At 37.1% G+C, this 72,089-nt stretch overlaps 2 protein-coding genes and 2 long non-coding RNA genes across 4 annotated transcripts in view; 3 read left to right on the top strand and 1 right to left on the bottom strand.

The window, feature by feature from the left end:
- Positions 1-40,613: 40,613 nt before the first annotated feature.
- On the top strand, positions 40,614-49,753 carry LOC127511524 (uncharacterized). Its single transcript, XR_007930051.1, has 3 exons — positions 40,614-40,707; positions 48,615-48,753; positions 49,469-49,753. It is a non-coding gene; the product is annotated as an uncharacterized LOC127511524 (long non-coding RNA).
- Positions 49,754-54,241: 4,488 nt separating this feature from the next.
- On the bottom strand, positions 54,242-58,088 carry LOC127511525 (uncharacterized). The gene is made up of 4 exons (XR_007930052.1): positions 57,947-58,088; positions 57,151-57,326; positions 56,526-56,556; positions 54,242-56,400 (listed from the first exon to the last, which is right to left on the bottom strand). It is a non-coding gene; the product is annotated as an uncharacterized LOC127511525 (long non-coding RNA).
- Positions 58,089-59,373: 1,285 nt separating this feature from the next.
- LOC127511521 (uncharacterized) lies at positions 59,374-64,160 on the top strand. The gene is made up of 6 exons (XM_051892365.1): positions 59,374-59,413; positions 59,717-59,822; positions 60,107-60,460; positions 62,689-63,087; positions 63,192-63,509; positions 63,601-64,160. Exons 2-6 carry the CDS (start codon positions 59,789-59,791, stop codon positions 63,963-63,965), a joined length of 1,470 nt encoding a protein of 489 aa, XP_051748325.1. The 5' UTR covers positions 59,374-59,413; positions 59,717-59,788; the 3' UTR covers positions 63,966-64,160.
- A 5,347-nt stretch (positions 64,161-69,507) lies between these two features.
- Positions 69,508-72,089, top strand: part of LOC127511522 (macrophage mannose receptor 1-like) — a 6,338-nt gene continuing 3,756 nt past the window's right edge. Inside the window, exon 1 of the mRNA XM_051892366.1 lies at positions 69,508-69,790. Within this exon, the coding sequence (XP_051748326.1) occupies positions 69,742-69,790 (49 nt within the window). The 5' untranslated portion in view covers positions 69,508-69,741. The remainder of the gene's footprint in view (positions 69,791-72,089) is intronic.

Genomic DNA, 72,089 nt, shown 5'->3' with positions numbered 1-72,089 from the left:
AAAGCTAGTGGCAGAGAATTATACACTTATGCTTTAATAATACAAAGAAAATTACTGGATTCTACCATTATAATATGGGGATGTGACACTTCAAATGCAGCCTAAAGATGGCTCCCTGGTGGGTGTTGAATGCTGAATCCTACCCCTCCCTCCTTCAGCAATCGCCCCCATTAACTGAGAGTCTTAGCTTTTGGAGTCGATTACATTATCTTCTAAGAAACATATATCACAGCACAGCCTCCGGGCCTCAGTGACAGTGGCGCTTTCATCAAGTTTCCATATTATCAATTACTTACAGCCTCCAACAAGTAGCCAATTCCAGTGCAGATTAGAGGCTTATTATGAATCCCAAAACATATACTGTCAGGACGGCCATGTCATGTAAATGGCCTTAGAGCATTTCTCCCAGAGATGATGCAAACCAGACATGCTAATAATGGTTGGGCTCAGATTTGTTCTTTCGGATTAAGACTCATTAAATCCTCATTCCGCAGAGTTTCACGCTGTACAATGATAGAAAGCGTGCTTTAACGAGCATACGCACCACCACACAAATGTGCCATGTGCCGCTATGCAACAAGATCATTGAGGTGCATCACTGGCCATGCAAGCTGTCAGACCGGATGCCACTATTTTTTTTAAACCCCCACCTTGCAGATTAACTCCCCATTCCATCGGAGCTTAACGCAGCCTTGGTTTTTTCCCCTTCTCCAACTCCCAAGCATTCTGCTATCGTCAATGTATTTACTGTACGCTAATTAAAGAATTCAGGGGGGTAAATGCATGCACGGTACCGCATCTGACAAACTCTCGCTAAAGCTGAGCACAGAAACACACACATATACATACCCAAGCTTAACTAACATGCACACACACAAAAGGTATCTCTTTTCTGCTGTTTGTTTGCCAGTTACCCCGGGGAGCGATGTTGGCATGGCTGTCACAGTGTGAATCAAACTAATTAATCCTGGGGAGAAATGTTGGTGCTCAACACACACACAGACACAATTGCACTGGTTGCGGAAGCTTCCCTCAGTGAAGACAACGAGAGAGGGTCATTATCTCTGTTTCACTTCCAACGAAATTAAATGTTCAAATACAACAGGCGGTCTGCATCAAAGCAGATGGCTCTCCGTTTTAAAAAGTGTTCCATCTTGCTGCAAATGCAAACTGCAGAAAGAAAAATCTGGACTTAGATCCCCCCCCCCACAGATCACTTAGTCCTCAGGCAAGGTGTAAGCAGCGGGTCACGTTTTCTCCACGGACCACATTATGAGAGAACTGCAATATCAATCTGGCGCTAATTAATTTAGTCTTGTCTGGGAGAGCAAGGGACTGGCAAATGAAGTCAATTTTTGGATGCAGATACTGAAACTTTCCCAGTATGGTGTCAGACTAAATGAAACTCATTATTTAGATGACAAGGGAGACAGGCTGTGTTCTCCACTACAGTTTTTTCTGTATTAGACACAGAGCACACAAGCTCAATGACATCCCATGGTGCCACAGTCATTTCTGAATAGATACAACAACCACAATGTGCAAATGAACAAAAATTGGCAAATCAGCAGTATTTTATGGATAGCGGCAATTCCTATGGATAAGCGCAGGGAGAGAGGTAAACAAGGGGTCTTAAAGCATCTCAGCATATACTTGCATACATTTACTGAGAGGGAAAACAAATCCAGAGGTAAGCAATAGTGTTTTAGAGAGCTTAGTTTCGATGGAGCAATATCAGAGAAAGTTACTGTGAGAAATTAAATATACGCAAGCAAGTGAAGATGGCCCAGGGATTGAAATTACAATAATTCTCTAGCACACTGAAATTTCTGATTTATCTCAGTGCATAAACATCTGTGGCCTTTGAAGAGAATATGGGGTGCCCCTTTGAACGATATTAAGGCTTTAAAAAGGGTCAAAGGATCCCTTCTATCCCTTTGTGAAATGCCTTCCTATTTGTGAAAATCTTCATGTTTCTTTATCTACTGTATGCAGAGGCTTTCACTACAAGATTTATTTGACTTTGATAAATAAAGAGTGATATTACTTTGTGTCTCTGTATACAGCAGATGGGCTTCATTAAAATGGACTGCTGCAGTGAAAAAAAAAAAACAGTAAAAAACAACAACAAAACCGTACCATGTGCACTTGAGTGAGTTTGCATTGTGCTTTATAGTTACTAATGTATACTGGCTATCAGACCCAGGGCTGGTCCATTGAGTTGTTATTAGCATTTGAAGGTGGTTCATTACCTTGATGTAAAATGATGGTTGTCATTTCCATTTATAATGCAGTGTTGTTGGGAGAGGATTTTCTTTGTGGAGACATTTCTCACTGTGTCATGACTATCTCACAGTGTCATGATGATGGCACTGTTGAAAATACATGCCTCACTTTGCCTCATGGGGAAATAAGACATCACTTATGAAGTTGACATAAATGTGATCAAACATGACTTAAACATGAACATGACTTAAAAGAACAGGTCACCCAAAATAAAACATGTTATTTACTAAATGCATTTAGTCTATATTACTTTTTGGTTTGTCCATGCAATGGAGGACAACACTTGTCTTTGTGTGTGAACCTATACACATTGAGAAATTATGGAAGATTACTTTTGCCTTTAACTTTTCAATAATAAACACATGGTATTGAAAGACATTAAGGGCCTCTTCTTGATCTGATCTGACTTAATTAATTATCAAAACATACAAGTATTTTTCATGGGAAATTCACCTGAAATGTAATGGACAAGACAAGCTTCCTCCTGGGGATGATGGATTCACATTTGTTTATTGTGATCAAATGGACCCCGGGGAGACGAGTGGAAGAGCGCCATTCTAGAGGCAAGCCAAAACCTGTCTATGCAATAAAATGGGCTGCTGACAATGCTAGCAAGACTGAGGGAATAGAACATGAAGGAACGTTTGTAGGGAAATGAAGGAGGAGTCTAAATTGTGAGCTTTAGAATTAAATAACATCATTACAAATTTACCTGAGAATATAAAATGTGCAATTGAACACCTCGACTTACCAAGGAACCTTGAAAAAATTACTGAATATTCTTTAAACTCATTAAAAGGGTGTATTTCCTTTCTCGAATGTGCTGAAGTGTTATACTCAGGGATAGTAGTTTACCCACTGTATAAGCAATAGCAAAAGTAATGCTTACCTTAGCACACCTCTTACATTCCCTTGGTTTTTGCTTTTAAATGACAACAAATCAACAGTGTTGCCTCCACCCAATGTTTCAGCCCTTGGGCCTTTTTGCATGAATGTAATTGCTCTTATTTAATAAGACTGCAGTGTTATTTGACTTGAAGGCACACTGGAATCAGTCTCCAGATACAGTATATTAACCTTGGCTGATGTGTGGGGTGGGCTGGGAAAGATCCTGGACTCTTGAATCATCTGGGGGCGATTACTTCTATAAGGCAATCATATGAGAGACTCCAAGGCAAAGCATGGATAACTTATAACCTTGTGGCAAGAGCCCTACACAACGCAAGTCCAGAAGTTCTCGGTCATGTCTGACAGCTGTGAGAGAGGGTTCTGCTCTCTTGGGGTGAGAGATGACTTGCTGGAGGCAATGTGGAGAGGTTATGAGAAGAGTCACGCTGCCAAATTCTCCTACTGAACAGAAGATGAGGGTTTGGGTGAATTATACAGCCACACAAAGATAAAACAGACAAACAATGCCGATAGTGGCAGAAATATTGGAGGGAATAATACACCCTCTTGGGCTTTCATTTCCTCATCAAACAGAGTAGCGGGCTTGCAGGGAGCTGGATTTGTTTGTCAAAAAAGACAAACAAACAGGAATCATCTGAAAAGTCCCTTCCTGATTCAAAGGCTGAAAAGGGGTAGAGTAAAAGCCAGAGTTCCAGCACTTCTTTTTATCTGCTCATCAAAGGCTGGCCCGACTACTTCACCAGCACTCAGCTCTCTGCTTAAAGATGACTCACTGGCCACGGCTCTGTGTTCAAAACCCTGCCATCCACTGTGACATCAGTCTGAACAGCAACTGAATAATCTGTTTGAACAACTGAAAGACTACAGTGTCCATTACAAGTCAACATGAAATGACATTTGAATCCAATATTCTCTCATTTTTGTTCTGGGAAAAAAACGATTTTCATTTGGCACACCAACATGTACAGTGTACCACTCTTTACAATATATAAAGATATTTCAGAAAATAAGCCATTTTTGACAGCTTAAGTTCTAGGGTTGGGAATCGAAAAGGTCAGGAATAGGATGCTTGTTATTAAATTAAAATTTCGATTCTATTTATTGATTTCTGTGTGCGCATTTTTTATGTGATTTTAAAACATTTAAGCACATGAAAGAGAACTCAATTCGATACTCACGCACACAGAAAGCCTCCTCTCATATAGTGCAAGAATACTGGACTGAGTTCTCTTTTGTGTTGACTTGCACTTGAACGGACAAATACACACAAAATTATGTCAAAATATCCACGTAAACACCGTCAATTATGTCTTAAGTGAACATAAACAGTAAACAAAGAAAACGCATATTGCATCCATGCATTAGGGCTTAAAGTGACAACAGCCCCATCTTTTAATTACAAATTGCGTATGTGAATTGATTTCTATGTATTTTCTACTTCTTTTATATTTAAATAACTGACTGGTAGTTCAAAGTCAGATTTTGATGTTCCTGGTCTCTTAATGAGACTGCTACCTGTCTGATTTGAAAGGAATAAAATGTAATTTTCAAGAAATACAATCTCAGGCATCATTAGTCCACTAAACATATAAAGTTTTATGCAAGGTCAGAGGAAGAGATGAGTCACTCACCTCCGTAAAAAGTTTGAGAACACTATTATAAAGAATGTAAAGGTCTTAAGGTGCAGTCACACTAGATTTTTGCAGGCGGAATTATTCAGATAATTGCAATATGTCATACTGTATGATGTTATGTTTGTTCTGAAAAATATAAATAGCAAATAATGATACATTTCAAACATTAAAATATAGTAGGGACTGCACTACTTACAACATTGCAAAGCTAAAGTTTATACTCTTTGTATTTTATAGTCTTGAAATTGATGTAGCCGGTTTAAATACATGCTCAGTTTCATATAAAAGGATAATCAAGGTGGAAAAAATTACATCCAAATACATTTCAATGTTGGAGTGATTTTCTCACCAGAGGCTGGTAGCACTTTTAAAGTTGCAAGTTGAAATGTATACTGTGCATTGCAATAGGGTTTTCTATTTAGATCTGATTTCCTCCTAAAGCAGAACAGGTTAGTAATTTTTTAGCACAAAAAAGGTAGAACAATATTTGTGAGAGTTGTCATTTTTAGTCAGTTTACAGAAAAACTACAAGATAGGGGCATTAAAAGACAATCTCTAGCTATGACGAATATTGCAATAAGCATGCCTTAGCTGTAGTCTAATCACTGGGCCAAATGTCTTCTGTGTAGATACCAGTGAATGTCTTGTCTGTGTATCATGCTGAACGCAAATCTCCTCCAATTTCAGGGCAGACCTGAACCGCAAAGGTTTTTTGACCTAGAAAAGCAAGCCCCTTCTTCTTACATATCCATCATGTTTGATCCTCTTCAAAATCACCAGGTCTTTGAAGTCAAAGAATTAATGAGTATAATAAAAGTGACTCAATTCTTCTGAGCTGCAGAAATTCCAGATGCACACCTGTTGAGAGAAATGGTCTAGGGCAGCAGTTATATTTTTCTAGGGCTGGAGAAAGAAACAAATTCTCGAATTAAATGCAACCAACTATACACTCGAATTTAGGTAGGATAACAAAATAAAAAAAGCTGCTCAGCTTTTTAAAGGGAGAAGTTCCCAGGTGAAAAAAAGTACATTTCAATAATGTACTTAAAGTGCTCTATTTTCACGCACTAATTTTGTACTTAATATACAAAAAATTCTTCTTTAGTACTTCTTAAGATAATCTTAAGAACATCTAAGTGTACTCAACTGTACTATTTTGAGACACCATGAAATATGAACTAAAATGTGCTTTTAATATACTATCTCTGTATTTAAAAATATATTTAGGTACCACTTGTAGTACACTATGGGTTCAAATGTACTATAAGTAGTATCTAAATACATTTTTTAGATACAGAGATAGTATATTAAAAGCACATTTTAGTTCATATTTCATGGTGTCTCAAAATAGTATAGTTGAGTACACTTAGATGTTCTTAAGAAGAATTTTTAGTATATTAAGTACAAAATTAGTGCACTTTAAGTACATTATAGAAATGTACTTTTTTTCCACCTGGGTTAGCAGAAAAATATTCCATCATGACAATGCTGATCAACTCCACAAAAACAGCCAACAAGCAATTCAGCAAGCAACTATGCTGAGCTGTGATGTTCTCCAAAACAAAAAGAAAGACATTTTGTCAGAATACCCAGATACTCTTGAATGGTCATCAGTGGAGACAGACGCTTGAGAACAAGATGGTGTAGTTTCAACATCTACCAGCAGAGGCTAATGGAACCATTTTAATTAAATAATTTTGAAACTGTGCCAGGTCATCCTTTGATGGAAAATTGGTCCTAAATCAGAGCCAGATCTGGAATATTATGTTTTTATGCATGCTAAAAATCAAGTTGAAACCTAATTTTTTTTACCCTTTTGTAATGCCTTTATCCACTGGTAAATATTTTGAGGTTCTTTTCACCACTTGAAAATAATGCAAATTTAGGGAAGAGGTCCAGAGTAACAGCAATTGTGAGCAATGCTGATCTGTTCTGCTCTCAAAATTCTCAGAAAAAGGAAATGCACGATCTTTAAAAAAACCCAGCTTGAAATGAATCTAGCCTTCAGACTATTCAACCCTTTGAGTGATTCTACAGTATGTGGAGGTTTTTAAAATCACTATATGGTGTGTACATATATAATCGCTTATTAAAACCATCCCTTCTGCTACTGAAAAAAGGTTGTGTGGGTGAGGAGAAAAGCTTACAACGCTGTGTTGGCTGTGAAACGAGCTCTGAATTGAGGAGATGCAACCCCTTCATCGGCAGCCCTGAGGGAAAGTGGTGATGGAGAGGCACATCCTGTCAGCATGTAAGCCGTCGACACTCTTTGTTTACACCGACCCGTTTAAATCGTTCTAGGATGCGTGTGGCTGCCTCATCTGCATAATCTCTGTCAAGACTGACAAAAGCTTCCCAAAAATAGGCAACGAAAGAGTCACAGGCTGAGTGGAGGTCTTAGTGGTCTACGGAGTTGAGGAGCATGCGAAACACATAAAATTGTGTTTAGTCTGCGTCTAAGCCATTTATGAGTGACCTATTCAAATGCCAGGAAGACTGTAGTCACCACAAAATAAAAAAATGTATTACATAATTAAAGATAAAACATCAAAAATTCACATAACTTGTATTTGCAAAACTTCAAGACTTCATCTATTTTATGGTTTTCCCGGTAGAACTCAAGGGATCTGTCAATATATCAAATGTTTCTCAAATACCACAATCTGTCATCAACCATGTTTGAGGCATATTACTATAGGAATAATACTTCTACATTTGGAGCAGTACTTCAGTCCAATGAGATTTCCGTGTGTACCGGGAAACCCAGTGCAACAGCACAGAAATAGAAACGATGAAACAAAGAAAATGTAAAGTTGCTCTTCGCAGGTAGGTTAGGACAAAAACTCCTATTAAAATAGAAGAGATGCCTTTCATCATTTGTTACTTTGTCATGATGGAATTTAAATTTAGAATAAACCTTTTTCTTAAATATTATAACTGCTAAACAAAGCAAAAATGAATCTACATGTTTCAGCAAAGTGAAGAAATTAGCAATTTCAGCATGCATGATTTTAGACGTTGAGTGACTTGCCCTGTAGTTACAGTTCTGTGAGTCTCTGTGGTTGAAAGGGGTGTGATAAATGGCAACAAAAGTGGATTCCTGGAATCTGAATGCATCAAACAAGCACAGCATCCGCTGCACTGAGGAGCACTGTTGAGCTAATTTTCTTTATGATTTGGAGCCAACAAGACCTCCAACATTCACAATGTTCTGTCACTGGGTCCTTCAGTAAAGCACAACTACAGTGGTATGCCAAATGTGTGAATGTCTGTGTGCGGGGGTTGAAAAGAACAAGGTGGTCTGATTTTAAAATTGCAATCCTCTATTCATCCTTGATGACTGTTTGAAAGTCCAATTACTCACCAGCAGAATGTGATTGCTCAGTTTTCTACTAGTCTGGAGAATTAACACTATGGCTGCGGAAGACTGCAGGAGGCTCAGCCTTGACCCTGACCTTCTGAAACAAAGCAGGGCATGTACTTGCTGCACGCCCAACATTTTGCCTATGTTTCAAAATAAATGATCTTCATTGAGCTGAATCCTGTACATGCCCCCTATAAAAACTAATCCATCCTCTTTTACCAAAATGTATATACGTCTACACTCTAAATTTCAAGATAAAAAAAAAAAACAAAAACTGCCAACTGGTTTAAGTGACTGGTGAAAATGCCAAAATTGCTGTCTCAGCCTCAAATCACACAGGCTGACAGTATAATCATACCTCCTTTCTGCAGCAATCCAACTAAACCTTCTATCCTCCATCTACCAATCACTTATCTGGCAGAAGGACTGGGCAGGGTACATAGTAAAGCTAACGCATATGTGCTCTACAAAAACAGATGTTTTTGAGCAAATTTGACTGAAAAATATCAATATAAGGGCGAAAAATATAGGGTGACATCTGAAGTGACAGGAACTGACACCAATCACAATATATGGTGAGCATGTTCATGTTCACAGCTTTTAAAATACGAAGCCATTTATCTCAGAACTAACAGCTATATAATTGTAGTAAATTTTGTTGTAAAGTTTCAGGAGTCTACACATTCAAAAAGATGAGACATCTCTATTAGCATGTTTTGTAAGTGTCTGCAATTATGCTAAATTATGATTGAGATGTGATTGTTTGTTGGAAAAATGACAAAATGAACACCAGGAATGAGCTTGTCTGTACATCCGTTCTGCACTGAGGGCTGCTGGAGAACTCTTTAACACCATCAGAGAGTAGGTGAGCCTTCATGACTTGTGTTGTTTCACACACAATAACCACCTGAGTGAAGACAATTCATCTCATAAGTGGAATTAAACCACTCCTTCCAATCTGAAAGTAGTTTGAAAAAGGATATGTCTGCTGAATAATTGGCAATGAATATTTCAGACTATCACAGGTCAGAAAATATATATATACACGAGTTGTAAAACCGTCAGCTTTATCAAAGAATCAGCAATTGCTTTGCATCCACATTGGAATTTGATGGGATCTGTGAGTTCATCGTCAGGTTACACGTTTAAGGCTGTTCACTGATAGGGGGTTTGAGTTGCTTTCTGTCAGCTGAAAATGAAAAGAGATTGCAGGCAGACCTTACACACCACACTCTCTTATTGAGTTTGAAGCAACACACATATCGGAGTGATGAGAAGACACGATAGGAAACTTGCAAGAACAATCCTGAGAGCTGGCTGTATGTCACCTCCCTGACCTTTGATGATAGTGAAACAATCGCCCCTGCCTCTCCTGAGAGATCTGGGGCATGAATGCAAGGTTAGCTTTAATAATATGATAACCTCAAAAGAGGACTGATATCACTGATGCACCTCGCAAGGGAGATGGCCTACAGTACACATGAAGTTCATGGCTCAACGTCTTTCTACAAAAAACTTCTCCTTGAATAAAAAACAACAACTGTATATTCTATTCTAATGGTTAATTTATTGACTGGTTTATGTTTTCACTACCACAACACAAAATATCCCCTCAAAACTTCATCCGATTCTCTATGAGATCAAACAGCACACTGAACACATTTTGTTACAGCAAATCACAAATATCTGAACAGGCACAATGTATCATTGCATGTAAAGTAGTTAACTTTCCTTCAACTGGTTTAATGCATAGAAAAGCTTGCTTTTGTCCTTTCGACTTCTCAAAGGCCTACATTTGACATTCATATATAGCAGAACAGAGTATACTGCATTTGGCAGTGCAAGCCTCCCTATCAGTGGTGCTCAATCCTAATAGTGTGTTTTATATTGAAACCTATTTCTTCAAAATCAAATATAAGAGTTGACTTCGGTGTTCAATCTAGCCACAAGTATTAAATGTAACTCGTTGTTTATGGTACTGTTTAGAATTACACCTCAAATTGTGTGGGTTGCTGAGGTGTGCTATTATTTTCCAAAAAGGATCAGACTCATGATTTTCGCTAGACAATAAAACAGGTGAAATAAAATTCCATAAATTTACACTGAAGGAAGGAGCTGTGCCAGAATATCAAAGACTCTTTTGACTTGGGACAGTAAACAATCACTTAACAACTGTATAGCAATGCCCTAAAAATCCACAACACCCTACAATCACAGCGACAAGTACTCACATTTACTTAAGAAATACTTGTCTAAAATCAAGAAAGTTACTCAACTTTGCAATATCAACTATTTTGTTTATGAGAAAACTTATTTGGAATCCATGCTGTTATACTAGATTGTGCTAATAAAAATTTGTTAAAATGAAAGGTGATATATGAATTAACACAAAAAGTCCCTGTTTGACTTTGAGGAATACATAATTCATGTTGATTATTCTATAATTATCAAGACACAAAACAAGACTTACATAGATTTCCCCTTGTTTGGAAATCCTGCTGGTTGCCACAAGAGGCTAATTAGCTGTAGCAATTATCATGCTAGCCTAGCGGTTATCATGACTTCAGACTGGGCCCAAGGTGCATCAAAATTCAGGTGGTGGTCTGACTTTGAAAACTCTTTGCAGTCCGCAGTTCATGTGTTCTTATTACACAGGGAGCCAGAGACTGGGTTTGTTTGGTCTAACTTAGTGTGACCATGAAGGTCATGTAATCTGCAAGGAAAAAAGGAGGTTTGAGCTCAAGTAATTACTCAGCTCTAATTACAGTAGCTGGCTTCCAAGAAAGGTGGAATACTGGGTCTCTCTGTGTAATTTAACAGCCTCGGTTTGAAACTTAGGAATAAAAATATGTCTGTGTATTTAATGACTGCTACACCACAGCTATGCATGCGGTCAAGACAGAGAAGATGACCCTTTGACTGGTAAGCAGTTTTAAATAACTTGCTACAAGTTTATTTATTAAAATCGACTCCTCTTTGTTTGTATTAAGATGGTTGTTGCAAGTTCATTTAAACACTCCCCAAAAGACACCACCTAATAGATACTAAATGTTGCTGATAGAGAAATTATCCTTGATTATGTCATGACAAAGATGAAACAGGCTAAAACCAAAGGGGGGGGGGAGCGACACACATACGGTCATCAGTGACTAACCCTCTGTATCAAACCTATATTATTTCAATTTAAAAATATTCTTTGAATCTCCAGAAAATTACATCAAAGTCTTGATTTTCCTCTGATTACAAATTGGAATCACATTCCACAGTCCTTAAAAGCACTGAAATAGTTAATTCTCTGCAACTCAGCCCATCCTCTTAACTGTGCTATGTAGAGCGGTAAATAACATCTTCTGAACGTAGAATTCTGTGTGCTGGATTTGTTGCCACAGTTGGATATCTCATTACGCTTTCCACAACCTTGCCTGAATTAATTCTCAAGTTCCAAGAAGGGACATATCGAAATTGGGGAAAAAACACTTTCAGCACATAAGTGTATAATGGAAATCTATACTGACTTAAATGTTAATCATTCAACATGATGTGGACATACAGTATATATGACAAAAAATTGCATACACCATATAGCATGTACCAGGTAACCGAAAGCACAATATTTTCTGAACACATTAATCAATACAAGGTAAAATGTGTTATTTCTGCACCACTAGCAACACCAATCAGAACTGCAAAGATAACGACTTTTTTTTCAAACAAGTTTTAAAGAACAGGTAGTCCAGCCACAAACCTGTGCCATTACTTGAGCCAGTGCTGGTCACTCAATCAAACTGCAAATCCACTTTGTGCCAATAAGTGTGAAAACTACCCACTTCACTTTTACCAAACCTTTGAGCTTACTAGGATAGGAACAGGTGGTGTATTAACATGCAAGTATAAGCAAAACTTCATTAGGCGTAACATTGTCCAGACCCCTGGGCATAAATTGCTCACGATCAACAGTAAACATTGGCACATCTCACTCTCGACTGGCGTTCAGAATCAATGTTTTTGATTCTGTTTGTGTGCAGACTATGACATGGAAGGGAAAGAAGGGGTTCCTGTTCATTTATATGCATTAGGTCTTCAGAGAGCCTGGCAATTAACAAATTTCATCCAACACACTGCACAATGAAATTGAGTTTTAAGGCCAAGAGAAACATTTTGGCAGCTTTCAAAATTTGTTACTAACCTTAGTGTGGTTTCCGAGGGGCTGAAGCTTTATGTCGAGTGGAGGGTGTGTTCACGTAATAAAAAAAGAAGAGCTGAGGAGGCCAAGCTGTCGTTGTGATTCTGACTAAAATCGATGTATATTTTTTAATTACTGTATATTTAATTAAACAATCATAGTATTTTTACTGTTATACATAAAAAAAAAAAAAAAAGCTGCATTACAGTAATGACAATCCAAAGAATTCGCCTGTTTTTAATAAAAATATCTTTATGGCAGTATATATGGCAGTTTTCCCTGTGGCATCGAAAAACAATATTTTTCAAAATATTGTATCGAAGATAGAAATTTCAATATCCAACTTCCGGAGGCCGAAACATCCTCCACACAATTTTCTTATGTTTATGTCCTTGACTTTGGCGGGGTCACATTAAAATCTTCTTCAGAGAACTCATCACATTATGCTTTATTATTTTTCTCAAAAAACATCTTTACATAAATGCATCTCTATTTAATCATGTATTTGAGAAGAGCTTTCTAAAACATCTTTATCATTACGTTTTTGCTGTCATACAGAAGTCAGATAACCCTGACTCATTAAAGTCTCATTAGGCAATCTTTGCTATCACTGATTTTAAATTCGCCATTGACTGATAAAGCACTATACACACAGCTGACATGTTTACTTCCATTATAAATAAAGTTCTTAACGAGATAAACAAAGGTTCATTGTGTAATTCACAAAAAGCTAAACATTCACATGCACCTACACTGGTCTGATTTCTTTGTATAGGCCTCATCTTCCCAGTACGCCACTGGCGCAATATTCATTAGCAAGTCCTAATGAGCTTTTATAGGGTTGTTTTTCCCAGTAATTTTAATTTGCAGTATACAATACACTTTCAGAAGCAGTGGAGGGCTATTGTGTAGCTTATTCAGGCATTATTAAGTTTTTTTTTTTCAGTCATCATTAGCATTGGCCAAGCCTGATTACTGCACAATACGAAACACAGCACAGATAAAGACCCACCTGCACAGTGTTCCCTCAGGTGCTTCCAAGAAAAACAGACAATTTGCATCAGCAGTAAAACTGGAAATGCCAACCATGAACAAATCCGCCAACTAAAGAGGTAACTTATAATCATTTAGGCAACCTTAACAGCAAAGAACAAATGAATCAACAGCTTTTAAAGCACTCTGAACATTTCAATAAAGATAAATTAGTGCTGACAATTTCCATATTGCGGAAGAGTTAACACTTGAGAGAGACACATTTTTTTTCCTGAGGGGTTTAAGGGGAATCTAGGTTCTTTAGTGGTCCACCATGCTTCCAGCACATTAGCCTACTGTGGCACTATCATTTGTTATTTTGGCAGTTCGGTTGTCATTAAATTACTCCCAAGCTCGGGCTCCATCTGAATGGCAGTTTAAGGAGTCAGCACTCTATTAGGCTCATAACAGAGACAATCTCCACCGTTTTTATAAGTAACAACCCTTTCTGGGCAATAAAATATTCTTTTCTCATTTTTCACCCACTCAAAGCAGCATGCTTTCACCCCCAGAGAATTGCCATAAAAGAGAATGCCAACACTGGCACAGGTGTATATCAATTTGGCATATTAACTCACTGCTTTTTAATATTTTCAGATCATAAGTGACTACCTCTTAAGACCCTTAAACAGCACACTAGTGGTCAGCCCACAGTCTGTTTACTGAGCTCCTTTAAAATACTGCAAACAAAACTGGCAAGAGTTGTTTAAAATCAGCAATTCCAGTTTTATTGATTAATCTAACTAAAGGCTGGAATAAACTACACAACTCAGATTTTTGGCCTGATTTGCAGATTTATGAGTCGAAATTAGTCACTGAAAGTCTGCACCAGTCTGCAGATTCTGGACAGCTGGATTTGGCAGGATTCACAGAAAATCACGTAGTGTATGATGGGCACAGACTGATTTTTTTTTAGCTTCAGATTATGATTCCGTCCAATCAGAGATGATCAAAACATGTTTGATATTTTGAGCTGATTTTAGAACAAATATCGTAATGTATGACACATCGTAACTGCAAACAAAGCTGCCCTATATCTACCAGTGTTGCAATAAAATACAATACAAATAAAATGACAATACAAAAGTAAAACAGCAGATCACGAGTAAGAAATTAGCCTCAATAATTTAAGTCATCAGCACAGATAAAACTGTCTGTGCCACTCACCTATAACTCCCGTTGTAATCTTTAAAGTCCATACTGACTGTGTCTACCCACCCAAGACAGCCTCCAATTACATCAATTACTGCGGTCCACTCCTGCGCATCCATGTTTGTTTCATCTGTAATGCGTCTCCTAGCAATGAAGCGCATATCTGAAAATCTGGTAGTGTATGATCCGTTCAGATTTTAAAAGTTGTGTAGCGCATTCCAGCCTTAAATGGTCAGATCTCTGCCATGTGGACTTTATGCTGATTGTCTAAAACATCTGGCTATGACTAGTGGAAAGGATGTTTCAAAAGGGTATACAACTGAGAGGTGAGTGGGATATATCATGTTTTCATACATAGCATTTATTTTGCCACTCTCTGGTGCTACAACAGCTCATTTACAATGAGTTCTCATACTAGACACACCGGTAATGGCTGTCAGAAGGAAAGGACAGACTGACCTCCATTCCTAAAGTCTCATCTCTTCATCAGAAGCACCCCTACTGCTTCTAAAAACACAAGGACAACTTGTCAACAAATCCAAGGGGTTCCATAAGCCCTGTCTCTTTGCTCCAAGCACACTTTCAAGTGCTCAAACAAAAGAGAGTCATACCAAGCTCGTTATCTCTTTTCGGAGAAAAAAGGCATAAAATTGCTTGCTGACAGTGTTTTTAATGCATAAAGAATGACCTTAATAACTTGTTTCATCTTACGTTAAAACAATTTAGTAGATACATGAAACAATCTTTCAGAGAGTTTAATCTGGTAAGCTTTAAGCAGGCATTAATGCGTAGGTGAGCATTATTTCTCTTGTGTTAACTACATTGAAAGTGGTATACTGGGGACATTTAAAACACAAGACCACTATTAAGATTACAAAAGATCTTGTTGAAGTAATCAAGGATTTGACCTGAAAAGAAAATTAATTGCCTGCCATCACAATACAATTCCTCTACCTTTTGAGAGCTATGGTTTCTTGCACCTTTTATGTTGAGAGAAAGGAAGGAATTAAAGTATTTCATTTACAACGTAAACAGTCTGCTCAGCCAGTGAGCTAGAAATATGCCAGCGTTCTGTATTTGACAGTGCTAATCTAAAGTTCAATATAATACTGAAACTGAGTGAATCTCTAATCCTCTTAATCATAAAAACTAGAAAAACAAACACTACTAATGTTAGTGGCATTACTATTAAAGTTCAATGCACACAAAGTCAGTTTCCTCATCAGGAAATACTGCAAAGGTAATTAATGTTATTTTTTCCATTTACCCTCAGTTAAGGGATACCCAATTTCCCTCAGAAATAACTGACAAAGTAACTCTTCTGTAGCAGAAAGAACAATTAATGGGCTACTAATGATATGGAACAAAAATGCGCAAGAACTGCATTATATTGAAACAAATCTCAGTGAGCTTTCGCACTTTGGTTCTTTAGGTTGGTATGAAAGTGGCTTTTGGATCCAAATAATACAATGTGAAAAGACACCAGTATAGCAGGGGTAAGAGGATGGAATTGAAGCCAGACAAAATCAAATTTATGCTCTTCTTTGAACAATTCTTAAAATCATAGATATAAAAATCACAGCATGTCTTTCATTATTACTTATCTTTGAATAATACTGAGAAATATATGCGAAGGCAAATAAAGACAGCTGGTTCGGAAAAGTAATGAATATTGAATTATGAGATGATTTCATAATGAAGATGCTATCGTGGCAGAGCGGAACAGATTGTGGTAATTCTGAATGTCCGGCTTCATTCCACTGACCATTCATCACCTCCGGCCCCGGCTCTGCACTGAGATGGCAGCCACGGTGGCCAAGAAGGCTGAACACCCAAGAAGACTTGAGTAAGAATGGTGGAGAAATATGAAAATCTGTCCTGCTGTTCCACTATGACCCTGTCACCATTCATCTCACCCAGATGGCCATAGTTCCAAAGTTTTTTTTTAAAGTGGAGGAAGTATACAGACAATCCTTTTCTCCACCAGCATGAGGTACAGTTAGATATGATTCATGGCCCCTGTCAAGTCTCTCTTTATTGCAGATTGTTTTAGCTTAAACACTGACAGGTGTTTTTTTTTTTTTTTTTTAAACCACAGCTTAATGACACTTTTTTCCCCCATTCTCCCTCCATTTGAGAGTTAAAGCAAAACAAAGTAGACGCAATATGTGCAACCCATGCAACAATGCAATCAGTTGCGTTCTGTGGTCATACAACTGAATACAGGTTCTGAATCCTCAGGGAAGACAACCAGCACTGTCCAATTCAGTAAACCACTATGGGCTTAATTGCTGAAACTGGATTGTGTTGTTCTTTTATTACCTTTTGAATTGCATTGTGGCTAATGAGATTCTCCCTTGTCAGAATCTCTGCAGCAAAACGTAACTGATCAACGGGGAAAAAAAGTCTTTGTTTTAGGGGATGTATGAGATAACAGCTAATTAAGAAACACCACCAATCTTGCTGTGCCCCTTGGATCAGGACTAAATCAGTGATATAATGGATTTTTTCCATTACTGGATAAGTACAGAGGATTATGACTCTTGAGAAGGGAACTGAACTTTTCGCTTGCAAAAATGATTCGACAAGCAGCTACCTGTTCTAATGTAGGGTAATTAATTTTTGCCTGATAACACTGTTGTGCTTGAAACAAAAAGATTCTTTTTTTCTCTGAACCACCCTTAACTGAGCGAGACATGCACTGTAATTGCTAAACTATGATCTGAAATTTTTCTCACACTTTTACTGCTGTTAGTAAAACTACTTTTGATAAGGAGAACACCAACACTTAAGCTCTGTTGGAAATCAGTTGATGCTAAAAGCTGTCCATCAGCACACTGAAAATGTGAAAGACACATCATACAGTACAAGCAGACAGTCTATAATGCTGAAAGATGATGCAGTATAAAGGGTCATCAAACCATTCTCAAGTTTGTCAAGAGACTTGAAAGGCCCATAAAAAGGATGACAGACCCTTTTTGTGCCATCTCTGGCTCTAGCATTTGGGTCAGCATGAATGACTATGTCTGGAGGGGCTAACACTCAATACCCAGTCCCTCCTCATAAATGTGCAATTGAGCCATAATAAGACATTTTTTGTCAAATGAAAAGCTTTGCTTACAACAAGACTACTGATTGCTACATAAAGTTTGCGGAAAAAGATATTTTCTCTCTCTTTTTGAAATATAAGCCTAAGCTGAAAAGAATAAACAGGTGTGCTCAAGCATATCTCATTTAAAGTGTCTCAAACAAAACTCTTGAATAACTTTCTAAGATCCCATCCAATTAACCTTGAAACTTTGATAAATCCAGTGATTATTTCCTCTCTGGAAACACTTACTGTAGCAGAAAACACACCGTAAATGTAAGAGTCTAGCGGCGGACTAATAAAAACCTGTGCACCCTGACTCAGAAATTAAGTAAAAATAGTCAGATTAGAGCTTACAGTTTTGAGAAGCAGGAAAAAAAAAAAAAAAAACTCATCAAGTGGTCCGCGAACAGCCTGTAGAATGGGACAAAGACATGGCTTGAAAAGTACAGACCTACTTAATAATATACGAGAAACAGCTTAGACACGTGTGAAGATATCAAGGGTTGAGATGTCAGCTATATAAAAAGATTTTCAGCACATATAACATACATTGTCTCTAATCTCTCAGCAAACATCTCTTCTGCTTCAGCTGGAATGGTACAGTATATTTTTTCAAGCTTAAGGCACTGTAGCACCAGGCACTATCAGATCAAATATGAACATGTAAAATATGTTTCTCCTCACCATCTGAAATAGATATTGTGAAACAAACATGAGTGTTTTTCTCCCTGTGGTTGTCAGTACAAATCTAGTAGCTTCCAAAAATCAAAAGGAATTGGGAATGTAGAAATGACAATTTGATTTGACATCCCTGGCCAGGATATTGATTTCCTGCTTGACAAACCTCACAGTCATTTACTACTAGTGGTCTGAGCTCAGGGAATGGGCTTCCCAACTTCCGAACAAATCCACTCTTTGAAATAGCACAGCTGGAAGGTGTAGGGATTATTGAAATACAGAACAAAGTTGAAGCCAGTAATTCCCAAAGGTGTGCAGCTGCGTATGAATTTGTATGCTTTGCACATGTGTGCATTAGTAAGCTTTTCTGGCATAAAGACAGGCAGGTGCAGCTCAGTAGGGGAACACCATTCAACTGCTGCCTTTGAGATACCTCCTGAGGATTGTGGGATTGACAGCCTGAGGGTGGCATGCCTACTAGAGAGGGTGTCTTCTCTTGAGACCCTGCTTCTCCTGTCATATTTTCTTATCTGTCAATGCCAATTAAAGAAGGCTAAGACACTTCATGAGTCATTTCCTGTCAGGAAGGAAGCCATTGCTCTTTTGTAGCACTGTTCATAGATTTTGGAGTCTGAGCTGTCTGTTTCTGAAAGGTTTGCATTGGGTTTCATTTACATTTAACAATGAGCAAAACTTCAAACTTAAAAGCACAGAGTGGGATAGAAGTGTCAAAGAGTCTCACTTCCTGTCTCTATCTTACAGCTGGTATTGGATTACAAATTCCAGGAGTATAATTTTGTTACTGTTATCTCTTGTGTATCTTAGATAAAAAAAAAAGAACCTGTGCCTAATCAACCACAGTCCTTATTTACATATTTGCAATTGGATAGAGTCTGCAGGGAAAAAAAGTAAATAAAAAAAATACTGTTCACTGGTTCTGACACACTATGTGAAAAACAGGCCATTTTAATGTGAAGCAAAAAGTGTGTGGCAGTAAAGAGTTTCTCCAAAGCATCTGAAATAGGCAATTGATTCCTGAGAGTGACATTCGATTGCGTTGCACCTATCGAGCCAAACTTAAACATCAGATGGAATAAAAGTAGGGAGACACACTTTGATTAAGGGGGTGTTTACAGAACACCATTTTCAACTAAAAATTGAAAATTTCTATTGTCTATGTGTATACTACTAAAACATGAATTTGTGAAAACGGTGAAGTCATGCACATGTGTATTATGTGTTCAATCTATAGTCACACTGTTTCTTTACAAAGTGACATTAAGTACTGGCCTGGCAGCATAATACATAATATTTTTAGAGATGGCAGAAAAGTACCAGAAAACTTTCGAAGCCAGCAATTAGAAAATGTTGGTTCAAGCAGAAACAGTATTTTACATTCCAAAATGGTAACTGGTTACAACAAATCAACAAAATGGTAACTGGTTACACCCTCAAGTTGTTCCAAACCTGTATGATTTTTTTTCTTCTGCTGAACACAAAAGAAGATATTTTGAAGAATGTCTGTAACCAAACATTTGATAGCACCCCACTGACACCCCCACTGGACTGTTTGGTTACACATATTCTTTAAAATATCTTTTTTTGTGTTCAACAGAAGAAATTCATAAATTATGACAGTATTTTTATTTTTGGGTGAACTATACCTTTAACATCTAATAACAGCACTTGTTAGTGATGGTTGTTATGGCAAGCTGTTAATCCTAATCACACTATTAAATGCTACAGTCATTAAGGGTGGAGTAGTAGGATATTGATTATCTATGTGGTCTGCCTTATTTTTTTCCCTGTTCAATACATCTCTCACTCTGCAGTGATGAAGCAAACTAACAATCAATGTTGAAATGTATTTTGCAAACCTAAAAGCATGTCTGATAATTCAGGGGGAAAAAACCTTTGACTTGATTGTACCATTTATCTTTGACAATTATTTAGCTCACAATTAGTCTTTGGGACCACAGAAGTTTGCACACCAATCGAATGGTTAAATGAATCTCATTTTCCATATTGAATTCATTCAATGTATTCATTTACTCAAAGGACATGAAAATAGTGTTTGCCACCCAGCTAAGAGAGCAATGAAGTCCCATGGTTCAGCCTGGCTGCCACAGTGTAATGAAAAGGTTGTTTACAGGAGCATGTGTGAATTTGATATGTTTAACTGGGTGTCAGCCTAAACGCAGAGAAGCTCCAGCTTCCATACTGGAACAGAATTTGGTCCATATCAAAATGTCCAAAGCTTGCAACTATAACTGACATATTCTTAATAGCTCTTTTCCAAAACTCAGTTGCCTTACTGTCTACTGCCTACATAGGTAGCTACCTTCTAAGGCAGCATCCAAACTGTCATGGAATTTCATAAGCGGCCAATTTGATTTGCTCTACATAGGCAGCACTTAACTGTCATGCATGAGACTTTACTCATAATTGATTCCAATTTTGGCATTAAAAAATGTCTAAGTTCAATAAGCGCAATAAAAAAAAAAAAAAAAAAAAAAAAAAAAAAAAAAACATAGCAATATAATAATTACTTTAATCAATACTATATAAAATACACAAACATATTTAGATTTTTTTTAAAAAAACAGCATACCTTTAAAAACAGCCCACCTTTTGAAATGAGAAAGCTTTTTCCTTGCTAACACTTTCCATTATTATCACAAGGTAAATGAGATTTGTGCCAGAATTCCATTCATAAACACCATATAAAACATGAAGCCATTATAGACCATAAAAAATTGAATATTCTAGTTCCAAGCATTGCCTGAAGAACATATATGACTGCAATATAGCAATGTATGAATGTGTAGTAGTAATATGAGGCATGGGAATCATACTAGAAAACCAATAGCAATGAACACAGAACAAAAGTATAAGCATTCAAATGACTTCAGTGTAAGAAAAGTGGCTAGTTTTTGACCCAGCCCATGGGGCTAGTAAAATAGACAGTGATTTGTTGCAGTTCTGAGCCCAGTCACAGCTTTGAGATGAAGTGCTAGATGTTAAACCAGACACAAAAGGTAGCAGTATGTCATTAACTCTACCAATATGGCTGCCTGTTAGAGCTCCATATTGCCGCGGGCACAACACCAAACCATCAGGTGGTACGGAGGAAACAGCATTCATTTATTTTCTTTTGTGCTCCAAAACAATGTGGAGAGACTCATAGCTTCACAGTGCCAGGCTGCACAGTGCATTTTTCCACTATGTTCACAAAACAAGAAAAAAAATAAATAATAAAAAAAAAACTGCATCCATTAATATCATCTGACCACTCCAGGGAGTTAGCCTTTCCTGAGCAAAAAATGTTCTGGAGAGGTTTAGTGGTGCTGGAACCGAATTAATTCATTTGTAGTATAAAGAGGAAATACAAATGTAAATGAGTTGAGTCTTCATTAAATGGCAGACAATAAACAATACGTTTTATGTTTATGCAAATATTTAATTTTAATTACAGGAGGCCATCAGATGTAAAAATCGCAATAATGAACAATGACCACAAAAAGCAATACAGTAAATCCCCCTCCGCAAAAGAAGCTAATGAGCTATGAGACCAGTGTCAATTTTGCATAATTACAGAGAGAACATATTCAGAAATCAAATTAATTGCCTTTTTTCCTGATAAGAGTCCAATTCATTGAATTTGTTGAGGCTGAACCAGGAATGGCACCTACATCCAATAAATATGTCACTTGCTCTTCATTCTTTGTTATTATGGTCTTGGCGTGTCACAGAGACAGTATATGCGTTTAGTTCTATGCCGTTCTCATGATAACTGCATTGAGTTGTCCCAATGGTGCATCACAATACAGTCACGACTCCTGCCATTGATACTGTGTCTTATCTTCCAGGCCCAGTCCCGCCAACATCCCGCAAACACAAGCATGCAGCAAAACAAAAGACTGACTAAAAAGCCTCAGGGTCGTTGTCATTTCCATGGCAACCGCTGTTCCAGTCAAATATAAATGTATGAAAAGACATGTTGGTTAAATGTGAAGGACAGTGACATGCTCCTACACACACAATTTGCTTTCTCTTAAAGAGATGGAATTAGATGAGAAGGTGGAAGAAAAGAAAGGTATAGTAAAAGGAAAGAAAGTTTTACAGTATTTTAGTGTGTTGCTATGTGGTTACTAGAGTGTTCCAGATGGTTTTGGCCCCAAGTCAAAAACACAACTAGTGTCTATGACAGGGGGAGTCCCATCCTGCTCCTGGAGGGCCACTGTTTTGCAGAGTTTAGCTCCAACCCTAATTAAACACACCTGAACCAGCTAATCAAGGTCACACTAAGCATACTAGAAACTTCCAGGTAGGTGTGTTGAGGCAAGCCTGGACCAAGTCTATGACATTCTGGTCTCTTGATAAGGCTTTGGTCCTTTCTTCTATTGCAACTCTAAAGGATGTTTCCACATAAAAGTGCAAGCACAATTTGTAGCACGAATGGTGGGACGCCTGCACCAGAGAATAAATCTTGAACCTTAATTATGGGCAATATCAGTGATACTTGTCCTAAGCAAGCACCACTAATAATAAAGTCCCTTGTGTAAATAGCAGCGTCAAAGCTCATTCCATTCAATTAACCACATTAAACACTAATATTCATGGCATGTCCCTGTATCGTAATCCCAACTCTCTGAAAAATAAGAAGCACAGCTGGTCAGCTCCGAGACTGAGTTTCCATTACGAGCAGACAGCTCACACAGAGGCACTGAGTGTGTTTACACGCTGAGTTACGGCCTACTCCTAAGAGACGCTCCGCTTTTACCAATGGACAAACATCAAGCTCAGTGCTGTCAGTCAAACTGGCCCCCAAATCCCAAGCCTCGCAAAGCCCCCGGTCCCTCCCACCACAACGGCATGATAACTGAGGCATGGACACTCTCACCAGACTCCCTGGACTTCACTCTTCCGCAGTGCATGGACAAACTGTTTTGGAAAAAAATCATGACATCACATGAAGTGTGAAATATACAATGTCCTGCTAGTTAGAAGCTTTTCTACTTTCTCAGGCCAGAAACAAAGACATATGCATGAATTCTTGCCCAACATATTGCAAGAATGTGATCCAATTATTTGTAACTTGTGCACTCAAGGAGGTGATAGCATTACCTTCAAATGTCTGTTCCTTTAAGCTGAATGTGTTATTTTGATAGATATAAAGATGTCAACACTTAAGGAGTATCAAGTATTGTGCATTATATTCGAGTACTCTTATTAAAACCTCCTGTTTGTGGGCTGGTTTAACAATCATTGTAATACCCTAGTGCAGAGTTTCCCAAACCTGTTCTGGAGGCCCCTGACCAATACACATTTTGAATGTCTCCTTAATTTAACACACCTGATTCAACTCATCAACTCAGTGACAGAGACCTGGAATGGGTGTGTCCGATAAGGCAGAAATCTAAAATGTGCTGTGGTGGGGTACCTCTTGGACAGGTATCACACTTACAAAATCTTTGTTAAATGTGACTTGTCAGATCTATGGACTTACAGTGCATCAGCAGAGATCTTGAGAATTTATATTTAAAAACCAATGCACAGCAGCACAACCACACAAAGCACAGGCACACATTTTAATTTGCACAATAATGTTTGCACATCAATTTTATTTCGTGCAATTGCATTTTGGTGGAAGTCTCATAAATTCAGTGAAATTAGATCAAACACTTTCATTTACATTTTGTCACAATGTAATTATGTCCAGCGTTATTGTCCAATATTAGGGAAAGTGCAATGTGACTAATATCACAATGGAGAAATGTTTTCACCCTTTGGTGGTCTGAAAGCTTCCACCCACATATTCCAATTAAATTTCTCAAGCCCGAAGAGGAACTTTTGGATGCATCGAGTTGTCTAGCCATTCATGTGAAAGGAAGGCACTAATGAAAGAGATGAAAACAAGACAACATGACATTTGCTTAGTGAGTGATGTGGCTGGCCTATTTCCATATTAATATATAAACATGCAAATGCATGGTTTGAAGTGCCTAATTAGTTGTAAGAAGTATGAATTTGTTAATAAACATTATTTATGGAGTTTGTCTCTGTTCCTTGATTTCTCAGGTTAGACAGAAGATACAGACTGTTCTGTAAAGTATTGATGACGTGGCTCCTTTCAAGTTTTAAGTGTTTAATGGTATAAACACTAGTTACCAACCAAAGTTCTTAAACGTGTCTGGTGACTATCTGTTAATAAGAGGATAGAACTGATCTGTAGGTGCGGTTATGTCAAAAATGAGCATTAACACTAGAAACTCTTTGCCCTAAGACTATCAATCAAGTCACACTGTTCAAACTTACAATGGCTCTGTGCTCTCTGCTAGCTCTGTGAAAGCCATTAGCCATGTCTACACATCTCAGATCTATTATTTTAAGAGCTTTGTAGCTTTGTGGGGAAAAGAACATTTCATTGGTAATTGTTGTAGAAAGTCATAGTTTTGAAAGAAAGTTCACCCAAGTTGCTCAAAACCTGGTAAGAAGGCAGAAATTTTGAGACTTAAATCTTCATCTAATCCTCACAAAAATATAGTGCGTGTCTTTAGAAAACTTGGAATATAAATAGGTTGTATGGACTAACTTATGGACGTTTTAGTCCCTTTGGAGCTTGACATTTCCAGTAAATATCCATTCTGCTCCTTTGTGTTCTAAAGAAGAAAGGAAATATCACAGGTTTGGATCAGCGTGAATGTGAATAGATGGCAACTCACAGCAGCATAGTCTGCTTTTGTTTCACACTCACCTAAATCTTAGCAATGACCTAATTATGTAGTCTTAAAAAAAATAGTTAAAAGATTTCATACGGTAACCAAGAGACAAGACAAGAAGACCTTTTCTAAAAAGAATCATTGAAGCAGAAGGGATATTATTATGATAACATTATGGCAAGCAAGCATTAAGAATTGCCCAATTATTTCCCTACAATTATGTTAATTATTGTATTTAGTGCAAATTGTGGTTCACAGTCTGAAATACATAATCAGTGGGTTCAGAGTAATCATGTAAATTGTGAACAATTAAAATGGGTTGGACTTAAAGCATATTTGAATAGTCATAACGTAGCACAGTACCATAACCTTCAAGTTGTATCTCATTAGCATCTTGCAGGTCAATCCCCTTAGTTGTTTTTAAGCAGTTGAGGAGCAACTTTCAATGCATTAAAAACCAACTCGATACTTTAAAGTGCAATATAAGTTAAATGGAGCCATTTGGTAGCTCAGACCCTTTGCAGTTCACCAAAAAAAAGATAACTTATAAGTTATATATTATATAACATATATTAAAACATCCAAATCCATTCCAAATATAATATTTAATAATCCATACATATACAATATTTTGTATATGTAAAAGTTGTAAAATTCAGTTCCTTGTTGCTACAAACTCTTAAGCTCTCAGATGGCATCCAGAGGCTTATCGAATCAAAAATGAAAATTGCTACAGCCGCTTGCTTCGCTGCCAGAATGAATAAAAGACAAATCAAATCAATATCTAAAACTCAGCCTTTTTAGGGCTGAACAGTTTTAAAGAGAAGCCCATAGACTTGGTGTTTCACAAAACTCTAATGATCACATATAATTATACATCATAAACATAAAATTATACATTATAGCTTTACAGGACTGTGGTGTTACTAAGAGGATTATGCACTTTAGAAATACAATTTAAACAATGTGTACTGATACTTTTGCTGTTTGTCATACACACAAAATCTAACCAATCTCCTATTAATTGGCTGAAAACATCTCTGAATTATGTACTTGTCAGGTGTGAGTTGCAGAATTTTTAGTTCTAACTACAAAGTTACTCTCAAAAGAAATGGACAACCTGAACAATATGCTTAAAAGTTAGCTCAGTCTTAAGGAGAAGGATTTGTCAATCAAAGTCCAAATAACTGAATGATCCAAGGCCCAACACAATCAATATTCATATGCATGGCAAGTCAAAGCTGACAAATGACCATAAACACAGCACACAGTGGATTTATAACAGAACAAATAATTGCTTTATGGAATAAGCAAGTTCGTAAAGGAAGACTAGGGCTGAATCATCAGGTTTTCTTCTTTTTTAGTCCCAGCACAGAGTGGAAGACTGACTCAGCAGCTGAGCTGGGTTAATAGATTTTCACCCTCATCTAGTGGGACAACTCAATGCAATGAACAAGCTTTTCTACCTGTACAAGCAAATGTTGTGCCAGGTGACACATGGAACTCTCTCAGAACCAACCAGTTTCCACTAAAGAGAGCTTTTGAGAGCTGAATGATATAAAGTAACTAGCCATGTTTCAATCCACCTATTTTTATAAGAATTTTGGGACATGGCATAAAATAGGATGGAAACACAAATTCTAAAAATGTGCATTAAAAAAAACAACAAAATAAAAACCTTATGCACTCAAGTGAGTCAGATACATTTTTTTTTTGTCTGATAGGACTACCTGCGCATAAACTATGATGAAAACAAATTTACAGAATAAATAAATAAATATAATAAATAAATAAATACCTCAATGCGCAACTTCGCCTCAACAGAAGATGTAATTGGATAACTGGACTAACCAACGGAACAATTTCATTGCACAACATCTCAAATGTTGTTTTAGTTATTCGGAAGTGTCAGAGCCAAAGTCTGTCATCAAAATGATATGGTATAATGACCTCCTAGAACTGTCTCACATGACTGTGTTCCCAAACACCAGGCATCCGAATGCAAGGTAACATGACAGCGTTTATTGCATTTTGTCTGCGCACTGCACAAGGTATTTATGATGGAGGAAAAAAGAGCCACAGTGGCTTCACCAATTGTAGCATCTTCCATTTTTATTACAGATTTATTTATTATATATTTATTACAGATATTCCCACAGGAAGTGGGAAATTGTTCTCTTGAACACATGGGATGGAAATGGTGCTTTATTCACAAATGTTTAATGTGATATTCCAATGTTGCACAAAAGTTAAATTCGCAACTTGCGATGAAAACATAGCTACTGACTGACTATGTTACTCGCTCTTGGTTTTGAGAGCATATTTTAACATCGAACACAATTCAATTCTTAATGATCTTCCATACATTCAATCAATTAACATATTTGTAAATAAAATTACATCAAGTGGATAGGGAGAATAAAAGTGGCTGGAGCTGCTTTGCAAACACTGGAACAGGTGCTAGTCAACTGAATGTGTGTCGCAAACAGGTTCCTCCAGTGTAAATAATGCAGCTGATCATAATGGGAACGACTAGCTGGGTTAGTATGGTTTGCATTAGTCTAACCAGACTTATTCGTTATTCTGAAAATGTAACTACATTTTTGTAAACAAAATCTAGACAGCAGTGGTTTTACTTTAATTTGTTTAATACCCATTGTGAGCAGAGAGAGCTCCTTAAAAATAATAATTAAGATGATAAAGATTCGAGACAAGACAATGATAATAGGTAATCCAGATGGCTGTAAATATCCCTAACCTCCGCATTCTCTGCTATTAAGGTCATGGAATTTTATGCTTGACTGTCTAAGCCATGTTTATTCTTGACAAACTAGTGTATCTGTAACTGCCAGCAAGGACAACTTTATGTGATTACTTTATATCTTCTTCAGCATCAACGTGCACTTAGATTATGCTTGTCAGTCTTTATACTTATCCTCATTTAGACTCATTTACCCATTCAGGACTTTTTGGAAATCAAGAGAATGTGTCAGGCTAAATGAAGTACCGCCACATCTCTACCATATCCGCTTTCTCATTCTCACACGCACACACACACACCAGATCTGTCAGGCACAGTGAGGCTGCAGGGCTCCTTTAACATTCTGATGAGAGACATCTATTAAATGTCACCCTGCTAGACAGAGAACCACAGGCCCAGATTCTAACACCAGGGAGCAAAGAGAGCGAGACTGAGAAAGAGACAGTTAGGAGAGTCCCTAAAGAAATTTTACAGGTATGAGTCACTCAGAAAATGACAATATGTGTAACCTTTTCACCAGTGCAGTGTTTGAGACAAGAACATGACAGCATCAAGCCAGTTTGCAAGTTCGCTTCAAGTTTACTGTACATTGAGTATACAAAACATTCTAACCCATAATAGCCTAGCAGGAGCATCTTAATAAGAAGGTTTCACCTCCAAATGTACAATTCTAGCAAATGCTATTACAAAATAATGCAGAAGCAAATGCAATTATTACAATTTTCCACAGCAAAAAAAGTAACTAAAAGAAAAACATATTTATTGTGGACATCATAGATGCCTGCAATGCATTTGCATGCCTTTGAACTGATGAGCATCCAACACAACACCTTTAGAAGAAAGCCAGGCAAGAAACAACAGAACACAATGGTCGACACTTAACTTCCTTTGACTACAAGTTTGATGGATTCAGCAAGACTCTAGGGAAGAGATTTAGAGAAACAGAATCTTTACTAGTTCTGTACAGGCCACGTTGCCATGGCAACGGGAGCCCTTTACAAGGGTGTGTGTGTGCACGCACAGCAGGGAAAAGCCTGGGACTGCGGTTTTCAGCACTTCATTTTTCTCTTTTTTTAGCCATTAATTTTCACTCACCACTTTTGTGAATTAAGTAAGAAGCAGGTAAGTCGCCTTACTTGTCATGGTTACTGATTGCTTTGTGCATTTGTTTCTTGTTCAGTTTTTCTCCTGTGTATTTAAGACCTCAGTTTAGTTCTACTCATTGTCCAGTATTATCTTTGGTAAAGCTGTTGCACTGGTTTTCTCATGTGGACTGTTTTCATGCTGAATTGGCCATTTTGTTTTTGTTAATAAAGTTACAGTGGCTGTTATTTATCAACATCACCTCTTCCTTGCCTTCAACTTGCCTGCATGTGACAATGTGAGCCATACAAATAATTAAGAGTGTGAACAGGGATGTATAAATGTGGCAGGCTGCCCATTTAATGCAGGAAATCTGTCTCTCTGTCCTGTTGCAGATTCATGCACATCCAAATGCTTTCTGCTGTAGGAGGCTATAACAGAAATCTCTTGCTTTGCTCTTCTTACTGAAAATTGCATTATTGATTGTCACCCCCACCGGTTTGCACTATCAAATAAGCCTTCGACCTTAAAAGATTGCGGAGTTAATATGTAAGCATAAGACAAATGCTGAAGTGCTCTCATGGATCCACAAGTTCTCATGTAAGAAGTTGTATGGGCCTGGGTTAGCAAGGCCAAAGTTGGATTGCTGTGGTATTCGACTAGTCTAATCATTTGATATATATAGTCTGTTGGTTGATATATGACATAAGATCAATGGGTCCATCAACCTTTAACTACATATCAGGGAGTCCAAGTCTAAGACTGCAACAGTTGATGTAGTAATTTTAAAACAATACTTTTTTGTATCCCAGCTTAATATGTAGTCAACAATAGGTAAAACTTTCTAACCACCCTGACTATTTGTTTGTCCAATCAATGAAAGAAGTTTAAAAAAAACAAAAAACAAAACACTGTCTATACTTTTGCAATTACATTTGATGACACTAGCACTGCAGAAATCACACACTTCACCTTTGACAATGCCTCATTAGGCCTGAAATACTAACGTATAAGTTGATTTTAAAACAAAAATGCTTAATTTATTTACTTCCTCAAATATTTTAATAATCTCTTTAAGTCAAAAATTCCATTTTCCCCAGAGCAAGCAATTGCAAACTCCCCTCATGCCAACTGATTTCAGTACATGGCTTGGAATATAGACCTAAATTCCAGAAAGCTTGTTATGTCTGGTAGATATGTTGGAAGCAGTTAAAGTCCTGTCATGAATGATGAAATGGCTTCTTGAAATCTGTGCATATCCACATTATGGACTATTACAGATAACAACGAAGGATCTATAGAGTGAGCATCGGTCAAAGAATTGAGGGCTGATGAGACTTTATGCAGATGAATTTACCACTCAACTGCGCTACAGCATGGCTTCTTAGGGCTTTCGGCCAAGGATAATAACAATGATTTATACAAGCTGTACAGCACTGAAGGAAATACGTTAGTTTACTTCATGAGCCTATTAGAAGAAGCACAACAAGGGCCATTACAGCTTACAACAACAATAAGAGAGGATAACTCAGCCTGACCAATTTATGTAATTGAAAATGAGTCTGTCATCACTGAATTATAATACACACTATATTACAGAGAAAAATATTCAAGGGCTCTTCATTTCTTCAGCACAAGCAAGCGCATATAGCGCTTTTCTGCTGGGTTCAGATCTGTGTGGATTTCAGTTTAAATTTATACCACTAATTAGACACACTCACACAAAACCATCTGTCCATCCTCAACCCTATGCCATAGAAGTGGAAACTCTGACAGAATCGTGCCTATAGGATCCATTATTCATCAGTACCAGCGAGGAGCAGCGTTTTGCTCCTGGAGAAAATTTATGTAGCTCTATTACAGATGCTGTTCACGGAACAGCATTTCTACTGAGGCGTGGGGTTATTTGTAAATGTTACGCATTACGGCGGCTTCTTTGAGACTTTGGGGATTCCGTGTTTCTGACCAAAATGAAGCACACGTTTGGACAAAGGACAGATTCTATAATAGCTGAGGTAACATGTATGGAATGCTAAATGAATGTTGAAGGGAATGGAGAACATTGTGAAGATGTGGACTGCGTTGGGATGATACATTTTGGTCATTCCTGAGAAGAAGTGCTGGGTGGGGGGTAGGCAGTTGGACTACATCATGACAGGAAGACAAAGTAAGCACTCAGGGCAGGCAGTGTTTGGGCCCTTGAGGCAGTCTGGAGGGTCTGAACAGAACAACAAAGTGCCAGACAAAAATGCCCTGACAACAGCCTCTGAATCATTAAACCATGCCCCTCCAGATCTTGCTTCCGTCTTCCAGCTGCATTTGGTTACAGTGATGCTACATGCCTACTGAATACATACCACATATATATTGTCATTTAAAGAATAAATTTGTGCATCTTGACCAGCACTTCTCTTCAAGGATTTAATTAACTGCATCATTCCTTAACAATTCCTACAAAAAATAAATATATTGCCCATGCAAAACTCACCACCACAATGCAGCTATGTGGTTTCTAGGTTTTAGTCTAAGGACGGAAAAGGAAAAAAGCCCACCCCAAGATGTTTCAGAGTCTTTGAGGTATTTTGTGCTATTTTATTGCCCGCCAGGTTAAAATCTTAAATCAGATAGTTTAGAAAAAATATAGCACACCCTTTCCTCAACAGGCCACATTATTTGAAATATCATTCATGTCTGTAGCAAAAGGTATGGGATGAATTTATGAATTTTAATACATGCAATATGTAATGTAATACCAGAAATACAATACATAAGTCACCAAAAATCAATATAAAAATAATGAACCATGCTGAAATCATCTTGATCACCCATCTGCCTGAAGGATTTCATGTTTTCAGTTAAGGTGTGGAGAGCAAAATTAAAACTATTTATCCTTCAATGATCTTCCCTTTTTAATGTCTAGTTCCTTGTCAGTTTGTGAGAACTGGTGATGGGTTACTATTGTTAAGCTTTATGGGCTGTGATGTTACTTAAGTCTCTTTGTTTTGAGTTACTGAGGTTCATGTAGATGGTAGAAGATTAATTTAACTCTTATCCTTTACCTAAGCAAAGGCTAGGCAATACGAAAATAAGAGAAGAACCAGAAGACATACTGAAGGATATGGCTTAGGAAAATACTTTTTTAACTGAAATAGAAATCCTGTCTTCAGAGTCTTCACCAGTCAAGGAGGTGGGGAAAAATCACTGGATCAATTAAAAGTCCAGCCTTGACAGATATGGAGGAGAAAAATACTGCTCACTCTGGCATAAACGCTGCTTTTAACACTTCTCGTGGAGCAGTGTTTGAGGACTACTAATCAGACGTGACCTAGCAGCAACCTTCTTAAGAAAAAAAAAAAAAAAACTGACTGGGCTTTTATCAGAGCCAGATATCGACATTCTCAGAGGAAAGAAAACAGCCAATCAAAAAAGGAGTATGCTAGGAACAGTTATAGTATTATGTATGCCAATGCAGTTGCTGAATAATACATATGCATCCACCCACTTAAACACACATTCCTGACATTTATTAGACACTCCCACACCTTTATCTAAAATATGCAGCAATTGTCATGTTTGCTCACTGAATAGGTTGCCCAACTCATTTTATTTTTTTCTTGAAATGCTCACAAGGTTTATAGCATTCAATAACTTTAATCTAGGTCAGGCCGTTATAATATAAATAAGTTTGCAATCATTTAAAATTATAATATAAACCAACACAGAATATCGAATTTATTGCACCATTTTTCAAGCTCTGTTGTATAAGACCACACAATTAGATGAGTTTTGAGATCCTAACTTGTCTCGCGACATGCAATGTGATGTTTTAATAGCATCAGATGCCATTTGAGTTGATATGTTCAAAGTGTCCAAATCAAAATGAATAAATGCAATGTATTTTTAAAGATACAGAATTTTACACAAGCTCATAATGAATTCTCTAAGTCTCAATGATAAAGTACACTAATTTTAAACACTTTTCTGGTTTTTCATTCTTCCTGCTCTGTGGTCAGATAATCAGCCTCTAAATCACTCAGAGCAGACTTCATATTTTCATATACTGGCCTGTTTACATTTGGCCTGTTTTAACCTTTAGTTAATATGAAAGTAGGAGAATTTACATAACCGAGTGTTTATAGAACCAGACTTAAGAGGCATCTCTCTCCAGGGAAGTGCTATTACGTGATGAGTGAGACATAAGCAGTCAGGCTGCAGTAACTGAGATTATAGGCATAGATATGAATGTAGAGATGCAAAATTAATGGGGTCTTGTTGACACAGTTCCTTTGTTAGTTTTAAAACACTGTAATTGTTGAGGGGCTTCTGCATACTCTCTCTCTCTCTTCCATTTTTCTCTCTCACTTGCTGCTTTCCTTCACTGAATCTTCAGTAATGTCTCCAGAGATGTTTTATTTAACTATCAACTTTGTCTCAGATGTTTCTCCTAAACTTCTGGAAATAAAAATATTAACAGCTAAGACACTTATTTACAGAGCAAGAGTGTTGGCTATAAAATTAAAAGTTAGTTAGCATGACTGTTTTTGTCCACATAATGAAAGTAAATGGAGTCCAAATTCTATGAACAAAAAGAGACATATTTAATCTGTGTTCCAGAGAAGAAACTGAATCATACAGGTTTGGTACAAGATGAGAAAGGTTGAGTAAATGACAGAATTTTCATTTTAGGGTGAACTATACCAATGTATCAAGGGGAGCTCTATCTGAATTTCCTCTGTGCCAAGGTTAGGCCAGGGGGAAAAAGCACAAATGGAGTTGAGCAGAGGGAACTCTGCTGGGACAGAAAATGAGATTTATTTATCTCTTTCTCCCTCCTTTAAAAATTCAGAGAATAGCAATTTATATTCAAGAGGAGATGCAGTTTGTGCTCTAAATTCTCCACTACATTCCGAAAGTAACCACAGGCGCTGAGGAAAAGGCAAGAAAGGGACCTAATCTTTCTTCCACATACAAACAGGGCATGCCAAGCTCTCTGTCAGAGTGCGGGGTAAAAGAATAAACAAGAGGAACACCAGTGGCGCTGCTACAGGCCTCTTTTCACCATGCGGTGCATCCTCTAATGAGGGAAAGCTGCTAAAATGCACTTCTTTAAATTCTGCTTCTGTCCCACCTAGCTGGACAGAACACACTTGTTAGAAAGAAGTATGGTGGAGAGGAGTTATGAAGGTACACCAAAATATTAATTGTATGAACTTCCATCAAAAGGTTTCCTGTATTATGCAATTACCTAATACTCTGTTGTCCTTTTGGCCAAATTATTTTAAACTACATTTTTATGCATTTAGGCATCTGCTCCTGGGAATTGGACCCCTACTATTCACATAGCTTTTACTCAGTCAGTTGAATATTTTCTGTAGGCATTTTGAGCATTGCTTTCCCATGTAGATTTCACCACCACAAAGCTAGGATGTGATGGGTGGTTACCAGGGTGTTCCTCTGAGCTTGCTACGGTGTTATAAGTAGTTTCTAAAAGTGTATGTAAAAATACAAGCAAGAAAAGATCAATCACAATTTCTTATGCAAGCAAAATTATCTACAGTACAAAGTTTTAAATAGAGTCTATGTTAATCAATTGGAACTGAATTAACTGCAAAAAACTGTGCAGCAGCAGAATTTCAATGCAGCACTGCCTTGCAAACACTGTAAAAACGTGCACAATAGTGAAAGCTTGTCTCAAAAGTATGATCAAAAAGAGGATAGGAAGGTGAAACGGGAACAGGCCAGTGATTTGTCTGTGGGATTCACTGGAAATCAATTTGAGGTAGTACGGTCACACAAGGGTAGGCTTCAAAGAGACATAAAATTTCAAAAGACCCCCCAAACAGCATATCACTGAGTGTTTGTGTAAACTCTCTCAAATATGAAGTCACACTGTGCCATGTTAATCATGAACAATGCTTTTAGATTTTTTTTTAGCTTTTTTTTAGCTTAACTCGTGTCGTTGTTGCAAAGATGTGACCTTTGAGCTCTGCGCCTTCCTCACAAGACACTGCTGCCCTCCCACAAAAAAAAAATCAAGATGTGGGAGAATTTTTTTCACCAAAAATGAAATTAACAGATCTGTGATATTCCTTCGAGGATCTTACGTTAGTGATTTCAGATGTGCTTGTTTTATCCATTTATCAAACACTGTGCTACAGTTGCTAAGCTCAGGCTTGTCACTTGTGTTTGTATCTCATCTTAAGTGTCCCTGGAGAGAACCTTGACTGAGTCTGCCACTGAACGGGGGTGAACGATACACAAACAGTAAAGTGTTTAAAATTCTTGTAATAACCTTCAGGATAAGATACTGGGTTATTTGAAAAAAGTCATGTCAGCATGACAGAAAATAGAGGTAGCAATGGGTAAATGGCTCCATTTGGCTCCCCTTTCATAACATGTAAATTGTATTGTCATATCTTTAGCAAACATATAGATTCTGCAATTTTTTTCAGTAATTGGTTGCCAGTCATCTGAATCAGACAGCATGCTTGCCTGAAGTTTCCATTTTAATGGAGTCGATCAAGACCCTGAAGCTGACAAAGGTTTCAGATCCAAGTTTCCAAAGCTTCTGACAACTTATTACCAACACACCAGCCTTGATACAATAAATGGGGATTGTAAAGCAATACATTACAAGACTCAAAGCTATTCACAGCTGAGCAGTACTATAAAGTTTACTGAAAGAGATTTGATAATTGCTTGGGTCTTCAAGACAGAAGGTCACTTGGCAGTATTATAGAACATTTACAGTCAATCAAAAGTCAAGAAACAATTTAAGAAAAGAATCAAACTTGTAGCATTAAAGCATTGAACATCAAACCATCTTTATTGTAAAAATATTACTTTTTATCCTTAGCATAGAGATGGACAATTAAACACCATGGATTCCTGCCCTAATTATTTGACTTGCAATTCTTTGACCGCAATTTATATATCAGTTCTTGCCAAAAACTGGTACAGTGTATGAAGGAGGATTCGCATTCAACATAATGGTAGATGGCCCCTTTTCCACCCAGTCGACAATGACATTTACACATAAAACTAAAACGCATTAAAAGAACGAGGACTTTCTGTTCGTTCATGAATCATCCTGGTGCCCACAAACAAGGCAGAATTGTGACTATGGATATGACACCACACACATATTACAGTAATATTAGGAACAAATTTCCAATTATACATAAGTTGATACTGGCCCAAAGAAGAAGAGATCTGTCAAGGTTTGAATATAGTTAGACAGACTCATCTATTCTGAATGTGTTGCACACACATGTTGAAATGTCACTGGTAATGGACTTTTTCAATTTTTAAAGGAGTTCTCTTGCACTGACATTTAAAGGCATGAAAACTCAGATGAGATGGCTTTAGGGCGACAACAGAGATGGCCGACTCACTTTGTTTAGCACTTTAATTACAAATTTGATGCGGGACATGGTTCAATTAGGATAAATCAAGATGTGGTACAACTAGAAAATTCTGCAAAAAGTTAATGAACACACTGAAGGTAGCAGTGAACTAGTAGCTAAACATGTAACAAATAAATGTTTGATTTTTTAAAAAGATATTTCTTTGTTCTAAATATCTGGAGAAAGCTCCGTTAGCATTGCCATTCATCTCAATGGCATCAACCCTGGAAGTATGTGACCTGGATACTGCAATCAAAAGACACTCGGTTGCAGCGCAACATTCCAGCCATAAAAAATGGATTGATCACACATTAGAACATACTGAAGCAAACAGTAAAAAACAAGTGTACTTCACACCATTAACAACCCTCCAAATTACAAATAAATCAATAGAAGAGACGGCGCCATCCCCTGCGACTTCAGATGACGCAAACTCTGGATCAACATGCACCATTCCAAATTTTGCTATATATCCCAATCATTGTTTAAATGTTTTTATTACTTTCATGAGCTCATTGTTTCTACCTCAACTTTGTTGCCCGTCAGAGTGGATCTAAACGGATCTATCCATCAGAGCGGATCTAAATGGATCTTTCTCACGCAGAGGGATAACTGTAAAAATATTTATATTTGTCAGGTAGCTGTGCGTTTAAACAGTACCCTTACAGACAAATCTTTAAAGCTGCTTTGAAACGATATGTATTGTGAAAAGCGATATACAAATAAATGTGAATTGAATTAAATTAAATAAAACACACAACTACTTTTGGATTGACTGGCATCTTCAGAAGTATAATATCGATCGCTTTTTTGTTTAAACTAGTGATCATATAGTTAATTCAATGTAGGTATTTATTTAGCACGAAAACTAATCTGTAAAATAAGCTTCAACGTGAAAACTGCGAACAGTGGTAGGAACTATTTCTTTCCTGAACTGCTGACACTGCTTTAAAATATACTGTTAAATGACTATAATTACAGATTTTGAGAAATATAGAAATCTGCAGAAATTTGTAGAAACAAATCTATTTATAGATTCAAATTTTTGTTTGTACCATGTGCAATAAATTTGCTCAATTTAAATAGGAACAGATAGTGTATTTATTTATTTATTTTAAACGAAATAAAACTAAATTAAACTAAACTATTTAGTTGAGTTATCAGTATTGGTAGCGACAGCATAATCAAGTACTTGATATTACTTGGTACTGGATCTATAATATTAGCAACATCCCTATAGTGTAAGAATAGTTTTGACATTAAAAAAAATTAAACAAATGCAGCATAACTAAACAAATACAGCAGAACTTAAGCTGAATTATTTGAATAGAGAGCATTCTGATTCATTACAACAAATTTTCTCAAATAAACAAAACAAAAAGGCCCCGTACTGCATACACTCTAGATGAGAAGCAATACCCAGGTCCTTTGGAAACATCCCACATTCTGTTAGCGTAAATCATGCTAGCTAAATGATAAGTAGAACTTTTCCTCTTAGAATCATTTTGTCTGCTGTGATGGTTTAGCGCCTGACAGGACACTGGGGCACTTTATTCATTATAGCAACTGCCAAATAGCACTAATGAACGATGAGGTTGTCTGAGCAGAAATAAGGTCAGCCTTTTGGTTCAAAAAGCTGATTGAGAAATCTTGTCCCTTTGGGCATTGAAGCTATATGAGATTGTAGTTGTCCCTTGGACACCAGAAGGGGGCAATGAACACCAAATGAGTCTATCATGGTTTGTGTTTGATCCTTTATCTCTCTCTCTCTGTTTTTCACTTTTTCTCTATTACTACTAAACGATTAAGGCAAGGCCACACAATATGGTCCAAAATTATATTGCAACAAAATATTTGACAAATATTGCAAATGCACAAAAGTTGAAGACAGTATTTTGTCTCTAAACTAAAATAAATAAGACATGACCATTCACTTCAATAACTGCTTCCAACAAAAAAGAGATACTCTTTAAGCATGTTGATGCTTAATTCCTCTTTACAATGCTGTTCTTCAACAACAGAGCTATTGGGCATATGCACAATGTTTCTAAAAATCCAAGGTGGAAAAAGTCCCTATGTTTAGGCAACTTTTTCAAAAAGCAACCTCAATCATTGCAGCACCATCAATTATACTTCTGCTTGCCTGATAGTGTCTCAGCAAACCAAAAGTTTGCTTGGTAAAACTATTTAGAAAAGGTAAGAAAAAAAATAATCAAGATTTGACTTGAGCTGCTGGAAGAGCATTCTGTCAGCACATAGTCAGAGGAGAGAAAGAACTGGAGCCACAGGTCAGATTTGGACAGTAGCCATTTCAATTTGTCACTTGGATTACTGTAGATTGAACAGACTGCTACAGACACCAGGGATAATGATAGCAGCTCAGGCAGTATGACAGATTCTCTGAAAAAGTTTTACTTCTTATTTATTTATATATATTTTTTTAGGAGTATCAATCAAAAGATTCATTTAGTATAACGCTGTAATTTTCAGTGCTTGTGAATATAACTTATATTTCAATTAAATTTTCTTTTTGTGTGTGTTGTGCCATAATACCGTGGAGTTGCTAATCATGTTTGAAGTCTTTTGCACCTTGTTTGCTAAGATGTTCTGGTTACTGTTATGCACTTACTCACATGCCCAAGTCAGAAGTGCCCAACCACAGGTGTCTATGATACTCACATGCCTAGATATGACTCAGGTCCTTCTTTGAATTAAAGTCTTCAGGATTTTACTGGTTTTATCGCCCACCAGGTTAAAAAATAAAAAAATAAAATGCAAGTCAGATCTCTTATTAGTACACGTAAGTACAGAAATGTAATACTTAATACAATAAATAGCAGTGACGCTTTATTTAGCAAACATCACTAATGCACTTTATAGCAATAAAGTATCTATGGCACGGTCATCATTTTTACTTACTTTACTTTTCTGTGTTGCCGTTTCTCCCCACAGTCACTTGCCTGCGTTGTCTCTTCTCTTCGCTTTCTCAGTATCTCTTGATCGTCATTAAACATTTTCCCCACTGAGACGGTGAATAAATACTGAAGGACTGGACACTTCAGAAGTAAGTGAGACCCTATTCCAGCAGAAACTTCAGGACAAACTCTTGCTTGTTCTTGACAGATTAAAACAGATTAAGATCCTGTCAGAGATGGAGAGGAACAATAATCATGTGACTTCACTGCAAGATTAAAACTACTATAATATTCATCCTCATTCTTATTACTGTCATCATTATAATAATCTTCATCGCTGTCCTGAATGTTGTCATCACCAATTGATTTCCTTCCTTAGGTTCCCTCTGCTCTATTTTATTTCTTAGATGTTTTTAGTCAACACATGTTGGCATGGGTAGAATTCCTTAAATAAAAAAATAAAAAAACAATGTCAAGCTTTGTTACTCATGAATAATTTAATCATTCTATTAATTTAAATGAAGCCAGAGATGGCTGACACATACCTGAACTGTTGCAGCAGAAAAAAGCAGAGTCCAAATACTTCTGGAGACATCTTTGAACGCTTATTTCTGATGTGACAAATCTGAACTAGGTAATTAAGCATACAGGTAGTATTTATTCCAGATAAATGTGGAATAGGACTGTTGACATTACCTCAGTCTAATAAATCTGATGGTGTTAGAAGTCACAAGTTGACATCACTTCTGTTTCATCTGTGGCGGTGACAAATGCTGGACGTATAGTGTGTTTCTGGCGGATTTAGTGATGACCCAACATCGTTACATATTACATTTAGATTCAAATGTTAAATAAAATAATAAAAAAAAGTTAATAAAAATGTATTAAAATAACATTGTATCATACTTTGACATTTAAAAATAATTTTTGCATTCTATGTAATCGAATATATAGGGATATAATGATTTTATTGTCCAAGTAAAGGCAATTATAAACTAGGCATTCACACACTCGTTAATTTTGCAGACACGCCCCCACGCCCTTGTTGACACGTACAGTAATAGCCTACCATACTGTGAAATATATATGACAAGCGTACAAAATGTATCAATATTACAACAAGTTGGATTTCTTAGAGCATAAACCTTTGTCATGTTCAAGACTTGCCGTTTATAACACTGTGTGAACTTGACGACGACTATGATTTGCACTTGCCGATAAAACTCGTTAAATACTTTAACTTACCTTAAAAATGCGGCGTTATTGTCAAATATGTAAGAACTGTGATGGACTTACTTTAATCAAATAGGTGCAGAACTTGTATTTCGAAGCTACAACGCCATATTCGACACATCTATACTTATATTCAGCTGACTGAGGTGAATTCCTTCAAGTCTCGCGCGTCTGTTGCCAGAGCGCGCACGTCGTCAGCGTCAGTCTTGCGACAACACGAGGCCTGCTGCATGAAGCCGGTTTCAGTTTGCTAATCAGGTAAATTGAGATTAGTTTAAACAAACTCTGTTTTTTGGGGGGCTCAAGAAGCGTGTTTATCGCCATGGTAACTTAGGCTACATGGCTAACGTCCTCTGCAGCAGCTTTTTTTTTTTTTTTTTTTCTGGGTTAGAGATAGTAAACCAAAACTGGACCAATCAACTGTTAGAGCAAATAGACATATCTGATGCAATAAAGTCACTCCCCCTGTATCTCTTGCTCCAAATTGAAGCAGTTTATAGTGAAAAGAAAAACAAAATTGCCTGCCTTTTGCTGCTAGTTATTTATTAGGCTATTTATATTATTTATTGTAATTATGTATAATTCAATTAATATATTCATATAATTATTACATTAGCGATTAATATTAAACTTTATATATATATATATATATATATATATATATATATATATATATATATATATATATATATATGCATAAATTCAAGCTTTAATATATTAATATTTTAAACTGATTAAGCTTGGGTGTGTTCTTTTGAGTTCTTTGTGAACCTATAAATAATTTAAAGGTTGGGAACCACTGTGTTAGAGCAAACTGACATATCTGATGCAATAAAGCCACTCCCCTCTGAATCTTTCCAAATTAAAGCAGTTTATAGTAAAAAGAAAAGAAAAAAGTTAGAGACAAAATCGCCCGCCTTTTGCTGCTAGCTGTTTATTAGGCTATTTATATTATATTTATTGTAATTATATATAATTCAATTAATATATTCATATTATTATTACATTAAATAGCTATTAATATTAAACTTTGTATTTAAATATATATATATATATATATAATATGCATAAATTCAAGCTTTAATATATTAATATTTTAAACTGATTAAGCTTGTGTGTGTTCTTTTGAGCTCTTTGTGAACCTATAAATTATTTAAATTCAGTTGATTCATATGCATTGATAGTCACATATTTTCTTTCAGCTGCCTTTCCAAACTCGCTTCAGCAGCAGTGTTTATTCCTGCCTTGTAAATGTAAATGCATTTATGCTGCCTTCATGTGCTATCGGAATTATCATAAATGCGAGTTTCCTAGTTAAAAATTGGACATGGACACCTCCCAAGTTCCCGAAATGGGCGGATCACAAACTTTAAATATAGCGGAGGGGAGAATGATTGCTGCTGTGACTGGTTTTCTTTATTAGTTTTTTCTTCCACATCCGCCACATCAGTGGTTCCCAACCTTTTTTCCAGGAGACCCCTATTTTAACATTCAAAATCCTTAACGCCTTAAGTTATGTTTTTAATAAATGCAACAACAGCTCAAACATTATAATAATAGCATTAACAACTACGGCCAGATTTGACTTGCAATATAATGTTATCTTGTATTACATGTTCAAATAAACTATTGACCAAAATATTTTATAAAATGATAAACCTAATATTCCTTTAAACTGTTTTAAAGAAACAGAGAGTCAAAATGATTATTTAATTAGCTCAATTAATAATTCTAGATACCTTATTATCCGAATTAGAATCAGAATTGTTTTAGAATGGACATTAGCTTATTTTCCATTAACTTTACTTACTTCTTAATTTACAACAGCACATAAAAATGTGGTCTGAGTTTCACAAACAAAAACCGCAGACAGGCTGAATGAAAATGTAAATCCATTCTCTGTCAGTAGGTGGTGCTTTTGTAACAGCAGAAATAGAGCTGTTTCCCCGGTAACCCCATAAACAAAGCAGAGCTGCGCTTATAAACACTACGCCTTACACAGAGGGACGATGGAAAGAAAATGCTATCAAAACTATTCTCAAGACCGTCAGTTCCCTTCAGAGATACATTCATAGAATTCATTCATACTTTAATTCATATAACTTCCCTCAGAACTCAGTTGTAAAACCTCTCACTTCTTTCCGCCTTTTTTTTTCAAATGAAACCTTCACTGCATGACGTATCTGTGTGAGTGCTTACTTTGCTTAATACTGGACAGTATTTACCGCAAGTTTTTCAAATTCTGGCAATCAAATACGGTTTTAATGATGCTTAAAATATTAAACTGTAATACTAACCATCGAAACTGTTTCCTCACAAACCCTCAAACTACAGTGAGCTTGGCGACCCCTCGTAAATCTTTAGTGACCCTAGTGGGGGTCGCGACCCCCAGGTTGGGAAACACTGCGCTACATCACCTTGTCTTGTCGTTAAAGTAGTGCATATTTACATATATGAATAATAATTGTGTATTGTATGTATTATACACAGCGAAAATAGCCTGTATTTGACCGAAATTCTAGATTCGGAATGAATCTGACTATAGATAGCGTGGTGAATATTTATATGGTTGTCAATTAATAGGATTACTCTGAAACTAATAGGACTTACTCTGAAACTAGTTTGTTCAAAACTAGTTCAAAACTTGTTTTTAGTAGACAAAAAAACAGTATGGTGTGTCTCAGTCAGCTCCCTATGATGATCATGGACTCGGACATTTTAAGGGTTGTCTCAATCGCAACATCCTACCAATGCACTGAAAGGTTCGCTCCCTAAAAAGTCCCACAATGCACTGTGAAACCCAGGGAGCATCGATGCTCACTGGGTGCTTCTCACTACTCAAATTGATTCTTCCTCATTTCCCCACTCCTCCGTCCTCCAGCCCATGACCCAGATATTGATCAAAGTTAGCCATCTTGAAGGACATCTTAATTTTCTAATTGCATCGTGAGGAGGCGAGGAACGAGGAGTGAGGCAGGTATAAATTCTCCTCCCCCTTCACATTTTTCACAATCATTTTAATTTAGATTTTCACCTTTGCAGTTTAAATAAACTATATATTTAACATATTTCAACAGTGTAACTTCAACAGCATAAGAGCAGATCCCTTGAGTGCAGCTGATGAAGTTTTGAAATGACGCTTGAGTTATCAAGAATATTCCAATATACAAATAGGTTTTCCTTCGATTCCCCCGTCCTCATTTTGTCCAGCCATAAGTATAGTTTTCACAGACTTCTAAGTTTGTTCTTTTAACCAGGGACATCTAGCTGGTCTTGGTATTGTTTTAGACAATGGTAACTTTGTTTGCTTATGTTGTGTATTTAGGCTTGCTCTAGTCTTGCATCATTTTCCATACCAGAGCAAACTATTTTCTTCCAGTTTTACAGTATATGTCTGCAAATTACAGGCAGAGCAGGACCATCTGATCCACAGCTGTATATAAGGCAATTGTCCACAAGGTACATGCAACAAAAATAGAAGCGAAAGAGCATAGTGTGGAAATATACAGTCTGTATAGTGTTGTAGTTTATTAGATTAAAGGATTAGTTCACTTTAAAATGAAAATGACCCCAAGCTTTACTCACCCTCAAGCCATCCTAGGTGTATATGACTTTCTTCTTTCAGATGAGCACAACTGGAGTTATATTAATAAATATCATCTAAAAGCATCTAAGTTTATAATGGCAGTGAACGGGACCAACGAGTATAAAGCTCAAGAAAGTGCATTCATCCAATGTAAAACGTACTCCACACGGCTCCGGAGGGTTAATAAAGGCCTTCTAAAGAGAAGCAATGTGTTTGCATAAGAAAAATATCCATATTTAACAAGTTATAAAGTAAAATATCTAGCTTCCGCCAGACCACCTTCCGTATTCAACGAAGAAAGTGTAATGCCTCTCACAGTTCAAAACGCTTACGCTACATCCTATGCCTTCCCTTTTCAACTTACGAAAAAAAGCTTAACTGACACAATGTCAATTACATTTTCTTCCAAAGTTGAATACGGAAGCTTCATACTCATTGGTCCCATCCACTGCCATTATAAAGCTTAGATGTGTCAGGATATTTATTAAAGGATTAGTTCACTTTCAAATGAAAATTAGCCCAAGCTTTACTCACCCTCAAGCCATCCTAGGTGTATATGACATCTTCTTTCTTATGAACATAATTGGAGAAATATTAATAAATACCCTGACGCATCCGAGCTTTATAATGGCAGTGAACGGGGTCAATGAGTATGAGCTGAAAGAAGTGCTTCCATCCATATCCATCCATCATAAACGTACTCCACACCGCTCCGGGGGGTTAATAAATGCCTTCTGTAGTGAAGCGATGTGTTTGTGTAAAAGAAATATCCATATTGTTACGAAGTAAAATATCTAGCTTCCGCCAAACCGCCTTCTGCATTCAGCGTACGAAGAATTTGTAAAACTCTTGCAGTTCACAAAGCCTATGCTACGTCCTACGCCTTCCGTATTCAACTTACGTAAAAAGTGTAACTGACGCAACGCCAGTTTACACTTTCTTCGTAAGTTGAATATGGAAGGTAGTCTGGCGGAAGCTAGATATTTTACTTCATAACTTGTTTAAATATGGATATTTGTTTTTACACAACGCTTCAGAAGGCCTTCATTAACCCCCCCCGGAGCCGTGTGGAGTACTTTTCATGATGGATGGATATGGATGGATGCATTTTCTTCAGCTCATACTCATTGGTCCCATTCACTGCCATTGTAAAGCTCGGATGCGTCAGGATATTTATTAATATTTCTCCTATTATGTTCATCAGAAGGAAGAAAGTCATACACCTAGGATGGCTTGAGGGTGAGTAAAGCTTGGGGTAATTTTCATTTGAAAGTGAACTAATCCTTTAATATAACTCAGGTTGTGTTCATCAGAAAGAAGAAAGTCATATACACCTATGATAGCTTGAGGGTAAGTAAAGCTTGGGTAATTTTTATTTTAAAGTGAACTAATCCTTTAAGGCCTGTTTTAAACACTGGCCCTCATTTATAAAACGATCGTACGCCACAAAACTGCATGTACGCTCGTTTCTACACAAAATTTGGCATTTATCAATATGAGCGTGAGCGGTGGCTACGATCAAATCTCACGTCAGGTCTCAGCTCGTGTACGCACGTTTTTGAGTCAGCGGGAACTTAGTAAATCTGGTAAATCAGCATAGTAAATCTGGTGGAGAATTGTTATGAGAACATTTAGTTTATTTTCATGACCAACAATCACTCACTAACCGATTAAACGGCACGATTAAAACGTCAAATTAAAATTAAATTAGAATAGATGAGTGTCTTAAAATGCCACAAATGTTTTTTTTTTCTTTCCAGGGATTTCGCTTTGCATGTGCAAATGGCAACATCAACAGAACATAAGGATTCACACATCATACACCTGCAATGCAGAGAAAAACAGAATAATATACAAGGAATAAAATAATAGGACTATACGAAATATATATATTTCACTGAAATAATTAACAGATTAACAAAACAAAAACTGTGCATCAAGTAGGGCCAGTATAGGCTACACTAATTTGACACGTTGTATTCGTTTTCTTTATTTTATTCAATATTTATCTTTATTTTATTAAATCCAATTGATCGCGCAGGCACCTCACTCACATCAGACGCTACATATCAGTTCTAGTGTTGCTAACTTTACATTTTAGCCATTTATCAGCAAACTATATAGGAGTACTTATAGGAGTATATCTGTACCGGTCAGCGCAATGCGTAACGCCCAACCAAACACATTTTTGCGCATGCGAAGGATGATGTTTTACGTGGATATTGAAACAAGAGTGAAATACAAAGTCTTAGTTTACATAATTAACAGTAGTTCAGCAACCAATAAATGTTACATCGCGAATATGGAAACATTTGGATTCTTCCCGAACGAGAGAGGTAGGCTATGTGAGCCCAATTCAGTTTTGCTTTAAATAAATTCATTTCTGCTTTATAATGAATGCCACTATAGCCTAATTTGTGTTTCGGTTTATAATTTAATATATAATTTTATAGCTACTTATTTTTCATTCTTGTTCTGTTCTGAATAAAATAAATTTTTGTTTTATTTAACGTTATTTTCTTTTTAAATTAATTTTATTGTTTGCAATTACAGGGTTGAGGGGTGTTTTTAAGATAAATTTCTTTTCCTGCGATTACTTACACTTCATGGCCGGGTTACGTTTCTCTGTGTCGTAAACTCTAGGGCGAGGCTTCTAAAATTTGGGGCGTGATATTTAAATGACGACAGTTTTCAGCCGCCACATTTATCAACACCCGTTCATTCGTGCGATGGAATTGGCCGCATACGAAAATTTAATGAATCACACGTGAGCGTTGTCGTAAGCTGATTTTTTCGTTCGGATGTACACTGGTTTCTACGTTCGTTTGATAAATGAGGGCCACTGTGTTGTTGTGACTCGTAAGTTGCACATACTTATTTTGTTACCTATATTAACAATACAGTATTCGCATTGCCCACATGAGCAGCAACATTTTTTTGCCACGTGTCACACACTGAACTCAGCAGAAAATATGTTGAACGTGCACTTTATTCACATTTTTTTTTTTTTTTTTTTTTTTTTTTGCAATGAATGTTATGAACCAACACGTTTTGTTCCATGTCGACTTCTACAGTAGCCTAGTCAACATTTGAAGTGGATCAAAACCTTTCATCAAAGTTGTCCTAAAACCTTCTTCTTAGAACAACTTTGATTAACTTTTTTGATCCACTTCAAATGTTGACTACTATATTTGGAAGTAAATTAGATTTCATCAAAATCAAGTCTGTAATATTTCACTGCTGTCTCCCAGTTACCATTTTATAATTTATGGCAGTTATTAATGGAAATGCTTAATAAAATGTGTTTTCACAATGCGAACTTGTCTTAGCTGTGGTCTTGCATTGATGACATGGACGATGTAAGTATTGTGTATTTAAACTGAAGGGGAAAGAAAACAGCATCAGAGAGAACATCTTGTCCCACTTTGAAGTGTTTGCTACAGTACCTGAGTATTTTTTTTGTGCTGTTCTCTGTTCAAGGTAACCCATCAGAGTGAAACACAAGTTGTTGGCCAAGCCTGCTAAGAAGAGTTTATTTTTTTCAGCATTCAGGTCAAGGATCCCTGAGGCCAATCATATAGCCTCTTTTCTTTAATAAATATCTTTTATATGTCAGTGGTGGATGACTAATTAAAAGTAACAAATAGTAACTAAAAGGTTAACTACTACTAATCTAGCTATTAGCTAGCCATTTCTTGTTGCATTAGTTCAGCTTTTCCATTAACAATCTACTTTCTCCCGAGAAGCAGCGCTGTAGTGTGATGAAGCACTGCATCACTATAAATTTGTAATATCGTATTGCATATGCAAGATGTTGACTGATACATCCTGGAACGAACAACATTTCATAACCATAATTTGAATTTAATTAAAATTTATTCTGTTTATTGAAAAAAGCATATTCTAGATAAGATAAATGTTGTGCTGTGCAGCACTGAAACCTTACAGAAGACACATCTGCAGTGGTATTTAGCATGAAAAGTATTTAATAAACACTGTTTATTATTATTAAAGAAGCATACACAGGAGTTTGTTCTAGAAAAGTTCAACAGTCAAAAAAGATTGAACAAGCTTTATTTGACAACAAGAAAATAACCAGCCAGCATTATGTCACGAACTCTGATTTCTGTGTAAATATCCAATTTAAATACAACCATGTGATTTTTATTTTTTTTTTTTTTTGGAAATTGGAATCAGATTGTAAATCTCACCTCCTCATACTGATTAATTGAACTTGTTAGTGTAAGCTCTAGCATATGTGCATTTGGTTTTTCTGTGGTGTTTTTGCTGTCTGCAAACATCTTTACATTTAAACGATGTCCATCTGAAGGTAACGGTACTTCCGTTCGTCACAGAAACGTTTTGTTGAACCTCATGTGGTCATACAGATCTGAATCTGTTTGATTACTGATCTGTAATTTGAAACGGATATCATTAAACTACTAGTTTTCTCCACTGAGTTGCTCATTTAATTTTTTTATTTTTATTTCAGCAGTAACATTATACATTGTTGTTTGCTCCCTGTGAATAGATTTATGACTGATTATGATTTTAAGAAGTTTATTTTGCTTAATCGCAGATTGCTCTCAGCAGTGGGCGGGACTTACAAGCAGTAATCCAATTGGCTGAAAATGTGATTAATATCCGAAAGCCTGTTGCCAATTTGCAATCCACCTGAGGACCAGCGTGAGCACAAGGAGAAGTCTTCTTTGAGTTTTGTAAGTTATTATTTTTAAATGAATATTTAAAAAAAAAACATTTAAGTAACCTTTAGATGCTCTTACGCTTGAACTTTTTTTTTAAGTCTGTTTTCACATAAACACTGAATGACACGTTCTGTTTAATAACATAAAAATGCAGTTTTGTTTATCTGTATGTGGTTGCAACAGTGTTTTAAGTTATTTTATAAAAAAAAAACTTCACTGATTGTTTAAGAAACATAAGTCGTTATGCTTTTGAATTTTAAAGTATATCCATTTGATATGTATTATACCTTACAGCTCCCTCTGTCACCTGAAATGTATAAATTGCAGCAGTGTCCTCATGACTGATCATTTAATTTCACCTAATATTAATTAACTTAAAAAGGAGGGTGTCTAGAAAATAGATGTGTACATGCAATAACTTGCCCCATAGACATCCATTGGAATGTATATGTTAACTTATTGTTTTGGATATTTCATATAAAGGGGTGACTTTATTGTATTGTGGAACTTGACTGATGTCTTACAGATGCTATTGCATTTAACCTGGAATATTCAATTAGTTTGATTGCTCAAATTAGGAAAGCGTGAATTTGTTTCCTGTCATACAGTATAAAATTATTCTATTAACATTTAATCATGCATGTTAATTTCTGTCTGAGCCTTCCTACAGGAAGAAGTTATTAGTGAAATGTGAAGTGTTTCTGATTGTCTTGCTGTGTGTTTGTAGATGATCTCTGGGTCAGAGCTGCTGGAGGTCATGAGGAGGTGGCAGGAGAAGCAGCCACAGCAGTCTCTTATTCCACTGACCTTTTTTCTGGAGTCAGTGGAGCGCACTCCGTTCGCTGCCATAATGTTCCTTTGACAAGAACTCTTGGACGTGTCTGATAATGGTACCAGCTCATACCCGTTCTCTGGGATTAAAGGTTACAACAGGTCATTTCTGTTTGAGTGCATGTTTGAAAATGGAGTTATTTACAAACAGTTTGTGTGCACAATAAAAGGCTACATGTGACATTTGTGTGCTGTTCATGATTTCCAGCTGATCTCAGCTCTCCAAACATCAATACATGCTGTTGCATACAATTGCTAGTTCAAATGAGGTGTGGGCTTGTCTCTCATTCACTGGCCCACATCTTTAGTAATATATATAATTTTTTATTTTATTTTTTTCTTTGGGCAAGCTGTGACCTGTTTGTAATTTCATGATTGCCAAGCTAAATCAATTAAGTTTTCCTCATTTGAAATTCAGCAGTTCACATGAATGTCTATAATGTGATGCAGCTGTAGTCTGTTTTTTTTTCAGCATGGATCATCTCAAGGGAAACACCCTTCAAATGCTGGTTTGAGGGTGTGTTTCCCCCAGAGGAAGGCAGGTAGCATCTGAGATTTCCATTGGCTGTTATCAGGGGAGGAGCTGGATTGAATCCTGGTGCAGCGCTGATTCTCTGGTCAAAAAAAAAAAAAAAAAAAAAAAAAAGCCCCACCCAAACTATCGACTTAGCCTGTGTCTGGAAATTTTTATAAGTCGATTTTGAAAATTTTGACTTCTGCTCCATAACCGCTGCTGGATATTGTCTCGGAAGTCCCAGGGGGAGCGGTCTGGATCTTAACTCCCCCCTTTGTGTCTAGCCTTCTCTCGTCCTTCCAGTCGTGATCTGATCCGCTCATTTTCGCAGCTTGTCACAGCTCACGACCGGACAACCGTCACGCAACCGTGCTTCGGTGACCAGGCTGGGGCTTGAACCCAGGTCCTTCCGTTCAGGGAGGACATGCTCAGACCGTTGAGCTACTGGCACATTCACATTAATTACTCTTTTTTTTGGATTCTTGTCCTTTTTTTTTCACTGAAAAACCAGTGAAACTAAACAAACTTTCTACCTCCACGGAGGGATTTGAACCAGGATTTCCCACATCAAGGGCTGACGTTCAGACCGCTGCACCACTGGTCCTTTCACGCTCCCAGCTTTTTTTGTTTTGGGATTTTTGTCTTTTTTTTCCATTGAAAAACCAGTGAAATTAAACAATTTTTCCACCTCGAGAGGGATTTGAACCAGGAATTCCCACATCAAGGGCTGACGTTCAGACCGCTGCGCCACTGGTCCTTTCACGCTCCCAGCTTTTTTTGTTTTGGGATTTTTGTCTTTTTTTTCCATTGAAAAACCAGTGAAATTAAACAATTTTTCCACCTCGAGAGGGATTTGAACCAGGACTTCCCACATCAAAGGCTGACGTTCAGACCGCTGCGCCACTAGTCCTTTCACGCTCCCAGCTTTTTTTGTTTTGGGATTTTTGTCTTTTTTTCCATTGGAAAAACCAGTAAAATTAAACAATTTTTCCACCTCGAGAGGGATTTGAACCAGGACTTCCCACATCAAAGGCTGACGTTCAGACCGCTGCGCCACTGGTCCTTTCACGCTCCCAGCTTTTTTTGTTTTGGGATTCTTGTCCTTTTTTTCCATTGAAAAACCAGTGAAATTAAACAATTTTTCCACCTCGAGAGGGATTTGAACCAGGAATTCCCACATCAAGGGCTGACGTTCAGACCGCTGCGCCACTGGTCCTTTCATGCTCCCAGCTTTTTTTGTTTTGGGATTTTTGTCTTTTTTTTCCATTGAAAAACCAGTGAAATTAAACAATTTTTCCACCTCGAGAGGGATTTGAACCAGGACTTCCCACATCAAAGGCTGACGTTCAGACCGCTGCGCCACTAGTCCTTTCACGCTCCCAGCTTTTTTTGTTTTGGGATTTTTGTCTTTTTTTCCATTGGAAAAACCAGTAAAATTAAACAATTTTTCCACCTCGAGAGGGATTTGAACCAGGACTTCCCACATCAAAGGCTGACGTTCAGACCGCTGCGCCACTGGTCCTTTCACGCTCCCAGCTTTTTTTGTTTTGGGATTCTTGTCCTTTTTTTCCATTGAAAAACCAGTGAAATTAAACAATTTTTCCACCTCGAGAGGGATTTGAACCAGGAATTCCCACATCAAGGGCTGACGTTCAGACCGCTGCGCCACTGGTTCTTTCACGCTCCCAGCTTTTTTTGTTTTGGGATTTTTGTCTTTTTTTCCATTGGAAAAACCAGTAAAATTAAACAATTTTTCCACCTCGAGAGGGATTTGAACCAGGACTTCCCACATCAAAGGCTGACGTTCAGACCGCTGTGCCACTGGTCCTTTCACGCTCCCAGCTTTTTTTGTTTTGGGATTCTTGTCCTTTTTTTCCATTGAAAAACCAGTGAAATTAAACAATTTTTCCACCTCGAGAGGGATTTGAACCAGGATTTCCCACATCAAGGGCTGACGTTCAGACCGCTGCGCCACTGGTTCTTTCACGCTCCCAGCTTTTTTTGTTTTGGGATTTTTGTCTTTTTTTTTTCCATTGAAAAACCAGTGAAATTAAACAATTTTCCCACCTCGAGAGGGATTTGAACCAGGACTTCCCACATCAAAGGCTGACGTTCAGACCGCTGCGCCACTAGTCCTTTCACGCTCCCAGCTTTTTTTGTTTTGGGATTTTTGTCTTTTTTTCCATTGAAAAACCAGTGAAATTAAACAATTTTTCCACCTCGAGAGGGATTTGAACCAGGACTTCCCACATCAAAGGCTGACGTTCAGACCGCTGCGCCACTGGTCCTTTCACGCTCCCAACTTTTTTTGTTTTGGGATTTTTGTCTTTTTTTCCATTGAAAAACCAGTGAAATTAAACAATTTTTCCACCTCAAGAGGGATTTGAACCAGGACTTCCCACATCAAAGGCTGACGTTCAGACCGCTGCGCCACTGATCCTTTCACGCTCCCAACTTTTTTTGTTTTGGGATTTTTGTCTTTTTTTCCATTGAAAAACCAGTGAAATTAAACAATTTTTCCACCTCGAGAGGGATTTGAACCAGGATTTCCCACATCAAGGGCTGACGTTCAGACCGCTGCGCCACTGGTCCTTTCACGCTCCCAACTTTTTTTGTTTTGGGATTTTTGTCTTTTTTTCCATTGAAAAACCAGTGAAATTAAACAATTTTTCCACCTCGAGAGGGATTTGAACCAGGAATTCCCACATCAAGGGCTGACGTTCAGACCGCTGCGCCACTGGTCCTTTCACGCTCCCAGCTTTTTTTGTTTTGGGATTCTTGTCCTTTTTTTCCATTGAAAAACCAGTGAAATTAAACAATTTTTCCACCTCGAGAGGGATTTGAACCAGGATTTCCCACATCAAGGGCTGACGTTCAGACCGCTGCGCCACTGGTTCTTTCACGCTCCCAGCTTTTTTTGTTTTGGGATTTTTGTCTTTTTTTTTTCCATTGAAAAACCAGTGAAATTAAACAATTTTCCCACCTCGAGAGGGATTTGAACCAGGACTTCCCACATCAAAGGCTGACGTTCAGACCGCTGCGCCACTAGTCCTTTCACGCTCCCAGCTTCTTTTGTTTTGGGATTTTTGTCTTTTTTTCCATTGAAAAACCAGTGAAATTAAACAATTTTTCCACCTCGAGAGGGATTTGAACCAGGACTTCCCACATCAAAGGCTGACGTTCAGACCGCTGCGCCACTGGTCCTTTCACGCTCCCAACTTTTTTTGTTTTGGGATTTTTGTCTTTTTTTCCATTGAAAAACCAGTGAAATTAAACAATTTTTCCACCTCAAGAGGGATTTGAACCAGGACTTCCCACATCAAAGGCTGACGTTCAGACCGCTGCGCCACTGATCCTTTCACGCTCCCAACTTTTTTTGTTTTGGGATTTTTGTCTTTTTTTCCATTGAAAAACCAGTGAAATTAAACAATTTTTCCACCTCGAGAGGGATTTGAACCAGGATTTCCCACATCAAGGGCTGACGTTCAGACCGCTGCGCCACTGGTCCTTTCACGCTCCCAACTTTTTTTGTTTTGGGATTTTTGTCTTTTTTTCCATTGAAAAACCAGTGAAATTAAACAATTTTTCCACCTCGAGAGGGATTTGAACCAGGACTTCCCACATCAAAGGCTGACGTTCAGACCGCTGCGCCACTGGTCCTTTCACGCTCCCAACTTTTTTTGTTTTGGGATTTTTGTCTTTTTTTCCATTGAAAAACCAGTGAAATTAAACAATTTTTCCACCTCAAGAGGGATTTGAACCAGGACTTCCCACATCAAAGGCTGACGTTCAGACCGCTGCGCCACTGATCCTTTCACGCTCCCAACTTTTTTTGTTTTGGGATTTTTGTCTTTTTTTCCATTGAAAAACCAGTGAAATTAAACAATTTTTCCACCTCGAGAGGGATTTGAACCAGGATTTCCCACATCAAGGGCTGACGTTCAGACCGCTGCGCCACTGGTCCTTTCACGCTCCCAACTTTTTTTGTTTTGGGATTTTTGTCTTTTTTTTCCATTGAAAAAACAGTGAAATTAAACAATTTTTCCACCTCGAGAGGGATTTGAACCAGGATTTCCCACAACAAGGGCTGACGTTCAGACCGCTGCGCCACTAGTCCGTTCTCGCTCCCAGCTTTTTTTGTTTTGGGGTTTTTGTCTTTTTTTTTTTCATTGAAAAACCAGTGACACTAAACAAACTTCCTACCTCAAGAGAGGGATTTGAACCAGGAATTCCCACGTCAAGGGCTGATGTCCAGACCGCTGCAACACTTATCCGTTGCAGCTCTCTGCTCCTTTTTTTTTTTTTTTTTTTTTGTATTTTTGTCTGTTTTTTTCATTGTAAAAACAGTGAAACTAAACAATTTTTCACCTCAAGAGAGAGATTTGAACCAGGACTTCCCACATCAAGGGCTGATGTTCAGACCACTGCACTACTAGTCCGCTCTCACTCCCAGCTCTTTTTTTTGGATTTTTGTCTGTTTTTTTTCATTGAAAAAACAGTGAAACTAAACAATTTTTCTACCTCAAGAGAGGGATTCGAACCAGGCCTTCCTACATCAAGGGTTGACGTTCAGACCACTGCACCACTGGCCCTTTCACACTTATAGCCTTTTTTTGGGATTTTTTCTCCTTTTTTCCAATGAAAAACCAGTGAAACTTTTTTTTTTTTTTGGGGGGTGTCTTTTCTATTCATTCAAAAACCAGTGAAACAAATCTAATTTTCCACATCAAGAGAGAGATTAGAATCAGGATCACCCACGTCAATAACTGATGTTCAGACCGCTGCGCCCCTGGCACTTATGCACTTCTCATTGTTTTGAGTTTTGTCTGATTTATTCAATCAAAAACAAAGTAAAAATGTTTAAGAGTGAGATTCAAACCAGGGGTCTTGACATGAAGGACTGACACCCAGACCACTGGTCTTTCTTTTATCATGGGTGTTTTTTGTAGACTTAGATTGTCTTAAACCCACAAAACTTTGCAAACACAGAAAACAATCACAGCTGACTGAAAGCATCATGCGATCTTGTTCAGTCAACTAGTTAGTCTCTGTAACAAGCAAACATCCTCAAACTCCTCAGTCTCGTGAACTCCTGACCGAACTTCTTCTCATCTGCTCTGAAACTCATGATGTTTGATGAGTCTTAAAGCTCATTTATTTATCCAGGATAAATCACATTCAACTGTTTTCTGACCCGTGTCATGATCGTCAGTTTTGTTGGTGTTTGCTGCTGTAGATCTTACAGCTCATTCTCATCAAGTAACTATTTAAAGTCTCATTTGAGCTGATTTATTCAAGAATTAAAAAAAAAAAAAAAAAAAACACCAGAAGATCCCATGAGCTCAGAGACACTTTATTTACTAGATGATATATTTGAGTTCCACATCTTTAACAGTAACATGCAAGATCTTATGGATATGAAAACAGCAAATAAATGGTCATTTCTTTCTGACACCATTTATGATCATGTCATCTTTATTTAAAACTCAGATTCCTTCACTAAGTTTGGGACTTAGTGACATTTATCAATTCTCAAAGATAAAATAGTGATAAAATTCTGTTTAATTGTATAACGTGGGACATATAAAGTATATTTCAAACTGCATTTTTGTCAAATATTCATCTGGTATAATATAGTGTGCTATCTGTCAGTATAATGTGACATATTTCTGAATGAAACAAACAATTTATTGAGGGAAAAAAAGGATTTTATTTTTGCACTCAAAATAAAACCTATTATGATTTCATGTTGACTTTAACACTGCAGTAGTTAGAAAAACAGGAGCAGATTCTGAAAGACTAATTTATAACCATCCAATCACACAGAAGAACCAGTGTCACCTGATGATCTGTCACACTGTGACACATGAACTAAAGCAATACAAACATTTCAGGTGGAAATAATCATAATAAACTCTGTCAAGTGGCACTGATGACACATTCCAAACACCCGGCTTACAGTATTTAAAAGCACCAAGCATCCATTTTAAATGATCAGACATACATAATGACCATCTTATGCAGTCACACTGAAATAGAAAAGTGAAATATCACAGATGTTTTGGTTCTGGTGTGAAGTTATACCAGATATTGACGAGTGACATCCAGTTAGACTCCAGAACTCGAGGCTTTTCAGTCCGTGACAGAGTTTGATTTTAAGAACTCAAATGCTGTAAATCTAAACAGGAGATGTTCCTCAAGCTCCACTGAGCGTCAAAACATCATACTCCCTGTCCTCTTTTGAGCAGAGGTCAGAAAAGCCGTTTCTTTAGCAAATCTCCCAGGATAGGGCAGTGAATCCAGTCAAACGACTCCTGTAACAATGAAGAAAGAGATCTGAGTATTCATAGGCCACTGTGGACATTAAATCAGAGGTGGAGTTTGTAATTTTCTTCTTAGTAGACGACATGAGCATCATGTCAAAGCTCTTCACACTCACCAGGCTCCATCAGAAAGATGCATCTTCATGTCTGAAATGAGACAAAGAAGAGGTGTGTTCAAGTCAATTGTCTACAAACTGCATTTATAATGTACAGTTGAATAAACAAATCTGAGCATAGGTTCATGTTGAACTCTCTCTAGATACGCTATTATCATCTGCCAGGTTTCATCATATTTGTCTAATAAGGTGATGATACACAGGGCAACTTGGGCACTTTCCGATTGAGAATGGGCAAAAAAAATTGATCTAAAGTATCCAGTATTGCCCATTCTCAACGGGAAAGTGCCCAAGTGACATTGCTCGGCAAAATTGCTCAAAAAGTTGCCCTGTGTATCATAACCTATACAACATCTTGTGGAATATCTGGCTCCAGAGAGTTCAGGAAGATCTTTGGGAAGCATCTGGACTGATTTGCTGAAATGTTGAAGAAAATGTTTCCATTTAATGAGAAAAACAGATAAAGGACATGGGAGAAAGTGGTTTTGTGGGTCAGTTGGAAACTGATGCACATTTTTTTCTGAAAATCCTCCAGAAAACTCCTTGAAACACAAAGTCTGACACAAACTCACATTAGTGTCTGATTCTCCAACATGAGGAGAACGTAACAGCTGGACATTCACACCTGGACAGAGGAAGACAGGCAGTATCTGAGACTTCCTTTTGGGATGATTTTCTTGAGATTTCCTCCAGAAGATCTTCTGGATCTTAGGATGGGGTGAGGAGAGGAGAGGACACACGGACCAGATCCATAGGATTGACTTACATTTCTTCATCTACCTCTTGGCTGTCCTTGGGTTTCTGTGACAACAGAAAGCTGCACTCGAAACAACACATCTGCGACTATGTTCTGAAGAACATTTAACGGTGCTGCATGCATTTTATCATCCACCAGGTAAAAATAAGTCTGATCATCAAACCTCCTCAACTTGACTGTCCCTGCACATCCCAACTTCCAAAACTTCAGAACTTCAAAGCACAAGAAGTGCTCTTTTTCCACATAACTATTTTCTTTATTATCTAAATCAAGGATTAATGACTTTGGTTGGGTTCCATAAAACAGAAAGTGGGTTTGGGACTTATTCTTCAGGGAGACTAACCTTGGCCTGGCCAAATTGAGCATATTCCAAACCTTGATGAATTTCAAAAGAAAATAATCTGGCAGAGACATAATAAAGGGAGCTGAGAAAGTTCCCAAACCATTAAAAGAAAACTAATGGCGTAAGCAACATAATAGCGTGCCAAAAGATCCATAATTCCTTTTTTGATAAATCATTAAACAATATTAAGGACTTTGCAAAATTAACTATACAATCATGAATCTCCTTATGAAAATGCCAGTTATATATCAAATTTCACACTTGTGTTGCACAATTTAATATTTTTGGCTATGCTGTTTTAGGAAAATACCTTGGTCTTACCTTGGACTTTTGGAGATAAAACAAACATTTTACTTGTAGTGCATTTCCATTGTTGACTTCTTTATTTTACATTTATATCTTTCAAAAAGAACCGATGTAAAACCTGATCTCGCACTGTTTAACACTGTCCAGTGCGGTTTTGTTCATAAAACAAATGAATTTAACTCAATTTCTAAATGCGGGTGTGAGTCCTGAAAACTTAAAGACAATCTATTCTAAATTAGTCCATAACTACTAGCTTTACTGTCATCCATGTTATTCTAAACGCTCACAAAACTCATTTTCAGAACATATGAATCTAAAAACGACAGTCTCTCACTTCCGGCTAAATAGACCGAGGCAAAACCTTGAAGTGACGACCAATCAAATGCTTTCTGGAACGAGAACGTCCCGCCCACTACAATTATAAACACCACCTGCATCCGACTAAAGTCGATTCTGAAATCGCCCATTTGTTCACTCGTTTGCTATTCCTACATAATGAGTAAGTGTGCACTATATAGGGAATACGGAGCGATTTCAGGCTCGGTTTATGCTAATTATGCTTTCCATTGTGACGAATATGACGCGAACCTCCGCGACGCAGTGCAGCTTCTCTCAATAACGCGGGATAAACCATAACGCTTATCCGTCCAATTAGTGGAACTTAAACACATTGATAACCAATAACGTATTCTGCTACTGTATAAACTATGATAAGTTACATGTTTTTTTCCCCCACCATTTACATTAAATAGCAACAAAAACATGACAATTTTTCACAAACCAGGGTGCCATTTCCTATTTGTGTTTTAAATGTTCAAAATGGGTAAAATAGTGCTTCAGTGCAGAATGTGACACATCGGAATGGAACATTGCAGGGCTAGATGTTTGAATAAGGACACACTGAGGATGTTATTAATATTTGACTAGGGCAGCATGTTTATGCAAATATTTCCAAAAGAGAATGAAAGCAGGCTCTGAGCTATAAAGTATCAGGAGAGTTATTACTAACACATGCAGGACTTCACATTTTGCAAATGAAAACTGTAGTTTCTTTTCAAAAGCACTTAAAAGTCAAAAGCTGAATATTTTCTCTCTGCCGTTTTTCCTTCAACGTCTGTGAACTCTTCACTCATAAAAATCGTGTTTGCAGTGCATTTTGCTTTATGTATTTTTATATAACATTACATTTTCAGAAAAATGTTTTTAACACATTTTTAAAAAAAAAAATGCATAGGTCTGCTTTAAGTGTAACAGAGAAACAGTAAGAACAGTCCTTTTGTGAATTGACACGTAAACATGAGAAAACTTTTAAAAATGTATTTGTTTATTTGTGTTACACCTGGTGTAAATCTTATCAATCAATAGCCCATGTGTTATCAGACTCAATTTGCCTCTCTGTTCCTTCCCATCCTAAAATTATGACATGATTTGAATAAGTCTGCCATTTCCTTGAGCGCAGCATACAAACAACCTGCTCAACAGGTAAGAACGATCTTTTCTTTCTCTGTTTTATGACCACATTTTATTACTTACCAAGTAAATTATACTAACATATTGTTTTGTATAAGCAAAGTATCTGATAGCATTGCCTGTTATTGTTTGTTTGAATTGATTGTACTGTTTGTATGTCATACAAGAAGTCTTAAGCCTTAGTATTAATAACAGAGAATCATAATAAATAATTATTGAGCCAATTTTGATTTCTTGCTTTCTCTTATATTTTTCTGTTTTCTATTTCCTTGAATCACTCCAACTCCTCGTTGAATCAACTGACCAAATGACAAGCATTTTTCATCAGGCTGCATGAATGAGATTGAGACCATTCGATAAAATATAAGATTCTGGTTTAAAATTACCATGATATTTCTGTCTCTCCTACTTCTTCTCTGGGGTGAGTATTTAATCCGGTCTATACCATATTTTGAGCAGAGAGAAAAATATTTGTTCCTCTCACACCACATGTTTATGCATGTTAAAAATGCAGTATATTAAGTGGTTTTCCTTATTATTTTATTAAGACTTCATTTGCAAATCAAAATAAGGTCGTAGACGAGCACTAGTCTATATATCATTTTTCAAGTCAAAGTGGCACGTGAATGTTTTTGAATGATATGAATGCTCCTCCAGTTAAGATGTGAACAGTATTTCACTAAAAAACTGAACATCTCTTCTCAGGTGTTCCCCTTTCAAAAGCTTCAGGCCGACTAAGAAGTTTCCATTTGATCAATGAGCAACAAATGAGTATAAATCAAGCACGAAAAATTTGCAGAAGTAACTACACTGACCTTGTCACAATCTATGATAATGACGAGAATTTGGAGTTAGTTAATATTCTCAAGAATAGTAGTTTGAGTGATGGTTGGATTGGTGCCAGCAGCTGTAAATGGTCAAATGATGATCCGGTCACATTCACCAACCTCAGCAGCAATTTTACTGAAGAAAATTGCTGTGGTGCCATAAACACTAATGGAGAATGGGAGTGTTTCAATTGTAGTTCAACAGAAATCTACTTCATGTGTTATGATCGAGGTAATTGTCATGATCCCAGCCTGTCTTCCTCATGTCTTGCCTGGACTTTTATGTTATTTCCTGATCTGTGCCATGTTTTGTAGTCCTTTGTAGTTTTTCTTGTTGATTAGTTCCTGGTTGTTTCCAAGTGTGTCTTGTTTGCCAATCACCCCTTAGGACAGGGGTCTCCAAACTTGGTCCTGGAGGGCCACTGTCCTGCAGAGTTTAGCTCCAACCCCAATTAAACACACCTGAACCAGCTAATCAAGGTCTAATTAGGCATACTAGAAACTCCCAGGCAGGTGTGTTGAGGCAAGTTGGAGCTAAAGGCTGAATCCCAAATGGCACCCTAAACCCTCATGGTATTCCTCTGAGTCCGCATTTTCGTGATGTAATGCTGCTTTGACTGCTGGGTAAAGTCCTCTGCGTAGCTCGCAAACTTGCGCATCGAAGGTGGCCGCAAAGGGGGCGCTTGCGAGCACCCTTCTGAAACCTAAAATGATGAATGGGACACCCTACGGTCTCGTGGACTTAACGGACACGCGGCAGCCATTTTAAGTCCACAAGACCCGAAAGTGCATAGAAGTGTGCCATTTGGGATTCAACTCTGCAGTACAGTGGCTCTCCAGGACCAAGTTTGGAGCCCCAAGCTTAGGGCTTTTCACACTGCGCTTAACCCCGGGTTATCATCGTTTTATACTGCTTTTTACCAGTGGTTATGAAACCCTGCTCTGGAGCCAAACTTGTACAGTGTAAAACGATGCAGTGTTAGAATGTTACAGCTAGACGCTTAGCAACAGACGACCAATCGCGTACTCATATTTGCCTGCTTTGGACAGTCATGGAAACACTGTGCATTGTATATAAACCGTATATTCAGTGTTTGAGAGGAAAAATGTCAAGTGCTAACAGAAAGCGCGACAATTTGAGTGAAGAAGAGAGCATTTCATTCTTACCTTTATAGTCTGATATGTCCATTTAGTATAAACTCGATAGTGCAGTCTGCAATTCGAGGATGCGCAATGCTTGAGCTATGTAAACAGGTCATGTGCTGCGTTTATCCAATCAATGACACTGATACCGCAAATATGCAAATATGAACGTTAACCCAGGGTTTAGGAATGTACAGTGTGAAACGTCAGCTTATGAATAATGAGGATTAATTGTTTAAAGTTAGTTCACCAAAAAATTAATTACTCACCCTTGTGTCATTCCAAACCTGTAAGAACTTTGGTCATCTTTGGAACACAAATTAAGATATTTTTGATGAAATCCAGGAGGTTTTTTTTTTTATCCCCCATAGAAAGCAATGTAATTACCATCATTCAAGGTCCAGAAAAGTAGTAAAGACATCGTTAAAATAGTCCACATGACTACAGTGGTTCAACCTTAATGTTATGAAGTGACGAGAATACTTTTTGTGCACAAAAACAAAATAAAAATGACTTTATTCAACAATTTCGTCTCTCCCCTGTCAGTCTTCCACGCAGTTGACGCAGTTCAGCGCTTCCGGGTTCTACGTCTGATTGCCGACTCATTATTGTCCGGCTCCTGCGTCAGCATCACACGCATGCGCACGCAATACTGAGCCGACGTTCGGGTGTTAAAACGGAAGCGCTGAACTGCGTCAACTGCGTAGAAGACTGACAGAGGAGAGACGAAATTGTTGAAGTCATATTTATTTTGTGTTTGCGCACAATTCTCGTCGCTTCATAAAATTAAGGTTGAACCACTGTAGTCACGTTGACTATTTTATCAATGTCTTTACTACTTTTCTGGACATTGAATGTGGTAATTATGTTGCTTTCTATGAGAGGAAAAAAAAAACTCATTAACTTTTAAAACGTTCATCAAAAATATCTTAATTTGTGTTCTGAAGATGAACGAAGGTCTTACAAGTGTGGAACGACATGAGAGTGAATTAATGACAGAAATTTCATTTTTTGGGTGAACTAACCCTTTATCCCTGGGTAAATTATGAGTAGTGTGAAAAGTTAACCAGGGATTACATTTAACCAGGGTTTAGAATGACCCAGGGTTAACTATTTCAAATGTGAAAAGCCCTCCTCTCTATAAATACCCCAGTGTTTCTCATGTTCTTTGTGTGTGCTTGTTGTCTGTTTTGTTTGCCTTCCTTGCCCATGACTGGATTTATAAGTTTTGCCTGGATTTACTTTTATCATGTTTGTTTGTTTTGTTTGAATAAATGTTTGCTGCATCTGGATCCTAATCTCATTCCTCTGAAACAGTCACCATTACAGAACACCAGACCACTAATGGATCCTGCAGTAACGGATCCTGCATTAATGGATCCTGCAGTAACGGATCCTGCATTAATGGATCCTGCTGTAACGGATCCTGCATTAATGGATCCTGCAGTAACGAATCCTGCATTAATGGATCCTGCAGTAACGGATCCTGCATTAATGGATCCTGCAGTAACGAATCCTGCATTAATGGATCCTGCAGTAACGGATCCTGCATTAATGGATCCTGCAGTAACGGATCCTGCAGTAATGAATTCTTCAGTAATGGATCCTGCATTAATGGTTCCTGCAGTAACGGATCCTGCATTAATGGATCCTGCATTAATGGATCCTGCATTAATGGATCCAGCAGTAATGAATCCTTCAGTAATGGATCCCTCAGTAAGTATAACGCGTCTCCATTACAGTAATGATCCTTGAGCTATTTATATTATATAAATATCTAAGTATTGTGAGTAAAATTATCTACTCTTGTATTCTTACAGATTACAGGCAGCAATCATACAAATACAGTTTAATCCGTGAAAACAAAACCTGGCTTGACGCTTGGCTGTACTGCAGAAAGAATCACATTAATTTAGTCACTATCAGAAATTATGAGGAAAATGAACGAGTGAAGGAAGCAGGAAATGGGAGTAACTCTTTCTGGATCGACCTCCAATATAATACCACTGTTGATTGGCTTGATGGTGGACATTCTAATTACACACAGATAAATAAATCTAAAGGATGTTTTACATTTCTCTCAATGCATGGATTTTGGGTGAAAAGTAACGGGAATGGCTGTTCTGCTCTTTGCTACAGTAAGTTGAGAAAATATTCTATGCTATTTCCAAGTCTACCATATGCTTCAATGAATCAAAATATTTTTATTATTATAATTATTTTCTTCAGAAAGCTACATTTATGTGAGTTCTGTTAAAAAGTCCTGGGAGGATGCTCTGATTTACTGCAACAGACACTATTCTGGACTCCTGCGCATCGAGTCTGAGAGTGATCAGAAAGAAATACAGCGAGAGCTAAGAAGAAAGAATATCTCCGAGCCGGTGTGGGTGGGGCTTAGACAGAGTCGACTTTTCGGATTCTGGATGTGGTCCAATGGGCTTCATGTGGGACACTGGACCAACTGGAAAGTAGGAAGTCAAACAGAACATCTGATTTCCCAACACTGCGTTGCCACAGAAGAGGTGGACGGTGAATACAAATGGTCTGATAAAGACTGTAGATCAGAATTTACTTTCTTATGTGAGATGAAGTAATATATGCCTTTGTGTTCAACAGTAATCAACTGTATCTTCATGTCTTGTATAATAAAGCTCTCAGTTAGTAGCTAGTAGCTGCTTGGTAATGCTATCCTTAGTGTTCCTGTTGCCTTTTTGATTTTTATGTGTATCATTTTGTAAACCTTTATGTCTCATACTAAAAATGAATATTAAACGTCGTTCATGAATGCACATCAGAGATGTTCACGAGTCTTTTATCTGGAGTCCGAGTCAAGTCTGGAGTCTTTTGTCACGAGTCCGAGTCGAGTCTCGAGTCATTAAAAAAAAAAAAAATCTCATACTCAAATCCTATTTTTTATCCTAGTTGTATTATATAGACAAAAAAACTTTTATTTTGTTTGAAATTAAGGTCCTATGATTTAAAGGATAATGTAAATCCAGCTTGTTACTTTATAATCCATTACAACTTACAAAACAATCGTCCTGGCAACATGAGTAGTCATTTTCAATACATTCGCTAAGTGGACGCAAGATGGCGCCAGTGAGTCATGGTTTGTTATACTGCAGTTTGTTATACAGCTTCGTTGTTATTGACGACAGTCATTATCAGAAAATATCAAACCTCAGAATGTTTAAGAATGTCAATAGAAACTCTACACATGCTGATTGCGATACGTTAAAATGTTAGCTTTAAAGGGTTAGTTCACCCAAAAATGAAAATAATGTCATTTATTACTCACCCTCATGTCGTTCCACACTCTTAAGACCTTTGTTCATCTTCGGAACACAAATTAAGATATTTTTGATTAAATCCGATGGCTCAGTGAGGCCTGCATTCAAAGCAATGACATTTCCTCTCTCAAGATCCATAAAGGTACTAAAAACATATTTAAGACAGTTCATGTGAGTTCAGTGGTTCTACCTTAATATTATAAAGTGACGAGAATATTTTTGTGCGCCAAAAAAACATAATAACGACTTTTCAACAATATAGTAATGAGCCGATTTCAAAACACAGCATTGGAGCTTTACGAATCGAATCAGTGACTCGGAGCGCCAAAGTCATGTGATTTCAGCAGTTTAGCTGTTTGATAGGAGATCCGAATCACTGATTCGATTCGTAAAGCTCCGAAGCAGTGTTTTGAAATCGGCCCATTACTATATTGTTGAAAAGTTGTTATTTTGTTTTTTTTGGCGCACAAAAATATTCTCGTCACTTTATAATATTAAGGTAGAACCACTGAACTCGCATGAACTGTCTTAAATATGTTTTTAGTACCTTTATGGATCTTGAGAGAGGAAATGTCATTGCTTTGAATGGAGGCCTCACTGAGCCATCGGATTTAATCAAAAATATCTTAATTTGTGTTCCAAAGATGAACGAAGGCCTTATGGGTGTGGAACGGCATGAGGGTGAGTAATAAATGACATTATTTTCATTTTTGGGTGAACCCTTTAAGTAATAAATGGATTAACATCTCTTTCTATCTCTCTCTTATGGACACACATTAAGAAAGATAAAAGCTGCATATAATACAAAAAGATTGATAAAACGTAGTGCTAGGTTTAAAGGCTAGATTTTTTTTCTTTTTTTTTCCCTTCTTCTTCATATTTTAACAGGCTGGCAATCCAAATGAGCCATGCAGCTACACCACAGTATAATAGCTAGCTGTGTGAGTTAATGTGACTAACCTTTGTGGATGCGATGTCACATAAAATTTGATGATTTTGTTCCGGTGTCTTTAATTTCCCACATTCTGTGCATCTAGCCGATCTGACATGTTAATAAACCCAAATAAAAAAACATGGCACAGTGGCTCCCGTCATGTTTCATGGGACTATTATGACATTTCGGAGTTTACGCGCAATACACAGACATACGTAATCAAATTATATTACAAGAGTTCGAGCTACCACAAGATATAGGGAAATATATCTGACGCAGATATTATAAAACCATTCAAATACAACAAAAGATCTTTATTTATTATATCAGTAGTAAAAGACTTGAGTCGTTTTTAAAATATTCACGAGTCTTTTGTGTCGAGTCGAGTCACGTCTGAAGTCTATTAAAATGCGACTCGAGTGCAACTTGAGTCGAGTCACTAACTCGAGTGCCCATCTCTGATGCACATTATATCATTGAGTCCTTTTACTGATAATATTGTGTTTATAGCATTTGTACTTGGCAAGTAACAATAAAGAACTGTATGGTAAATTAATACATTGGCTATTTATGACTCGGTAAATGTATTCCTGTAAGGGTTTGGATTTCTAAAATACAATTAGAAAATGGTCGAAGAAACTTATTTGTAGGCTTGGAAATCATAAATGTGATTTTAACACTTTTTTTTTTTTTCTCCATGGATTGAAATGTGTTGACTGCATCTAAAACATAACACATACCCATTTATGTATGAACAGGTTTAGAGACTTGCAAATGCTTATAAATACTTAAAGTTCAGTTAATAGTTTCATTTTAATAGTATTTCTAATAAATGAGATGCTTTTACATATTTTGACATTGATTTTTAAACGCTGTTCAGAACATTGCACTGTAAAATCGTCTTTCTTATATCATATTTGTTGAGTTTTGATGATAAATTTGCCATTTAAATGTCTTTCTCAGACAAATCTCCTCTTCTGATAATTTAGAGAAATTTAATGCAATATTGTGCATATATTTAGGTTCAGTTTCAGTCAGAGGATTTGTAAAGATGCGTAAAATGATGTCAGTATGTTGATATTGTGTAGATTTCATTCTCTAAAGGTACAGAAATGCACGTGTTCACCTCACACACACACACATCGCAAATGCAACATATTGCATTTTAATGCAGGACGATCGCATTACACTACATTACAGCACAAAAAGGGACATTATACATCAGTGTCACACTTTTAGATGCTTTATAAAGTTAAGAATGCTGTAGTGAGAGAAGTTGAGCGTATGTGATGCTGGTCTGTGTGACAGAAACCCTAAATCACATAATGCAGACTCAGCGCTGCACTTATTGACAGTCCTATATAGCGCTGAGGCTGTAGAAAAGATGCACTTTGATCACTGTGATTAAATAACACGAGCAACACAGTTTACAACCAGACGAAGTCTCCTGTGTGAGCAAATACAGAAGCATCAGTCATGTAGAGAACAAACTCGGCCAGCGTCTGTGATCCATCACAACTCTGAACCCTGATCCAGACCCTTTCATGGGCTTCGCATTATTCTATCTCTAAATCACAACACAAGCTGCACTAGCAGGACAGTGACTATCTTAACACACCTTCCTCTGTAGTTTCCAATGGCCTCAAAAACCTAACAAACACTTAAAAATATATTTAACAAACACTTAAAAACATTGTTGAATTATTTAAACGATTAGTTCACTTCAGAATTAATATTTCCTGATATTTTCCAAGATGTTCATGTCTTTCTTTCTTCAGTCAAAAAGAAATTAAGGTTTTTGAGGAAAACATTCCAGGATTTTTCTCCATATAGTGGACTTCACTGGGGTTCAACGGGTTGAAGGTTCAAATGTCAGTTTCAGTGCAGCTTCAAAGGGTTCTACGCGATCCCAGATATATACTTTTTAACCACAAATGCTCATCTTGCACTGCTCTGCGATGCTTCACGCATTACGTAATCATGTTGGAAAGGTCATGCGTGACGTAAGGCGAAAAACTTCATTTCATTTTCTCCTACAACTTCATCGTTGTTTTACCTTTTTTTGTACAGGGTGTTTGACTTAATCTTTGCATGATCGCTTTGTAGACACCGGATCCGTACTTCCGCCTACGTTACACTTGACCTTTCCAACATGATTACGTAATGCGTGGCGCATCACAGAGCAGTGCAAGACGAGCATTTGTGGTTAAAAAGTATATACATTTTTTTTTTTTTTTTTAGAAAATGGCCGATGGTTTCTCTAGATAAGACTCTTATTCCTCATCTGGGATCGTGTAGAGCTCTTTGAAGCTGCACTGAAACTGACATTTGGACCTTCAACCCGCTGAACCCCAGTGAAGTCCACTATATGGAGAAAAATCCTGGAATATTTTCCTCAAAAACCTTAATTGTTTGGATTGTGCATTTTCATGTCTATGTGAAAAAAGGGGCTGACAGTTATTTAAACCTGTTTTTCTCAGAATTCCATTCCTGAAAATCAGAGCGATCAGCCGACTTCAGATAACCATAACTTTTGTTACAGACGAGCTATGAAAGAATTAAAAACAGATTTGGAAAGTCAGAAAGCTCGAATTCAACTTTCAGATGGTATTGAAACCTGTGATTGGTAAAATTTCACCATGTGATGGGTTTTCGCAGATCACATCACAATTAGGCTTCTCTTACATATCCCGTATCCCACCTCAATAGCAGCACAAGTGTTTTGCAATGCAACACAGACACAATAAGTACATTGTATTTCTTTTTTTGATGTAAATACATAGAAGTTAAAGACACTTAATATGAAGTGTGACCAAAAAATGTTCGAATAATGTTTTGCTTACGTTCTGATTAAGTCATGAAAATGTGGTTTATATACATGTGTACATGTGTGATTCAAAAGTTTTTTAACTTTTTCTTGGTAATGTGAACTTTAAGGGAACATTACATTTTATCATTCTTAAAATCTTCATGGTAATGTTACTTTTAAATGTTGCTTGAACATTCTAAAACAAGTAGAAAGAAACATTTTAAGAATGTTAGATGAACACAAAACATTTCAGAAAAAAACACTCCATGAATTATGTATAAATAACATTTTTGTGATAACATTTCAGATAAATTTGAACGAATGTTCTATTAATGTTACTGGAAGAACGTTTGTTCATAACTTTGAGAGAACCTTGCCAGAACGTTCTGAGAACATTCCCTGTTAGCTGTGAAATCAGAGAATAAGCTGTCAATTTAGCGTTTAGAAGGAATAATAAAATTGTCTGAGAAATGCCTCAAACTTGACCTTGAAACTGGAATAAAACTGTGTTAGTTGAGGCACATCAGGACACTGCAGAGTCCAGTGCGTTTGAAAAGGACACATTATAGATGATACTGATATTTGACTAAGGCAGTATGTTTATGCAAACAATGAATGGATCACAGGCTCTGAGGATCAGGAGGAAGGAAAGTTTTGAATTTATTGTTTAATGGAAGAAGCAGAGGCTGCACTGCTCATAATCTATATAGTATGACGTCAAGGGTTTATTTACTGTACACATCATTGTCTTTTACTTTTTAGAGTATCGTAGTTCTGAGAATGTAACATTCATACCACAACCACATCACATTAGGACCGTCCTAAGTGAAATTAATAGGCACAAACAACTTTTTGCACCACTATACCATATTACCATTTTGCTCCTTTTGTGACACCACCATTTTATTGTCTCTAAACACTGAGCTTAATCAGATGCAGAAACTGATCGTGATGAATAGTGATTTTCCTGAACATGCATCACTGAATATCACTGGCAGTAACACCCAAATGAAGCTACTGATTAAATCCTGCACCTGCCCACTGTAAAGCTATCTATAAAAGAGTTAGGTTTTCTTCAGCACATTATCAGTCATCTGCTCACAGGTAAGACCGAACTGACTTTACTACTTCTGTTCACTACCTTCAGACCCCAGACAAAGCTGAATATTTTCAACCTTTAAATAATATGTTGTTTTCTCAAGTCAGCATACAGACGAAGGAAATACTGTACATATTTGAAGGTGTTTCGAAAAAGAATACAAGCTGATTTTCATTTCTTCAGATCACATGAACGAGATTCAGACCATTTGATAAAATTTCAGATTCTGGTTTACAATATGCAAAGAACTGCTCTGGTGTTTCTATCTGCCCTGCTCATATTCTGGGGTGAGTATTAAACCCTGCTTATATCATATGTTGCTGAGCAAATCTGCAAAAGAAAACAAAATTCAGCTGCTTTGCTTGTGAAATGTAATAGTATTTTTTTCATGTTAATGACATTCTCTGTGTAATTAAATTGTGCATGGATCGCGGAACCGGGGGGGCCGCCCGGGCCTGGGGCCGGGTAACTTTTGAGGTCTGGTACAAATATGATATAGAAAAATACATAGGGTACAGGTCCATATGCATGCACGCTGCCGCTGATCCATCTCTGAAACAGCTTCACAGTGTTTTCAGCTGACTGCTATTGCAAACATACGAAATATTGGGCTAAAAGTTTATAGTCAGCATATAAACATAAATATCGTGGCATTCGCAATCAAAATGAGTAAATTACCTTTGAATCCAATAGCCACGGCTCGTCTGTAGGGGCAAGTTGGGCAAATCCCCACCTAAATATTCATTCAAACATGTATATAAGCTGAAACAATAGCCTAATAAATTGTAAATGTGTTCAACATTATGCAACATATTTTTCGGATTTTCTTGACTATTTTAAGACGTAAAGTGAGCAGGATATTACAATTTAACGTATGTCTCCGGCAGGCAAGTATTATGATAAGCGGCAGTCGGTCCTTAGCTCTACAGCGCCCCACAATATTACAATGTAAATCTGTGGTGAAAAATGGAACTGCAGCGCGCTGTAATTGTGAGCCATTGGGGCAGATTTCAGACTGTCCCGCTTATTTTCACAGTTGTTTGGTCTTTTCGATTTTTGAAAAACTTTACATATTCTAAATAAACTTTAAAGGCTGTTTGGAAATGAGCAAAATTGGGTTTAGAGTCATTCTTTTTTTTTTTTTTTTGATTAATACACAATTTTCCAAATAACAAAAACAAATCGAAAAAATAAGCCTTTATATTTGTCTTTTTGGAAAAGTCGTATTCATTTGAATGAAATATGTTTCCCTTATTTGAGTGGGAACATTTCTGGGTAGTTCTCGATATTGTTAAACAAATAAAACTGACAATTTTTAATATTTTAAAACAACGTGTGCCGTGTGTGTCAATCAACATTACAGCGCCACCCTCAGGCTGAATAACGCAACGTCTGCCAAAAGTGTTCTCTGTGTGTTCAGCGATTAGAATATAAAGCATGCAAAAATTGTTTAATTGCCCTACCTATTTACAGTCAGGAGCTGCTACTGGAAACTAATGTTACTCTTGATATAAAGATTGTATATTGATGAAATATAACTAGCTATATGATGAAATTCGTTCAAAAATTCTGAATGAAACAAGTCTTCATTCATTAATTTCAAAGGCTTTTACATAATTCATTTAAATCAATAAATATTTTAATAGACTCATTTATAACGTTTATAGACATTTATAAATCGATTCATTTATAACATTAAAAGAACATTTTGTCAGAACCCATTATTTTGTTTGGTTGTCTGTTTTGTTTTCAGAATCCTGGGAGAACCGTGATCTCTGTCTCTAAAAAAAAAAATACAGATTATCCAGTCAAAAATTAAGCTTAAAAGAAAATATAATATATGTGGCATCCAATTTATAGTAGGTCACCATTAGCACTAATATTAAAAAGTATTACAGACTAGGATGTAAAATGTACAATACAGACAATAAAGTCTTTATGTAGCCTACATTAACAATGATTTGTGGCAATTAAAATGCATTATAATGGAGGATTATGAAAAGTTTTTTTCTTATTTAAAACATGGCTCTTCTCATCCAATCTGCGAAGTTCTGCAAACCACGCCCCTTTATCACCTCTGACCCCCCCCCCCCCCCCCCCCCCCTTCTTTCGGTACGTTCCGCGATCCATGAAATTGTGCATAGCACAAGTAAAAATGATTTTATTATCAAGGTCCTGCACAGGTCTATAATGTCCATATTAAAGATCATATTTCACATAAACACATGTGTAGGGTGAGATGAGGGATGATGCACCCCTTAAAGGGATAGTTCACCCAAAAATGAAAATTCTGTCATCATTTATTTTAATGAAATCTGAGAGATTTCTGTCCCTCCAAACCGGTTACCGGTTTCAAGGTTTATTGCTTCTGACAGCGCTGCGTGAGCTCGCGCTGCCATTTGTGGGATACTGTTAGCAGGGTTCAAATCGCCAAATTCGAGAAAAATCAACGCTGAAATGGTGTTATGAATTTTGCTGAACGGAAACTTTTTAATGAATTTTGACTATGCATGGATGTGAGAATGTGATGCATCATCAGATCACAACATTTGTGATGTAATTATAGAAATATATAGTCTGACGTGC

Source organism: Ctenopharyngodon idella, chromosome 4 (genome assembly GCF_019924925.1).
Source record: "Ctenopharyngodon idella isolate HZGC_01 chromosome 4, HZGC01, whole genome shotgun sequence".
Classification (NCBI taxonomy): Eukaryota; Metazoa; Chordata; class Actinopteri; order Cypriniformes; family Xenocyprididae; genus Ctenopharyngodon; species Ctenopharyngodon idella.
The sequence above is the reverse complement of the archived record's forward strand: the minus strand, read 5'-3'. Positions and strand labels throughout refer to the sequence as shown.

What these genes read in the sequence shown, in the direction of transcription:
- LOC127511521 (XM_051892365.1), top strand. Translation starts at nt 59,789, where the DNA reads ATGATATTTCTGTCTCTCCTACTTCTTCTCTGGG. An exon ending in TCTCCTACTTCTTCTCTGGG is followed by an intron (nt 59,823 to 60,106) that starts GTGAGTATTTAA and finishes ATCTCTTCTCAG; the next exon opens with GTGTTCCCCTTTCAAAAGCT. An exon ending in CTTCATGTGTTATGATCGAG is followed by an intron (nt 60,461 to 62,688) that starts GTAATTGTCATG and finishes CCTCTGAAACAG; the next exon opens with TCACCATTACAGAACACCAG.